The sequence below is a fragment of the Homalodisca vitripennis genome, chromosome 4 (genome assembly GCF_021130785.1).
Source record: "Homalodisca vitripennis isolate AUS2020 chromosome 4, UT_GWSS_2.1, whole genome shotgun sequence".
Taxonomy (NCBI): domain Eukaryota; kingdom Metazoa; phylum Arthropoda; class Insecta; order Hemiptera; family Cicadellidae; genus Homalodisca; species Homalodisca vitripennis.
Genome location: NC_060210.1, coordinates 28,360,135 through 28,432,223, shown reverse-complemented (window position 1 = coordinate 28,432,223; position 72,089 = coordinate 28,360,135). Strand labels below are relative to the sequence as shown.

At 32.1% G+C, this 72,089-nt stretch overlaps 1 protein-coding gene across 1 annotated transcript; it reads left to right on the top strand.

The window, feature by feature from the left end:
- Positions 1 to 30,380: 30,380 nt before the first annotated feature.
- On the top strand, positions 30,381 to 42,846 carry LOC124360974 (ras-GEF domain-containing family member 1B-like). The gene is made up of 10 exons (XM_046815009.1): positions 30,381 to 30,887; positions 31,595 to 31,681; positions 33,103 to 33,318; positions 34,714 to 34,962; positions 35,805 to 36,026; positions 36,959 to 37,102; positions 38,989 to 39,191; positions 39,774 to 39,925; positions 41,569 to 41,641; positions 42,000 to 42,846. The coding sequence occupies exons 1-10, from the start codon at positions 30,471 to 30,473 to the stop codon at positions 42,028 to 42,030; spliced, it is 1,794 nt and encodes a 597-aa protein (XP_046670965.1). The 5' UTR covers positions 30,381 to 30,470; the 3' UTR covers positions 42,031 to 42,846.
- Positions 42,847 to 72,089: the final 29,243 nt, after the last annotated feature.

The window sequence follows — 72,089 nt, the reverse complement described above, 5'->3', positions numbered from 1 at the left end:
TTTACACTATTTGAACCTTAACTTTCAAGTCTCTGCAATTCAGATTACAACTCTCTCTCTAACAATTATAAAGTTCAATTAATTTTCAATTAATAATTCACAATAAACAGTTCCAGTTAAATATTAATAAATTACTACTTTTTCAAATCTCAATTAAAGTTATTAACAAAGTTCAATTTTAATTCACTTCTCTTGCAAGCATGAACCAAATGTAACTTGTATGATGCTATTATGCTCTATTGTTCTTCGAGAATAAGTTATTCAGATTGCTCTGTAGTTTCTATGAATTTAATTTTTTCCTATAAAAAAAGACAACAAAATTAATTTAATATCAGATCAAGAAGACTTATTCAATAAAACGTACAATAAATTTGGTGCTTACCTCAAAATCACTCGCGGAAAAAAAACTGGCAGTCATTTTTTCCTGTAGTGGCAGCATGTTTTCGAGCCTCGTGCAAGGGTTTTTTTTAAAAATTTATTAAAAATATAAATTAAAAGTAATATATATAGAAGTATATATTTTTGTGTTCAGAATTAAAACATATAATAATATTAGTATTTAAATTTGGCCTTAAAAAAATGTTGACTAAAAATTTTTTTCCATGAAATTCAAAATTTACATTTTTTTTTTTAATTTGGGGGGGGACCATACCTAGCAAACCAAGTTATAGTAAGGAAACTATAAAAGTGAGATATCCATTTTATGTCAAATTTATTCTAGTTTCAGAAACACATAAGCATTTTACAAATTTATGAAACTATAATAACACTATATAACAAAAAGCAGCGAGCGATGCGCATAAATTGTGAAAATAGGGTGTATATGTAAGAGTTTGCTAATAAAAGTTTTACTAATACAGTTTTACTTCAATACATGTTATATTGCATATTTTATTACTCAGAATGAAGTAAACTATACAGCAGTAGTAAAATAAATTCCATAACTTTTTTTTTGAAGAGTCGAAAAAAGTTTCATTTTGTCATTACTCAAAACTTTAGCGAAAAATTTTCGAAAAATGTATTTATTCTAAAATATATTTATTTGCACTACTGCAATATTTAACAATTCACCACACACTAAACACAACACTAAAACACAAATAAACCTACTAAAACTTACTAATAAACACGACTCGTCACATCAACAACTCAGACGGCATCGACAACATGGCGGTCACATCTTTTACGTTCCAAACTACGAACTTGGTACATTGCAACTACAATACAATGAGGAATAAAACTATAGTATTCCTTAGGCTTTTTTTTCCCGAATCCAATGGTGCATGAATCGAATCGATACGTTGCCGGAATATACTGTAATGAGTGATTATGCAAGGGAATGTTTGTTCATCAAAATTTTGATAAACAACAATCATAATTGGGTTGTGTTCATCAAAATTTTGATGAACAACAGTTGGAGGGTTAAGAAATACGGCGCACTGCAATTAACTTTACTCACGAAAATAACCAAAAGAAGGGCGAAAATTATGAGCGGGCGCTTAAATACTTCCCTTTCCAAGACATCCGTGGAGCTCTCTCATTGGTCCAGCTGTATCAAACCAGGAGAACAATACTCACAATAAGACAAGTTCTAATCAATTCAAGGCAGTCAACCTGCCTTCCTAACAATTTAAAACTACCAGTGCTAACTTGCCAAAGGATTACATGTTCGATTTTACCCTGAAATTTCACAATCTAATTTAAAATTAAGTCCCAATATTTCGATCCCAAAATTTTTATTTAATTTAAGTTTTAATTAAAAAAATAAATCAATGTAGCTTTAAAAACGCTACACTCACCAAACTGTAAATGTCAAAATCAGCTGTTAATCCTTGTTTACAAAAATTTATTTCACAAACACTTACTTTCTTTCAGTTTTAATTTAAAAAATTTATTATTTTCACAAAATATTTGTGTTGCGAAATAACTAGTAGAGGTTAGTTTCTAGGCTAGTAATTTAAACCTTTTCAATAAAATGAACTCATGCTCAGTAGTAAAAGTTGATTGGTAAGAAGTTTACCAATCTTCCAATCTTGAGTTTAAACAAAAAAAGCCATACTAATATTACAATATAATGAAGTTTTAATCAAATTAAACAACCAGTCACCAAGACACTACATTGCAAACACTGTGTATATGACAAATGTTATTTCTGGCGCACACTCGGTACATGTGAAGGCATCAAATAAAGTATTATTGAGTATTTTAATAGTAACCGTGATTTGAACTTGAACAGTGTAACTGCAATTGGATGTGATGGAACCGCTACAAACGGGGACGCTGCTTTAGCACCCCCTGGAATAAGCATCCCCTCGGGCTCTGACGTCACGGCAGGGGGAAGCTAATTCTGCTCACGGACATGGACCAGGCACTGAATTAACACACCCCTGTTCCAAGGGTGTGCTTATTCAGCGCATGGACATGGCTCAGTCACTGAATTAGCACCCCCTAGCATTCAACCAGCAAAAAGGATATTTATCTTTTACATATTCAATTTAATCATAAATATAATAGTTGTTATCTGGATTCTTGTGACGCTGCCAGTTATAAGCTACTATCTACGATTGTTTTGCAATTTCCGACAAACACTGGAGCTAATAATGGTTTTATTGCTCTATTAGAAAAGAACATTGATCATAAGTCTTTGTAGTGGCTAATATGTTTGTTTCATTGCAACGAGTTGCCATTGCGTCAACTGTTTTGTACATTAGATTAAAAAACAAAAGAACCTAATGAGTTTGGAGTAATATTAGGGAAACTACTTGAAAAATGTCATGAGCTTCCAGTAGTTACGTACTCACCAATAGAGGACAACCTTCCGGACTTAGAAGTGATACAAGATCTAAATACCGATCAAAAGTATTTACTGGAAATGTGTAAATCAAATTCAAGTGGATTCTGCCTCCCTGATCTAGTTACGAAGAAACCAGGAAAGCACATTCACGATGGCTGACGTTGGATACTCGCATTCTCCAGTTATATGTTGGAACAGAGAACTTTCAGAAAACCTGTAAACTTTAACAGATTATGCAGTTAAGGTGTACGCTCCCATCTGGTGTCATATTAAGCTGAAGCCCTCTTGTGTAAATGGAGCCAAACACTTATGGGGACTGATTTCGTTTTCATGTTACCTTTCCGACGAGCACCTCAAAATAATCAACCAGTTATTCAAAGAAACTCTACACGTTAAGTGATGAGAGAAAACACATTAGGCCTCCAACGACTTCTGAAGGCAAGGTTAGAACAGAAGAATGAGGTACAGAAGTTTGTGATACCTAAAAACTAAACTTCAAAGCTGAAGATACATCGACATTATCAACTGGGCTGACGTAACAATCACATAACCACCAATGACAAAGCACGTGAATGATGAGGACTTAGCCAAGTACATTTGTGAATTAAGAGAAGATGGCCTGATGCATTCTATTGATTTTCCACGTTTTACCTGTCATACACAAACAGTGGAAAGAGTAATCAAGCTTGTAAGAGAATCATCACTCTGTGTTTGCTGTCTCAAAGAAAGAAACGAACTTGTCAAAGCCAGAATTTTTTCTCACAAGATGATGATGCCAAAATTTGAAACAGAGAGACACTTGAACTAAAATGTATAATTAAGAACAATGAATATTGATTTAGCTTTGTTACAATGTTTCATTTTTCTATTATTTCTATTTTATGAATATAAGTTAGTGTGTTTAATGAATAGAATGTGACTTTATTGCATAGATTAATACTTTTTATATTCTTTCATTTGGTTCAATATTATCACTGTACTATAAAAACAAAACGAGAAATTATTTAATAAATGTTAGGCAAATACAAATCATCACAATATTATATCTACCAATATCTTACTACAGCAAAGCCACAAAAGGACATTTAAAAAATCTATTTTTCAAGTTTTAATACCCACTAAGTGGGCCTATAAAATTATGATGGCAGCAAATTAAATTTAGTCCGGTAAAATAAGGATGCAACCTCGGAATGAAAGATAATAAGCTAAAAATTTGCATACGTCTTTATTTTGATGGTATAAAACTTACCTCAAAAGTCTCATATAATCACGTGTACGCGTCTTTAGATATTTAAGGTCAAAGTTCACGAAAATCAGTTTTTTGCAAATATCTCGTTTCCCTTACGCTAAATGACTGAAGATGGTTTAGAGAAATTGTAGAACGGAAAATTCTCTTCAACTTTTTGTCTGAAGTAATTTTATGTACGTTCAACCCTTTTTGAGATACAGCGCAAAGAGTAGGGGACCGCTTACCTGTATATACGATAATGCGAGGTCAGCCAGTAGAATACAATAAATAAAATGAGTGATATTGTTAATTATTCACTTACTATTATTATTATTACTTAATACTATTATTATTGTTAGCATTATTATCATTATAATTAAATTTTTTATTATTATTTATTATTTAATATAGGTCCTATTTATAGATATTAATTATAAATTATATATTGTCTAAATAATACTTATTTTATTTTTACCAAACATACAATATTAAAAGAAATATTTCAAATGAAGTTTAATTATATATTTATTTATTGATCCAATAATCAATTTATTAAAATTACAAATATAAATATTTGTTTTTATTATTAGCGATTAATATTTTTGTTTTAATTTTCTTCTTTGTTCATCGTCTTCTTCTTCTTCTCCTCCTCCTCCACTCCTTCTTCTTCCCTCTGGCTGATCAATATCGGATTCATTATCATCATTCTCGTTTACTAAATTATCAGAATAGAAAGATTCAAGAATATCAGGTGCATATTCACTTTCTTCATTGAAACCATCTGAAGTTGATGAAGCGTTGAGGCATGGTTGTCCATTACGCTGCCCACAAATTAAAGTGCATCGCAATCCTGATTTCCTGCATCCGCAATTAGAAGTACAACCTTTCTTGCAATTGTAAAATATTGTATTCAGCAGTTCTTCTGGTGCTGGTTGTAATAATGTTGTTATTGGTCCCAGGAGTTCATTTTGCAGTACCCAGCCGAATTCCTGGGGTTCTAAATTTCCCAAACTAATTTGGGTCTAATAATAGACACGAAGGATAGATATGCTGACGAGCTGCTGTACTTGAAGGAGGAAGACTTGATAACTGCACTGGTTTGTTGAGTCTTGTTGATTTGATGAACTGGGTGTATCGAAAAGAGTATATCGTCTTCTGATTTCGGAGCATTATACGTTGCTAAGAAAATACGTACTCCATTTTTCAAATAATTCATGTACAGAGCAGTTTTTTTTTGTTTAAATAGTTCAGCTGATTGATTTAAATCGTTGATGTTTTTCGAAACATTTTAATAAACGATATTTTACCTTTTTATAAAGCCCAGAAGTCATATCACATCCACTAAATGCGTGTAAAAATAATATGTGTTTCTTAGAATGAGGGTATTTATCAAAACTTTTCGATGAATACAGTTTTGTCTCCACATTACCCTTACCCATTTTTTTGAAAAAAATTTCTTGTTGATGTGATTGAGCACGTCCTATCAAGATAACTAGCAAATCAATATCTTCGCCTACAATGACAGAAGTTTTTTTTTTAAGTTCAGACTCTGCAATAGCTATTTCTACAATGAGAACATCAGCATCATCTCTGGCTTGTTTTGTAGTGATATTAAACAGTTTTTAATTTGTTGATAAGCATGTCTATAAATATTTTTTTATTAGATGAATTCTATAAAAAATTTTTCTTGGCTGATTGGCACCTCCATTGTTTCATCAGAGCGAGTTTCGTAAGATTTTGACACACCAGCAGTTCTTCTTAATTCTTCCATTGCTTTAATGTTTTTAGTGTAGTCTGAGTAACCATCAAATACAACAACGATACTTGACCCATAATGTGTTTGTAAATATTTGACGTATTTATTCAAAATATCACAGATAGTATCATCTTTATTCCATACAACGCGATGCAAGAGAAAACCACCATTGATGATATATTTTGTAGTGGTTTCGTCTCGGTATATTAAATAATAAAATATTTAATAATAATGATAATAATAATAGTATTAAGTAATAAAATAATATTAAATGAATAATTAACAATATAACTAATTTATTTATTGTATTCTACTGGCTGACCTCGCATTATCGTATAAATATACAGGTAAGCGGTCTCCTACTCTTTGCGCTGTATCTCAAAAAGGGTTGAACGTACATAAAATTACTTCAGACAAAAGTTGAAGAGAATTTTCCGTTCTACAATTTTTCTAACCACCTTCAAAGTCATTTAGCGTAAGGGAAACGAGATATTTGCAAAAAACTGATTTTCATGAACTTTGACCTTAAATATCTAAAGACGCGTATACGTGATTATATGAGACTTTTGAGGTAAGTTTTATACCATCAAAATAAAGACCTATGCAAATTTTTAGCTTATTATCTTCCATTCCGAGGTTGCATCCTATTTTGCCTTATTTTACTGAGTTAATTCGTAATAAAATAATATTAAATGAATAATTAACAATATAACTAATTTATTTATTGTATTCTACTGGCTGACCTCGCATTATCGTATAAATATACAGGTAAGCGGTCTCCTACTCTTTGCGCTGTATCTCAAAAAGGGTTGAACGTACATAAAATTACTTCAGACAAAAGTTGAAGAGAATTTTCCGTTCTACAATTTTTCTAACCACCTTCAAAGTCATTTAGCGTAAGGGAAACGAGATATTTGCAAAAAACTGATTTTCATGAACTTTGACCTTAAATATCTAAAGACGCGTATACGTGATTATATGAGACTTTTTGAGATAAGTTTTATACCATCAAAATAAAGACGTATGCAAATTTTTAGCTTATTATCTTCCATTCCGAGGTTGCATCCTTATTTTGCCTTATTTTACTGAGTTAATTCGTAATAAAATAATATTAAATGAATAATTAACAATATAACTAATTTATTTATTGTATTCTACTGGCTGACCTCGCATTATCGTATAAATATACAGGTAAGCGGTCTCCTACTCTTTGCGCTGTATCTCAAAAAGGGTTGAACGTACATAAAATTACTTCAGACAAAAGTTGAAGAGAATTTTCCGTTCTACAATTTTTCTAACCACCTTCAAAGTCATTTAGCGTAAGGGAAACGAGATATTTGCAAAAAACTGATTTTCATGAACTTTGACCTTAAATATCTAAAGACGCGTATACGTGATTATATGAGACTTTTGAGATAAGTTTTATACCATCAAAATAAAGACGTATGCAAATTTTTAGCTATTATCTTCACATTCCGAGGTTGCATCCTTATTTTGCCTTATTTTACTGAGTTAATTCGTTTTCATGTTTTTAGGCTTAGTTTTAATTAAATTGAAATAATAAACATAAAATGTCATCCCCAAAAAATAAATAAAATTCTAGAAAATTTGAAAGTTTATACGAAAAAACTATTTTCAAGGCTTTTGCGGCACCTCAAGACGTGTCTCTAACAAAATAAAACTTTGTAGAATTACTTCTCACACAAAAAGACAATTTTTTTCACTATTAGAATGTATAAAACAGAAAATTGTTTTTGCCTTATACCAACGTTCCACCCTATTCTCCAATGCTTCCCCAAACACTAGTACGTCAACGGGGCTGCAACACAACGCTGTCGGCTGAGATCTAGTAGTGTAGTAGTGGTGGCAAACGTCGTGCCTGCGCGCTGCAATTTGATCAGGTACACTACTAACTATAGGCAGGACAGATCGCCGCGATTACGAAATAGTCGCGACGACAACGTACGCTGATTCATTTAATCGCGTTGACGTCTTCAAAAATAGAACACTGCGTTCCGAGGACAGAAATCTATTATCTGCCTCAGGTAAACCAATCAATCATCAACACACATTTTGTGCGCAAATAACGAGGCTGCCGAACATTTATAACTTGGAAGCTTGAAATCCTATTAAGACTAAATATTTGTACAAGATAGGTGCAGATACATTGTTTTGAGTGAGCGATTTTAGAATTATAGGAACAAAAACTTGATCAAATTATCATTAACTTTTATCCTTTGACTAGGCGGTTCAAACAATTCGTTATTGGTCACGTCATGGAGAGATCTTTAAGTCTTTATCTAGGACGTGCAGTTTTGTAAACTAGATTTGAAAACTTTAATTTTATCCGGTTTAATTGAACAGATTTTGTTTATTTGCCGCGTCCGGCGCCCGCTTATTGCAGTGGTTGCGAAGCCAGCGTAAATTCCGTTGGCCCCGGGTGGGTGGCAACACAACCAAATTGCAGTTTCAGCCTGAGGAGTCGGTTCATGGTTATAAGGTTGTCTTTGTGGCAGTTATGGAAACTCTGACCGACAGGTAGCAGTGGCACGGTCGTTTCCTGTTTTGTGCGGAGCTAAGATATCGCCTCCCCTCCAGTACCGACGAGTACTAGTAAATGGCTTCGTCTTACTGATCCACATCTCTCTCAATCTTCCCCAACTAATGCTCATATCACACAACTCCTAAATGACATCTACCTAGTGATACATATTATGTGTGTGTTTTATTAATCATAATGATAATTATTATTATATATGTGTACATATAAATATAATTATATCTTGAATTGTTGAAATTTTAAAGTTTAATGATTGAGGTTTTTCAATAACATTACAATTTCGTACAAATAAAATAAACTACTCGTTTTTCTTCTGAAGATAGATTAGTACTTAAAAATTTGAAACAAATCTACAGTAGGCCTCTGAATTTGTATAATATACAAGGCCAGTTCTCCCATATGTTATGTAATACACTAGTGACAGATATGTTGTCGTTGATCTGTTTGAGATAGAGTATTTTTGAACTTACAAGGACTAAAAATTAAAACCAATTTTCCTACATCAGCGGTCCAAATAAATCCCCATAGAATCTTTGTCTTATTCTAATACCATAATTCAATGTATTAGAATCTTTGTAATACATTGAAATGTGATGTGGGTACTATCAAGTTCGGGAGAACAACATTTTTTCTTTACATGACATAATAACGGTTGTAAACTGTTGTAAGCGTAGATAAAAATTTATTATGAAGTTTTATTACTACATAATGGGAAAAAACCTGTGCTAAATAGAAATATGTTATTTTATATTCAATAAATCACCACACATGAAAACAAAAAGTGCAATTCTAATGAACTGTATTTACCATATGTTAAAAGTAGCAATGTTTTCATTCATTTTACAATGAAAACACCACAACATCCACAATGATGTGCTAAATTATTTATAGCCTAACCCTAAACAACATTAAGTTACTAATAAGTTTGTAACGAAACTAATACATTATAAAACAATATGAATTATTTTCTTTTGCAATCAAGTTATTAGTCATTATAAATATTATAATGTTATATTTCCTTTGTATTATCAAATCAATAAATTCTTAAGCAATTTTATGTTGTACATAAATTTTAAGTTCATGTCAAAATATCATAATTCTAAAAATTGTATTTTAACATTTAAATGCTAATACTTCTTTTACTTATATTCCAATTATATGTAAGAAGAAGATCAATAAAAACTCACATAGTAAAATAATGAAAATGACAAAATTGCCTATATAAAAGATACAATTTGCATATTTCATTTCAAATATACACACGCAAATTATATCTCAGAAAGAGGCCTATGTTTGTTTGTAGGATTCTATTTACATATTGTTGTAAAATTTTGAATATGTGTAGGAAACAGGATTTGTCCGGACATTTGGCAATGTTCAGTGATACAAATTGTCAGTAACATTGTTTTGAGTTTCGAGATCAGGCTGAAAGATCTCGAATCGTAGTGTTACTGACAATTTGTATCACTGAACGTTGCCAAATGTCCGGGAAAATCCTGTTTCTTTCACAATTCTTCCGTCTTTAAAAACATACCTCAAGCAAAGGATTTTTAATTTAAAAACAAATTTTACATTAATTGTCCTTGAAAAAGAACTAACTTTGCTTTTCTTTTCCATTTTTATTAAAATTTTCTTCACCTTTTAATCTATTTTCAGTGCGGGTTTCTTAAGATTGAATTATAAATGGCGGGCTTCTAATTTTCATTTGACGTACCACTCGACTGTAAAAAATTTAGGCAACATACATTCCATATAAAACTGTGATTTTTTGGACGCTCCCAAAATGGTAAGTCTGGCTATAATTGTATGAGAAACAATATATTTAGAAAATGTTTATGAGTATCGTTTGTGTCAGCTCAGATAATATTTGTAACATTCTGTGAGTTGAAAATCTTAAAAATACAATATTTTTGTTTTAAACTGAAACCTTTAAAAGCTAAAAATAAGACGTCTTATTTAATGATACATGAGCAATTGTTTTATAATATGAAAGTACAATTCAACATGAAGTAAATAACAATAAATTATATTTGTCTATGGGCTCACACCCTATCTTTTCTTTTCCGTTTCGCTGGTTTGTCTATTCATTTTCATTTTAACATTGATATCTAATAAAAAAACTGTAAATTCCATACAAAATTGTGCCTTTTTATAGTTGATTTAATTGATTAATAAACCTAATTTATAAATTAGAAAACGTAGTTTCACTTAATGCAACGTAGTGACTGTTTAAAAATATTGACGTAAAATAAAAAAAAGCAAAGCAGCAGACAAAATTAATGGAGATTTAAACGTAGCTCAAAAAATTATGAAACATTTGTTTACTTATTTATTAAATATCAACCAAAAATAATATACATTTTTATGTTATTGTGTAGGCAACGTATAATTACAATATTCTTAAATTATTAAAAAAATAAAAATAATGTTCTTAACGTATTTTATTATTGTTTGATGTATTTAGTCAATGCATTTCACATGTATGGTATATATTTGGTTATTTCATTTTTATTTCCAGTTTTCGTTGTGTTTAATATGGTTAGAAGTAGCACTGGGACAAAGGAATTATTAAATGATCATCATCTGTTGAAAAGTTTATTGTATTGAAAACATCTAAATTTGTTTTAGATTATGGTTGCGATTTAATTTGTAACTAGAATTAAACAATGTGTAACATATTGTATGGTAAACATTAATACTGTTATTGACGTTTTTAAATACGTTACAAATGTGTAAATTATAAATTTGTACATCAATATTCACCAGTAAAAAATATAAAATATAATGTACGAACCTAGCTATCACAGTACCTATGGGGGAGTATGGGAGTTCACCAGATCTCGTGTAACGTGATGAATTAAATTTGGCTTTGTCAACCAATCAATATAATCAGAGTAATATTTAAGCGGCAAGGAACCCACGTAACAGCAGAAGGTTAACATCGTTAATGGGCTACTATCTAATGTCCTTTTCTAAGAATCAGTCGACCAGACATTCTAAAAACTATACCTCATTGTTCACAATTCATTTCCCTCCTATTTGACTATGTTGACGTCCGGTACCTTTTCTACAAATCTGTGCAAGACAAAAGGAAAGATTGTTAAATGATCGATAACGAAATATCGAGTTAATAACATCGATGCAAAAGTAACGAATTCTGAACATCGATATTGAAAGGTATCGATGTTCGAAGATAAACGCTATGCGGCTGCGGTAGTAGGTGACGAGGGGAGGGAAAACCAATTGTGAAGAGTGACAAATAGTGACAGTTACAAAGCATACATCTCGTCGCGCTCGCTGTGCTATGCTGGTGGAGACTCATCACACTTCACTAAACACATTTTAAAGTATAATTTCCCACTTTGCTTACTTACTTCCTCTGTTTTATTCTCAACAAACTGTTGTTGAATGTTAAGTGTTATGTGTGGACATGGCCGAGCCAATTATCTACGTTCTGAATTTTTAGGATTCTTTTTAAATAACAATTTTGTTTAGTTAAAATAAGTAAACATAGTAGAAACTAATAATAATTTCTTTAAGGTTTTTATTGGTGATGGCTGATAGCAAGAACAGCACGGTTATTTGCCGCCGAAAGTGTATAAAAACATTCTACAACATGACGTTTCGGGACGTGGTATCTGATCTTTTCTACAGTAAAACCAACCCTAAACTATAGGCTTATAATACATATTATTATTGTTGTTTGCGCTATATTTTCATTCATGTCAAAGAGGTTAGTTTTATTTCCATTCAATATGTGGTGAAAATTGGAAAAATGCAACATATCCGTATGCTAGTAAACTTAGTAAAAATTATGACTGCTTTGTTAGTGGTAACTAACTCGCTCAGTCTTAAATACAAGGTAGGAGTACGCCACACCACCTGTTTTACGTGACCGGCTTCGCAAGGTGCGTGCAAAATGTCAAGCGCACAGATATATATATATATATATATTTCTATTTGAAGGATATGTAGGGTCCTACGATGAATTTATCTTTTGGGTGTTATTAGTGCACAAGGTCTTAGCTGATGCTATTTATTAGCATTGGAGGAGCCTTACACGTACAGCAATAAAATAAAATATCTCCAGAGAAAATGCTTACAATGGAGAAATCCCTCATGACATTCTTTGATGCGAAAAATCCTTATTATATCTATGTAAAAAATCACATTATACATACAAACCAAATGTGTTGTATCTCTGGTATATATTGATTTACTGAGATCTCAGAAACTTCAAATTAAAAATTGCCAAACGTCGTCACTGTTGGATACCTATTCACGTAAGGGATGTATACATTTTCAATAAGAAAAGTGTTGTCTCAAGCACCAGTACTCCGGTTAAGAGGCCTTTAAATTTGTAGCGTAGTTTTATCCACTGTAAACCTAGGTTTCTCATTCTTGACAGCTGTGATTATGAGCAAGTCCTGACAAGCATCTTGTATACGGATGTTGTCCAAGTGAAAAGATTATCCGGTCACGTTCGTATTGGAGTTCAAGATTTTCTGGGCCTACAACATTGCAGTGAGACGAGGTAGTTAAGGCAGTGGCGCATCCAGAAATCCTTCCTGGGGAGTGTACGGAACACCGGGGAGTTGGGAGTATGGAAACCTTCCATAACAGTAGTGGCGTTCGTGGGCCTTCCGGGAAAATTTTGAAATATTAGGTCCTAAAATTGTCATTTCATAGTACTTCTGAAGTAATAAAAGGAGGGGAAAACCACTCTACCACCAATCAACAGAAGCTTATAACTTACAAGAAAAATTACAATCTTCTGCAAAAAATACAGTTTTATTAAATGTATTTAACTAAAACGAAATTTAATCACAACGTTAAAAATGTTACACAAAGTAGTTAAGTTAAAATGACAAATCAAGGTAAAGTATCTGAGTTTGAAAGTCGACCACAAACTAACTAATATAGCTGCAATAACGGGGGTTATATTAAAATCTAACTTGCTTATTTCTGCTCATTTAAATACAACACCCTTTACTAACAATAACTTCAGTTTTTATATCGGAACCAATGAATAAATACCAGGTTTTATGCTTTTCAACCAAAGTAACTTTGAATATATAATATAACTCGGAACTTGTTATCTGATTATGTCCAATTAATTATACCAGATTAAAAGTGTATTGTAATTGAGTATATAATTATTGAGTTTTAGAATAGTATTAAAATAATATTGTTATTGAATTACCATCTTAACTTTTATTCTGAACCTAGTGGTCCACAAAATTCGACATTGGTCGCTGTCTGAAGCTCTTAGTCATTATCTTGAGTATGTAGTTTCATAAACCACTATTGAAACGTTTAATTTTTAATACAGATTAAATTGAAACTAAAAGTACCCGGCACTGGTTACTGATAGATGTACTTTTATGATACCGATACTTTTCACGTTTATCGCAGATCTGGTACAAAGTACTACTGTACGTGGCTTAGCAGTAACAGTAACTGGAACATGTAACTATACAATTTTTTGAATACTCCGTAACGTATGATTAAAAATCCAATCGAATATATTTGGTACTAGGTTACTGAAAGTACCGGGTACAGGTAGAAGCAACAAGAAATAGTAACTTTCACTTTTGTAGTTGCTGCGTGACAATGAATTTCAAATATTTAGCGTTTTGAACAAAATTGAATTGTATGCGTAGTGCGGTGATTTTCATAAATTAAAATAATTATAAAGTTAGAATTTGTATATTAAAATATAATTTATTTCAAAGTTCCCACACGAATGTTATTTTTAGTCAAAAATAGACTATTAGGCAATCAATGATTCTGAAATAAATGCTCCTAGGGAGGACAGGTCCCGTTCATCCCCTCCCGTTTGTGCGGCCGTGGTTTAAGGTGACCGAGCAATGACCATTGATGACTGGTGATGTTTGGTCGTGATTTCTTCCAATGAACATTACTGAATGTAGGATACCCAGAACTGGTGGTGATAGGTAATAGTTGAGGGTGACCGGCTATAGCCCTCTTGAGGTCTCGCCCGTCCCGCTCCGATTGCAGTGGAACATAATAGGTCGCAGATATGGAAATTTTCCCTAATAGTGTCACTAACTCAGGAATGCTTAGGCATATTGTACCATCTATACAAGGATAGTCCATGATATCCAGTGCAGTGAAGGGGGACAGGGAGAGGATGTTAGAATATATCCCAGTGAGTATCACATAACTCGAGATGTTTGTGGAGATATTGAAATCCATGTAAGGGTATCGAATGCCTATTTAAACCACAATTGGTAGACTTACACATGGAACACTATTTATGCTTGTAGATGCTCGAGAAAAATGACACTTAAAGTCCTTTCTTGCCCATTAACTAAATATGAACGGGCAATTTAAAATGTAATTACTTTAAAATGGAGACTAGACGATGAAGTTACTGTGTTTTACGACTAACAAATAAATTTAGAAACACACGTTTCTATAGTAGAATTCTCTTTGGGAATTATATATTACGTAAACTTTTTCGAAGGAAAAGACTATTTCACAGCCAACATAATGGGCAACAAACAATAGCCACAGCAATGCAATTCTTGTACTCTTATAGTAACAAGCACTTAGAGCAATTAGTTGCTTGCAGGCTTGCATCCGCAAACTCATTGTAATTGGCGTGTAAACACTTTAGCATACTGACTATTTATTCTTTTCTTATTCACCATATACTCTATTGTATTGTTAATGGTAGCCAAGTCTATTAATCATGATTTCATTAACCTTATACTATATGTAAAACAGAAAGCATAAATATATATTATATTATAATATATATTCCAACTTACATATTTATAGTTTGTTCATGTGAAAATCCCGTTTAAAAGACACTATATATAATGTCTTTTATATATATATATATATATATATATATATATATATATATATAAGGATTTATAAATATAAATAAGAATAAACCGTACTACTTACATAGCCCTCAGGGCATTACAAACTATTAAAGTATAGCAAACGGAGTTTTATTTGATATGGTTATAAAAAGTTAATGTATTAAACTAATTGCACATGATTAATATTTATGAGCTTGTGATAACCTTAAAAGATGATAAAATGTTTTAGATATGCCGAAAATATACTTTTTTATTTCGATATTGTTGAACTAAACTTTTATAGTGTTATAAGCTTTGCATTTTGGTCATTTGGTAGCTCAATATGGGACTATAAAATCACGTGAGATCTAGGAAACGTCTGTTTTATTGCAGTATCTTTCTAAAGTGCCTCGACTGCCAAAGCTGTTGTGGTACCTTACAGTTATTTCAAATTCTTGAATATGAATTGAATGTTAACAGGTAATACTGTAAAATTGTATTCCTGTATGAATAAATGGGATCCTCTAAATGTACACATCTTATATAAACAAAGACTAACCGACCGTATATTCGAAACAGGTTATAGTTGCATGTGTCACTTCAGGGTGAAATAATTTCATCTTGGAGACTACATGGTTCTGTGCTCCTCGTCCCAGCAGCTTTATTGGCACAATGTCTCAGGATATCAGCATCGTCCTCGGGAGTTTTCCTGATATATTTACTCTGCTGGAGGGGAACTCAAAAGTCAGAAGATCTAATAGTGTTTGATTTTCATTTCAGGATTTCATAACAATACTTTTTCAAACATTTAACATAGTTTAGTTATACGAGAAATCGCACACTTGATCTAAGTTTCGAGGTTTGCAACCTTATCTCTTCCTCAGGTATTGTTATCGGAAATCATAAAAGGGATGACAAGAAACTTGACAACACTGTGTGTTAGAGCTGGCTGTAGTGAAGTGACCTCGAGATTTATCACATAGGACCAATATTACGCTTTAAAAACTTTTATACTCTTGTTTCTGCTTGAAAATGGTGGAAGATATTTTCTCGTATTAAAAATATGATGCAAGCAAGGATTTATAATTTTGTTGGAAAGTGTATATCTTAAATGTTTTAAAGGATAAAGTGCAAACAAAATTCCGAATAAACTATTAATAATTATGAGTCTTTTTGTTTGGATGCATATTAATCATATTATTAAAATAAGATGTATCTAATAATAGTACGAATAAGGCGTTTGCTTCTAAGTAGGGGCGAAAGAAGCGTAGGAAACAGCTAGGATAGAATCCATGCAAGTTTGGCAGTATAGGTGGGACGAGGGTACCGACGTTTGTTAGACATTTCGTCTCATCAGATACCAGAACGCCTGGTTGAACCGCGGCCACGAAGAGATTAACTTCTACCTGTGTCAGTTCCTGACAGGGCACGGCTACTTTAGGAAGTGCCCCCACCGGATGGGGAAGTCGGGTCCCCTCGGGGTGCGGACTGCACGGAGGACGATGAAGCTCATCATTCGTTCGAGTTCGGACGTTGCACCGAGCACAAAATAACGCTTGTCTCGACAGAAACCGTGGCGGAGATAATGCTGCGCAGCGAGAACACGTGTAGTGTCGTTTCTGCGTTCGTCCAAGTTGTCCTTCCCGTGAAACAAGAAGAGTTGCCTCGCTGACCCTTAGGCTCCTTGAAAAAGGGGCACGGCTCTGTTTGGGTGCAAGACACGTGGCCAGGTACGAAGTAATCCTGAAAGGGGCAAATCCCACACTCGTAAATTACATTTAACTATTTAATTAAGAAGTTTAATATTTTTCTATAGGATATACGCCAGTTCATTTACTCTTGCAGCAATACATGTTTACATACTGTACATTGTCTACGAATAATGTACTTTATTCTTAAAAACGTATGTCGGTACCCACTGCTAGGGTAACTGGTTGACATCTTCACAGGCTTTAGCATACAACGGTACTAAAAGGGATGGTGGTAGCTTCTATGAAGGGTTAAGATGTGATGGGAGTTCTAAACACGTTTATAGAATAAACGGCATGGACTTCGAGGTTTTAATCAACGCGCTTGGCCATGAAGTGTAGATATGTGTATTGATTGGGGAGAAATATTTACGAGTTTTTTTAAAATTAGTATTGATCTTTATAGCTTTTCATAAGAAACAAAGGAACATATTTTGTGTGTTAAGGTTTCCTTTTACAGAATGTTCCTCCTAATCTTATATACCTAACAACAGTTTTGTAACTTATTTATGATAATTATACCGATAAAACTGTTTAGATAAATATTTAGTATTTACTAAGTCTAAGTATCCATGTTGTGAATGTAGAATTGGAGTTAAATTACCAGGAATAAAATGTGGATGCATGTTAGCTAGGAGTACCGAGCTGCCTGACGTCGGACATTGGATATGTGTTAGAGATAGGGCAGGTTCAAATCCTGTCTGAGACCATAGAACTTTATATTAGTACCCTCGAATTTTTACTGTTTCGACTCTTCTCCGTATTCTGTTTGAAAATATCACCGTACAGATCAGTGTCCACTAAGGATGAGCAGAATAAGGCTTAAAAGGGAATCGGTTTGTCCTTAAAAACGTGCCAATTCTCTGTGGTAGTATGTAGCATGCATTAGTTTATCCTAAAAAATTTACAAAGACTGCCGTCAGATGTTTAGTCATGAAATTGCAATCACTGCTTAACAGTTTAGATTCCTGTAAAACCTTCCGTCATGGGAATCCCTTATCAAAGAATGAAAATAAAATATATGGCCTTTAATTCTTGAGACGTTGATATAGAAAATTAAAAAACCACGTAAAGCTAGAAAAACTTAACTTGAAAATATAATTTCACTGCAGAAGATGGAAATGTTTTAACTCTTAAAAGCAATAAACTGAAACAAGAAATACAAAACAGCACGAATATAATTTCAAACTAGAAAACAAAATTTCTAACATGTAAACATTAATTAAAGTAAATTTACTGTATACTAACAAACACACAATATAAAAACACATTCACTGTTGAAAACGCGCACAGCAAGGAGTTCCACAGGGTGCAGTTTTGGGTCCAGTACTCTTCCTTCTATCTCTTATTGTCTGCCAACTCTCACACACAAGTTGTGTATTCTGACAACACTGCCAGTAAACATCCAAAAACATATGAACAACTGACAGCCAATCGAGAAGAAAAATTTAGTATGGTCAAACTGTATTGTATTCCAGTCTTAAAAAAACTGTCTAGATAGTTATAACCACCAAAGCAAATGCAGACTCGAAAATATCTAATATTAATCGTAAATTTACAATAAATATTATAATTAATTTACTTTAGTCTAACAGGGAACTCGCATGTTGACCATTTATGTAAAATAATCTGCCTTCTCATTCGGCAGATTCAAGCAAATGATCTTTCAGAAGCAACTATAACACTATAATTTTCCTCTCTTGAGTCCATTTATAGCATAACGTTTGGGAAGGATCTACTACAAGTTTTAAAAGAGAGAGTTTTTACTTCGTAAAAAGAACTTTTATGTACCTTGGTGTAAGATTCCGAGAGACCTGCAGTTAAGCTTCCATTGAACTCAAAATTCCTACTGTGGTAGCAATTTATATTCAAGAGTGAATTACCCATTCAATTTCCAGTATTGAAAGAAGAGATAGACATTTGCCATTACAGAGTCACCGTACTGAATTTAATGGTCGTTGGATGAATTCTGGAAAAAAAACACAGACACGAAACCTCCCTTATTATAACCTAATAAAAATTACTATGGTTTGTGTTTTTATGATACGAATAAATGTAACTGTAATGTTAAATCTGATCTCTACGATTATGTAAACAAAGGAATTGTTTACTCTATATTATTTATTATGAATGATTGCCGATTGATATACTGAATTAGTACTAATGGACCACGTAAAAAGATAAATATCGGATATCGCAATTCGATATTTAACTACATCGATAGTCAGGCAATCGATATAAAACAGTACTGCCGCCCAACACCCACAAAGCGCCGCGGCGCGGGGAGTAGTCGGGCGTCAAGCGTCAGTGTTCCAATCTCCTCCGAGTAGGAACGATGGTGCAGAGCTGTGGTATGTTAATAGGCACGTGTTTGTCGTGGTTACATGCAGGTGATACTTTTAATATTATAATTTAATATTGGTATATCTTTTATAATCTGTTCTGATATCAATACAATATTACACACAAGCGTTTACTTGTGTACTAAAGTAGCTACAAGATACTAGAACTCGGAACCTCCTGAAGGACTGAACTGGTGACTCTACAACTGACTCTTAAACTTTGCAGGCAAGATTTACTACATAGTTTTAGTAAGTTAAAATCGTATTAATGTACGGATGTATTTGAAATATGTATCTACAGTATTATTTCATTAGCTATTATTCAACTTAAAATATTAAATCAAGATAAGTCTACAATAACGGAGTTAGTGATCTCTGAATGCGGAATTGCTATTAATCCATGTCCGTATAAAAAATTAAATAAAAATAAATATATAACTATTAAATTAGTTTAAAAATCTTTCCATTTTGTTGTTTACTATCGCAAAGAGTCAAAGAGTACAATGATAATACACTGTATCAAAACGTAAACAAATAATATTGTTATTCAATCATGGGCGATCTATGGTTTTCATTATAGTATATAAAGTTATCCAAGAAATAATAATGGATATCGTCATATCGAGAACCTAAAATTACTCATCATAATACGGGGTGATAATAAATAATCATAAATACACACTAAATTCTAGATGTTAAGATGTGAACAGATCGTAAAAATGTAATGTTTTTCCATACAAGTTTTGGGAAAACGAATTCACTTATGATTATATCTTTAAGACTTCATCAAAGATTCATTAATTCATCTGTTCAATAAAAGTTTCACATCGTGTTTACACGCTAAAATAAACATGTGAATTGCCACAGTCAACACAACAAATAAAAATAATGATAAATGAAAAGTAAAAATTACACTTTTGCTCAAAAAATTATTTAAGGCAAATAAGAAATATAAATAGTTAAATTAAGTATTTTAGTACTCTTCAACAGAGTAATATGCCCGGTTTATGAGGTAGCATTTTAAGGAATTTTTAAATGTTTGAATTGAATGATGTGAATTACCTGACATAATGATACACGTTTAATATTCGTATAATTCAACATTACTTAATATTAAACTATCTTATTTTATGTTGTTTTTACAACGATAAATAAATCTTTTTTACACGGACATAAAACGTCTAAAACGAGTGATGTCACTAGTATAAATATCTCTTACAAACCATAATCGTTTTATCGACAGTAAACGATAAATTGTGTACGAGTATATTAAGGAATCTCATAATAACGGTTATTAATTTTGTAAATGTTAATTTCGCCTTGTTTTTTTTGATACAACAGGTAACTAACTATTGAGTGAATATACATATTATCAAAACTAATCTCTTACACGACTTGCCTTTGTAAAATATGGCACTAATTCATGTAATGTAACTATAAGATGTTGCCATTCACAATTATTGAGAATGAGAGAAATTTGTTATAACGGTGCTATAAGAAACAAAAATTCCATTCAATACTAAATGGCTTCCGACCTCAAATTTTAAAATTCAAAAGAGGTGGTAGTAGCATATATTGTCTCGTTCAATTCATTTTGTGTAATCTGTTATGAGCTATAACAAATTAATATTTCATGAAATTTCATATATGTCAATATATTATAGAGATATAGACTACGTTAAGTTCTTGAGATTATAAAAATATTTTGCTATAGTGGTTATTATTGATTTATATATTTATTTTGTTCTTTCGCTAAAAGAAATTTCTGAAAACTTCCTAAAACTGCCAACGGAACTTAAAGTATACAGAAATTTGAAAATGCCTCTAAGTTCATCTTAACACACAACAATAGGCTGACCTATTCAAGATGAACAAATTATCCGTCCTATTGAAGTAAATCTTTAAAAATAATTCAATATAGACATGAACTGATTTATTGTAGCTGTATACAGAAATATTTTAAAATATTTCCAAACGTATTTAACGAAATTCCCCAATTCCAAAATTAACACAGTCTAAGACATCGTGTATAAAAAGTGATTTTCTTTGTATTTTATGAAACACGCAGATACACGAATAATGCAATTTGCAAAAATTAAAAAGTTTAAGTGGGAAAGTTTTTAAATTTATTTGTTTTTAAATATAATCTCTCTAGGTACTCATATAATCTCGATTAAGTTTCACGTTTGTCTTGGACTTGTGTTGCATTACAATCTTTCTGTTGCTGTAAAGGATACATAATTAAGTAAATACTTCTACATGGAATATGTTTATTTTATTCTTGAACATGTAGATCGAATATTAATATTTAAAATTTAATTATTAATATTTTTGTAATTTGATTGTATTACCTCTTGGACTAAAAGAATTATTTAACTTGTCTAGGAGCATATATATTAAAATTTGGTGTAAAGACTAATGCAGAACTAATCAAAGTTATTCCAACAAACTTTTTAATAATAAAAAAATTAATTGAGGGTTTCTTTCTTCTTCTTTTATCCATATGTAGGACAAGACACATATGAGTCAAAATAACGTAGGTATTAGCAGATCTAAAATAACGCATGAGTCTGAGAATAATGATTAATTGAGTAAACTAGTTGTCACTCGTAGTATCTTAATACCAGACTGGGGCCTTACATACAATATACACATGCGACAGGGCCTTATTGGAATCTGTCTATCAGTCTGTACGAGAAATCTCTGCCAGATTGTAACTTGAAACTTAGTTTCCCCTCTGTCCAGGAAAGATCGATATTGAGTGTGGGTTCAAAAGTTCAAAAGATAACTCTTTTTTATGTCGTCACTGAATGTCTTTTTGTCTGTGTGTTAACCCATTCTTACTGTTCAAACGTTCTGTTGGATTCGTAGATACTCCGTTATATTAGTTTATTTTTATCTAAAAGTATATTGATCGTTATAATAGGTTCATATTAAAGTTATATGTGGTGAAGATAAGTAACTAAAACATTTTAACGATACTTAGGTATTAGAATGATTAGGTACTTTGCTTTTAGTTACTTGGCCAACTTAAAAATATGTTTCAAAGTAAAAATGTTTTTAGGTTAGTAGTGGGCAGTTTAAAAATATACATAGTTAAAATTATAAATTCTTAATCTTCAATCAAGATTTTTTTCTAGAGCTTTTATTGGATGATAATTTGGAAGGCTATATTTTCTTAGCAGTATGGAAATACTCAGTGGCTTCGATATTTCAATAAAAGGGTGGTTTGTTTTCTTTGGAAATTCTGGCCTGTGATAGAAACAACAAAATATATAAATTCCTTATTCTGGCAGGGATTACTTTAAAAGCAAGTATAAAAACAGGAAAACTTACTTATAAGATAGTATATTTGACATCAAACACAAACTTAGGGCGTATTTGAAAGTAAATCTGCATGAGGATTTAGATATTTATATACGTCTATTAATTGTCTCGATGACTTGTACTTCTTCCAATCTGCAATAGGTGGCAATGAAGTAACTCAATGTGTACTGTGTATAAAATTCCTGGTGCAGCTCTGCCTTGAGTTCAGCTTCCACCCCTGGAATCTAATATTAAATGGAGATCGCGTATTAAATCATTTCTGGATTTGCATCTGAGTAAACGATCGGACTGGGAGACTGTGGTCCATTTGAATACGATGCTGGATTACATAATTAAGATAAGACTAAACATTTGGGATGTTGTAGTACTGGAATTGTAAGAATAATTTATCACGGCAAAACGCGCTGGAAATCAATTACATTAAAAACAATTAATTATTCATATCCTTAAAGAGATTAATTGGATGGGATGTTTACGATATGTTCTCAAAGGTCCACTGTCAATATCAGTTTTTAGCTTAAATAATGTGCTCTGAGTAAATACCAGCTAAAATGACCATAGCATGTATTACAGCCAGATGATCTGTACAGAAAATTTGTAGTAATATTCCAATAAATGTATTCTGTTCTGCCTCCAGCTGAACAGGGAAAGAATAGCCTCGCCTGCCTGGGCTGGAGAATCATAGTAATATACATAACATCACCAGTTAACTATCGCTTTGTAAAGTTTGATAAATACTTATTTACATTATTTTGTTTCTAATTTTTACATTCATCTGAGATTTGTTAACGAACAACCCATAAAAGTTTCGAAATAAGATGAAAATTTGTCTCAAAATTGGCAGCGAGCTACAAAGGATCTAGATATCTTCTGGCACACTTAGCTTAAAAGTAATTACGAGTAACAAGAATTCAGAAGAAGAAGACAGGGTAATAATTTGAATGCTGATTAAAAAATCTTCCCCTAAATTAAACCCCTTCTTTCTCCCATTAACGCTTCTGTAATTAGTTAATCGTGTGGATATACTTTAAGAACTATCTTACAAATCAATATAAAATTACACAAATTTCGTTACGTGTGTAAAAATCAACGCATATCACTTAGGTACTTGAATTTATAAGCCATATCTAAAACATTTCATGCATCATATCTAAATTTAGACTGTTATGTTATTGTAACAGACTACGTTTAGATCCTATGCATGAAACTGAACAAATCGATAAAAGTTATTTGGGTGGAATATTAACTTCTGAATATTTACACTAAGCCTGGCTTTGTTTTATAAAATAAAAATAAAAGAATAAAAATATGAAAAATAATAAATTATTAGAAAAAGTTAATATCTAGTACTATAATATTCCTACTATAAATTAATGTTGAGTTTCTTTTTAAAGTTGTAAAATAAACATATATTAGTAGTAAAACATACGGACTCGAATAATCAGGTGACTTTAATATAAATTATGCATCAATGAAACAAAAATGCTTTCAATTTTGTTTCATCCTCAAAGCGTGTCCTATTCCAAAGCATGCATAAAGGGCTTATTGAACACCATGGAAGTATGGAATGAAGCCCTAGCAATTTAAAGCTTCAGCAGCTCTAGAAAACTCAGCAAAATACAGAACAGGTGTTCCTGAGGAAAATTATCATTTTAGCCCAATGTTCCACATATGAAAAACGATCCTTAACAAACAAAAACTTTAGAATGTCTATTGTTGCTCAAATGCACAGCCTACAAAATGCAATACCTCTAGAAAATCCGCTCTGTGAATATACACATTTAAAGTAGGATATTTGGGAAATTGTATTATGGACCTAAAAACAACAAAAAAAGTTCGTATAAACTTAAGTCTGGAGATGATTCTTTAACGAGGCGAAAAATTTTGCCCAAATGTCCAGTCCCAGGAATAAATTAAACCAGCCTGACACTATAATAATGATAATTAAGACAAATATTTGATCGTCTCGTATGAATTTTGACCTGAAGAATTGAATAAAATACGTCCCAGAACTGTAAGTTCCTTAGTTTGGAAAATAAATTGGTTAACAAACAAAAACTTACTGAAAAATTGCTGAATATTCAATTCTGAGAAAACCGAAGTCAATAAAGTCCACAGCAAAAAATACTAAATTAAATAATTCTAATTTAATTAAACAATAACAAACACTGAAGGGAATGCACTTTGAACTGAATGGTATAACAACAGCTGTTACAGTAGCACAACAGCTGATCAGTTTCAATTAAATTTTATTATTTATTATTTTATCAATTTTTTTATGTAGTACTTTAATTTTTATTGTTGTTGGCTGCTTAAACACAGTCTGACTTATTCGTTGGCGCTTGGTTACTTTAGTTGTGGTTTGTGTTATTGCATTTTAATCTGTGAAAGAAATTCATTTAACAATTTTATTTACCATTAACTGAGAGTATCAATAATTTAAATGAAATTAAAATTCAATTTGTCAATTTTGTTTCACATTTCTTTAAATAATTTCTCACGTATTTTCTTTTACGCCAAAATACGCAGATATGGTTTACGTGTATGGCTTTAATAATGGAAATACTACAACTTAAGTTGCAGAATTTCAACTTCGGTTTCCTCAATGTAAAGTACCAAATCACAAAGTATTTAGCAGGATTTTTATTAATGAATTATGACATTAATTGTAACAATAAATATTATGTGTTTTAAAAATATAATATTAGTTTAGGAAATTGTATTATTTTTTAAATTAAAGGGACATGACAGCACATTCATTTTTCATATACATCATGTAAATATTTCATATACTCTTATCTTCAATTATTTTACTATAAACCTGATTAGAAGATACACTAAAAAATCCTTTATGGATTAGATGCGTACAGTACTTGTGGAATTGCAAAAAATATTGATTATTTCTAAAAAAATGATACTTAATGAGCTGCGAGAAACGGGGTTTTTAATTCAAAAGTTTTAAAACCAAGCAAATTTAACACCGATTGCGCTACTTTAAAATTAATTATACCGAAACACTGTTTCAGCGAAATGTCAAGCTAACCCTATCATACAAAGCCAAAAGTTTTTGTAAACATGTGAGTGTTGTGAATTGGGATTGTAAATATACACAGTATAGGTTAACCAGTTAAATATTAAGTAAGTTTAGAGAAAACACGACTTGTGTGTGATTTTAGGGCAAATAATTTTTCTTGAATTTTTTATGGAGAGGCCTAATTTTCTTTTTTTCTTTAATCCACCCGTCCTCATGAGTTACAACCTACCGGTATTGCACACGCTCGACTGTCCTGATAAAAAGTACTACGATCACAGATTCGATCCTGCGTTATCTATAGCTCAGACGCACAATTCGACGCCGTAGACGCCTCGGACGTTGGTTATCCTTCGCTGGGTAGCAGGAAATAAATGTAGTACCTCATTAGTGATTAAAGCTATAATCCTAATAATGTTATACAGGTAAATGCGAAAGTGCTTTCTGCTCAACCGATTGTACTGAAATTTTATATACAATAAAAAAATAATGGTATAATAATAATAATAATATATATAATTATTTTTAAGGGTTTCTGAGATGAATATAGGCTTATTATTATTTCAAACATTCTTTCGAGCTACGCCCACTGGTCTCTAAGGCATTTAAAAATTCCATATTGATTCCTAAAGTTACGAAATATTAATAATTGAAAGAGCCTTTGAAATGTAATCAACTGTTTTGTGTAAACAATGTATTATTACAGCACGATCATATGTTTGATTAAATGATTTCTATTTGTTTTCATTTATGCAGTGAAAGTATAATAAAAACAGCAATACTTATTTCAATATCGTGACAACAAGACAAAAAAATTAATTTATTCTTGATTTTAGTTAATGAACTAAATGAGGAATTTGTACATGTAAGGTATTAAATTTGGTTTTCTTAGAAATTGTGGGACGTAATATTTACCGCACCTTAAGGAACAAAAACTAGGGATTGGCATGGTTCAAGAAATCGATTGGTCCCTGACTACGAGTTGAAGAAACAAGCGAGCGCAGTGAGTCAGCGATTATAGCAAGTGGAATCACAAAGCAGTACTCGAGACACTAACGCAATTTTAATTACAGAAAATCGTCGAGGGGACATCGCATCCATTTCTCACTGATGAGGTATACAATACTGATTAGGTATATAAATACTGATATAATTCCTAAACCGAGGAAAAAGTGTGATGTGCGAACATGAATTGGGAAGCAAGAATATTCATGAACATACTTTACTGTATCATGGGCATGAACCATATTTTCATATGGACGATAACTGGTATAATACAATTATTAACATTTGTTAGAAATATTAGTGTTCATAATAGTTTTTAATTATCAACAAGAATATCTATAGCCATACAATTTCAAAAACTGTAGTTGTAGTTTTACATAATTACAAAATTATATATAATTGTGTAATAATGTTGTACAGTACCATTAAATTCAAAACATATGTATATATATATATATAATCACATGTTCAAAAATTCCTGTTTATTTATTTATGTCAAATTTTATTTATTTACTTTTGTAAATTTTGTTGCGTGTTGTTATTTTTGATTATACCTTTTTGAAAACGGCAAAGCCGAAATATTAAAGGAACTTTATATCAAGAAGTTTAATAATTGATATAATAGAGCAATTCTGCTTTTATACACCCGAATTGAATATATATATATATATATATATATATATATATATATATATATATATACATACGAGTATATACATATTCTCGGGGAAAACAGCAAACTACAATGTTGTGTTGGAAATATAATTAATAAGAACTAGAAGTCAGTGCAAAGCGTGATAAAAATTAATCGCAATTTTACTTAACCTATGGCCCTTTTTATCATGAACACTGGAATATGGTACCTGTTGCAGGATATATGACTAATTCCATTTAAAAAAAATATCATATAGCCCTATCGTACAAGTGCTTTGAATAAGTGCTATGGACTTCAACTTTGGAGTTCCTCTACAATGGTCTAAAATAATTACTGAGTGGGAGGTATTCAATTAAACAGACGGAATGTTGCTTAGAAATTGCGGACGAAGCCGTAGATATGTGCTTATGTATTTTACTCAAACCTTTACTATTCTAAAAGTTATCTATATTCAACAGAGTAGCAATATATAAAGAAAAACAATAACTTTTAAAGTTAAACAATCAATTATACTATTATATTAGATTACCAAAACAATGAAAATCCGCTTTTGTTTTAAAAACTGTTCAATTGATTGTTTACATTTAAAAACCGTTTACATTTTTTTAACAGACTTTTCATTTTTCTATTTGTATACTATTTTAAATTTCTACCTTACCCCTTGAGATAGAAGGACTATTACACTAGTAAGTATAGCAGTAAAGACATTAGACTATGGAACCTATTACGTTTAACGATCCATTATGTCCTATTAAACTCACCCATGGCATAACCCAGCTACACGGTGGTAGGGTATTATAGGGTGATTATTGCCTTAGGTGGGTCAACCCTGATTTGGCGTGCTCTTGAGTGTCCAACACTTCAGTATTACACATTTTACGGCACAACAGTTGAAGTTCAGTCTTATGAAGGAAGTAATAATATAAACAGTCTTAAATTAAGCAACAATGTACATTGCAACCGTCAATTAAAACTGAGAGTTTGAACTATTAAGGTTAATCTAGAAGTAACGACCTCTTAAGACAAATAGTTGAATAATCGATGTGTGAATTAGATAGTACTACAACATCTGCATTTATGTTTGGGGGTAGTTCTAAATAAATGACAGAAGGACATTGGTTGGTTGAATTTAGTAAGTCATTGGTTAAAAACATTACAACCAGGAAAGAGAGTTATTATAAACTATATTATGGAGGATAAAAGACAACAATATATTAAATTATTACTGTATTTCGCTATAAAACTACACAGTATAAGTTTATTACTCAGAAAACGAAAATTACCGAAGATTTATTCCATATTATGTAAATATTGTATTTATTGAGTATAATTTGAAAAGCTAGTTGTAGATTTATCAGTGCTGATGTTTTAATGTACGTTAATGATATAAATAAATATCATTAATCGTAGTTATTTAATAACTCGTACATTTATTTGTTGGGTACTTTACTATGAATTACTAAGAAATTTTCATAATTATGTTTAAAATTCATAAAGGTTATTTTGAAATGTTGTATTTTTTAGGAAGGGGGAATTTTAAGTTCAATACGTAACATAAGTTTTAGAAATAACTCTTTTACAACAGTTTGAAATCTATTTTATAAATTCTTTAATTTTGTAGAGACCATGATAATATGGTGTAATTAATTTATGATATTCATAGTACTGTACTTCTTTTCAGAAAATTCTTGAAAAGATGCGTGTTTTATTTAACTTCTAATGCGTAAATTTAACTTATGATTAATTATATTAATTTTTTACTTAGTAAAAAGAACAGGTTGACTCCAAGATGCCGGCACTTGTGAGAATTGGTTCCAGTTTGAAACAAAAACAGCTGTTGTAGAGGCGGGGAATTAATTGAATCAGATTCTGAACAGCTGTTTCTGTTTCCCAATCCTACGAACTTGAGAGCTAACAATTTATGGGAAATCGCTACAATGTAGCGCCCTCTAACTGCAAGAGGAGTATATTATTTATATAAAAACGATTAATATGACATCCAATTCACAAATTATGGGTTTACTGTCAATTTCTAAACATATTTCTGTATTTATTTAAGTGAATTGTAAGTTGGTGTACACAGTTTCTGGCAATGTCTGGAAATCAAACTCTAGAATAACTTAAGGGGTTTCTGTAATAGTTAAAGTGATTGTAAACAAGCCCAGTCACAATTACAATATTGGGCTTTGTGCAAACAACGGGCTAAACTTTGCGATGTAACTTCAATTATCCAGATTCAGCCCATCTCGTCTCCAACTTGTGCAGTGGGATGAGTGTTGGACCCTTTTACACAAGTTTCTGTCTCTGTTTTGTTCCCTAATTTGTGTTTTGTTGCTATTTAATATTGGAAAATCCGATTCAATCCCCCCCCTCCTCAAAATCTCTCGGCATGGCATATTATGTTGCTTAAATTTGTTGCTTAAGTTTAGTCATCATCATCAACGCGTCGTCACGTAGTGATGATTTACACTTATATGGATTATTATAAGGTTGAATCGGCAAAGTCAATTTATTAATTATTATATTTGGTCATATGAAAAGTTGTTCATTTTTAACCAGTAAATAATGCTACAGAGCAATAGATATCATCTGAGGGCGTTATTTAAATAACAAATTAATTATTTTCTACTAGCCTAGCCAGAAAGTAAAAAGTTTGGTTTAATTATAGTTTCCAGAAAATAAAAAATTAATATACACTAGGAAAAATGAAATAAAATTAATAATTCTTTCCTCGATAGTTGAAGTTGACTACAACCATTTTAAATATTGAAAATCAGAAAAATTCCAGTAAATTTCATTCAGGTGTAATATGAATTATATTCGATCTGTAGTTTTATAATTTCAGTGGTTTGTAGTTACATTTTGCATTGAATACATATCTTAGCTGTCCTAATCAACGATGCCTGATCAAGACAAATACATCAAGTTTAAAATATCAGATCTATTTAACTAACGTTTATTGATGGAAATCACTAATTAATACTTTCGATTCTCGTCAGCTCATTGCTTTGTAAAGTAAATTAATTTAGAATCGTTTATTAACTACATTAAATGAAACTGTTACCTTATTTGGTTTTTCATGTTTCTCAGGTCGGAAATATCAAGAGAGGTTGTAGTGCACCAACTAATGTAAGGGCGAAGAAAAGTCTTTATGTTATAAGGTGCCCTTAAGGTCTTTAAATGTACGGATGGCGATGTATCTATTCGCCAGTCGGCTGTCGTCGGCTGTATGCGCCAGGAGAGCCACTGCTCCAGGTACGGCTCCCAGCTCCGCCGCCACCGGTACCGCTCTCCGGTGCTCCAACTGCAGCCGGCTCGCCACTCCATCGCCGGTGCCTTCAACATCAGGTTCCGCCACCAACTCGGAACTCAAGAAGGACAACTCCAAACCATCTGAAGTCTCTGGGGAATTGCGGGACTGTTCCAACAGAGACTCTCCAACCCCAAACTGTGCCAGAGAGAATGAACCTCTACAACGAAACCACGTGACTAGGGCGTCTGTGGGTCCCTGTGACAGGAGCCACCGCTGTGACGGTAAAGTGCCTTCAGCCACAAAGCACCGCGTCCGATTCGCCAACACATTCCCCAGGATCAACCGGAGAAAGGTGAGTACCCTTGAGTTTTATGGTTATTGCTTTTGGAGGTGAAGTTCTGAAGTGTTTTAATGATGTTCAGAAGGGCGAATACCGTTTATGCTGTGAATTGAGGCAAATATTTTTGAAATATAAAAAAGATCTCTTAAAATCACTGTTAATTAAGAGACGGTATTAGGCCCTTTCTTATCACTATAAGTTCCGTCGAACGATTTGTCCAGTCAATATAAATCACTTCTAACTGAAATGGAACTCTATCTCTATTAATTACAGCTTTCTTACTATAAGTTAATATTATATTATAGTTTTAAAGGCCTTTAAGTTAACTCCCCTGAAGGCAGAAAAAGAAGGGTTTTGGACACTCCGCTAAGAACTATGGGTATTTAAAATGGTAAAGTTGGGTAATTTTGTAAGAAATTTAATATATAACCTGCTTAAGATAAATTTGTGATTGCAAGCACGTATTAGCTTCAGTAGTGACATGTATTTCAATTACTAATGACTAAGTAAATTATACTTTAAATTTGATAATACGAGAAAATGACACGCATTTTAATATAACACTGTTTAACTAATACTTATATTGATTCTGTTTTTATACAAGCGTAACCCAGTAATTGAAACAACTCAGGTCAACCATTTTTGCCCTTAGTAGCAAATAAACAACAGATTTATTTTCGTTCAGGATAATGAGGGATTGTATAATTTTCTATTTGCAGAAGATATCAGAGTTGCATGAAGACGGAGAAATTCTTCTCCAAGAAGAAGAGATGGAAGAAAGTCCTACCAAAGCGAGGAAAACAAAGGTAAGCAAGTATTGTACGGAAGTTATAGCATGACCGGTGGGATGCGCGTGAGGAGTGGAGGAGGTGAGCGCGTGGGGGCACAATCTAGAGTAGGGGAGTGAATACGGTGCTACTACCCCTACTGACAGTTTTCGGCTCCCGGCTCATAGTGGTGACGGGAGCCGAATATTGTAGTGTTTGCCAACATTTCTAGACCCTTATGTTAAATTCCAGTTGCCTCTACGACACGCTGTTTAACTTTCTTCAAATTTATAAGTGTGTTGGTTTCTGCTTCCCGTTTCATAAAATGGTAAACATTTGCAATCACTTCTCTTGCTTGGCCGTGTATAACCTTTCTACCTCCAATTTTAATTTTTATATTACGATCCATCACAAACTCTTTACTTAAAACGTAATGAGCACAACGCAATTAATTCACAAATTGTATTACAACTCGTGAATTGGCACAAACGAATGTTTTTTGGGCGGCACGTATAGAAGACTGGTGACCGAAGTTCACAAGGCTAAATACGGCAACAGACTGAGCCGCTCCACCCCCCACCACTTTAGTTCCGTCTTTGCCTACGGCGCATCTCGAAGTCACCGGTCATGCTATAACTTCTCTACAGTACATTTACACGTTGTGTAGGCTACGTGGTGTTTGAGGTACGTTCTTATGACAGTACGGTAAAGGTAAAGATAAAGGTTTGAACCAATCTATAGAGCGATTATACTACATAATCCGCTATATTTTAAGCGGATTATTGATAAAGAATGACAGTGTTTTGAAAGTAATGGACAGCATTTTGTAAGTTCTTAATGTTTTAAATATTGTCGACGGTATGTAAATGTTACCGTACAGAGCTTGCAGATTACGTGGATTGTTCTGATTTATGTATGTACCATGAAGCTAAAATAGTGACTCCCAAAACCATTAAACATGCACTACCAAGTCACACGAATTGAGCCAGGTTTGATATGATAAATCTACACGACGCGACGACACGATATTTCTATATCAAAATATTTGTTGGCAATATCGTAGAACTCCGTTGTTGAGTGTTTTAGAACAAACAACCCTTACGAAATAACGTCGATGGACAAGAGATCTCTGCTACTCGAACTTACACTTGTATTGTAACTGTGTGCACCGTAAAACTCATTTTGGAAATTTAAAATTTTCTACCAGGAATTTAAATTAGCTACCAGTAGATAGATAACCTGCTTTTACAGGGTGTACAGGATGAATATAATTCGCACCATCGTGGGATTGTTTGAACTAGGCTCTGAATGGCGAGTAAGTATGAATTTAACACCCCACCTAAATGTCTGTTAATGGAGCTTAACTTCCAAGTGTATATATACTTCACTGAGCCAACTATTGTGTATACTTCAGTGTGCTGAAGTGTATACTCAGTGTGGTGTTCACTGATATGTTCCAGGATCTAATATACCGGGACAGCAACCTGGTGTCGGGGACCCTGGAGGCACTGATACAGAGGCTGGTACCTACCCCTGACTACCGACCGGACCGTGCCTTCTTGTTTGCCTTCCTCCTGAGTTCTCGGATGTTCATCCGGCCTAACCAGCTACTTGGTCAGGTCATCTTCTTGTGCACCTCCGCCCATCGGCATCGACAGCACTCCACGAACAAAAATGCAAGTAAATTTTGTCACTTAGCGCCACACAACCTTGGTTAACACGCTGAGCTAATGGTGGTTTAAATATTATTTTTTACCGTAGATGCCACAAAATAATTTTTACAGTTCGCGGATAATTGACGGTTTACTATATCAATAATATGTTGAATCTTAATAGGCGAAATACAGTTTAATAGTGAGACCATAAAACTCAAGCGACATATTATCTTTTAAATTATGTTCTTTTGACAATCATAACATTTTAACATATTAATATGGTTTGTAATTAAATATTAGACAGAACAGTATGAAAGTAAGATAAGAACTTGTATGTTTGATAAGTCTTTCACTGTCTCTGGTGTGATGTGCTGTTTAGTGCGCTTACTCTGTGTAGTGACGTGAAACTTGCTCTCATTACCTCGAACCCTCAGGTATATGCCTGACATACTACTTATTCCGTTATTATTGATTTCATTGCCATGGCATGATTAGTTTCCAATTATGTGAATGCTTAACTTAATGCTTTAAGTCTTTTTTACGTCTGAAAAAAGGATTACTTGCAATGTCCGAAACATAATCTTATATTTTGGCAACATTAATGATGGAAAATATCCAAAATATGTTATCTTTTATGATAAATATAGTTTACAACATTGTATGCCGGAATATAAGATGAATGACCTGACATATAGCTCAGATCTCATTGTGTTCGCATCAAAAGTTATGAGGCACTTTGAGACACGGAGACTTGGGCTTTATGGTTACAACGCAGTGAATCAGGAGTACCAGTGAGGTGCTGATGAGGGTTGCTATAGCCTGATATGTTCTGTAAACGAGTCTACGACCTGCACTCCCTCTTAGTACCCAAGTTCGATTATCTATACTTTTTTGACACGTAAAGTTAAAATTTAATTCTTATTATGTCAAATTTATCTTACTAGCGATTTTTTTGATTATGGGAAAAAAGATAATATTTTAGATATTAAGATTTTAGATCGATATTTTTATTAAAGTTTAAGTTATAACATATTAATCTAGCGTTCTGCAAATTGTACTAATTGATTTAGTTATGCTAGGATTATTTCAAAAGATCTAGTCAGTGTTGTAATTGTTCTGTTAAAATACAAAACAATACATATACATTACTATAAACTAACTTAAGCTTTTAAAACCTAATTTGAAAATTAATTACATAATTACAATGTCACTCGACCGCGTAAGAATTTTTGTGATCACATAAAAGAAATTTTTCAAATACCAAAGGAGGATTTTTTTGACGTCAGGCAATTATAATCAGAGAGCATATGAAACAATTAGCTTACATTAGTGGCACGATTTGTTGCAATAGGCGGTAATCTATCATGGAGATATACGAGCTTGATAACAGTAAGCTATACGTACAATCTGTTGCAGGATAAACTTGATTGCTCGATTTCTCGGACAGTTCAACTGTTGGCGGAGTGGATGGAGACATTCCCTTACGACTTTCGGGATGACCGAGTCATGGCGCATGTCCGGAACATTATCCGGAAATGTGCAGACTGCAGCACTGAGGGGGTATCGTCCATCCTACAGACTCTACTGGACCGTCTTATGGCGCTGGAGAGGTACGAGGAGTTCCTGCAGAGGCTGAATTTGGAGCAAACAAACATCAACTCGAAGGTATTCCATATAATGTGAACCTATAGTTAGTATGACTACTCGAAATAAAACTAGTAGCCAATCAGCTCTTATTCAGTGTACAGGAGAGATATTAAGAAATATATAATAAAGCTACGGAGGTGTCAGGAGAAATTAAGGAACTGGGTGTTTATGGGACTTGATTAGCCTTCAAGATGGTTTATGAAGGAAATGGAGATGGTCATGTACTTCACTCAATAGTTATCATTAATTTTTTACAGACCACTGCTAGTAGCATGCGGATTTAAAGCTTGCACATTCTCCTACTTTTATTATCCTGTATTAGTTTCTTGTATGGTAGAGATAAGAAAGTGGAACATAAAGTAATAAGAGATTGATTCTTTCTTTCAGAGACTCAAGAGACTAATCATTCAGAATTGATACCAAACAATTACTTACATTAATAAGTAGGTATAAATGTGATATAATTTAATTAATATCGACAGCATTAGAATAATATAACGATGAGTTCATGGAATAACTCATAGGGATTAATTAAGGGAAACTAAAAAAACTGCATCTGATCTGTGTTATAATAATTACGAGTTTTTCAGATAATAGCCGAATTTAAGCGATTATTACAATGCAAATAAAAATTAATTAGATATATAAATTTTTAGTACGCCAACAAGTACAACAAACAAACAACACAACACACCAACAACAAAGGACTGTGAAAAAATTCTTAAAATGGATGTGATTAGTTTTATATGTGACACTAATGAACCTATCCTTTGCACCTAGATCGGACAGACGTTTGGGCTAAAAATCAGCTTTATGACATATTCTGCAATTCTTTTACCAGATTACTCTCCCCATTTCAGATCGACCTTATGAGCCTCTGCTCAAAATCGGACGTGCTCGCTCAGCAGCTAACTATAATCGAGTTGGAGAGGCTGTCATACATCGGCCCTGAGGAGTTCATCCAGGCCTTCTCCAGCGACAGCCAGCGAGAAAACCGACCAGCCGCCCAACCTAAGAACCTGGAGGCTTACGTCACTTGGTCTAACAGACTGACTTACTTAGTGGCTACTGAGATTGTCAAGGTAACATACAATTTTGGTTGATCCATACGATTTGTACTTTGCAGTTTATTATTAACTTTGGATTATTTGAAAGGAAAAGAGAGGTTTACAGACATTTGCCAGCGTCATGTTACAAAAATAGAACACTAAGTTTTAAGGATTGCAATCTATCAATCCCCTACATGCTTCAACGCCCTTCAGGCGTCCGAAGCATATGGAATGAAGTTAAGCATAAACAGACACTAAAAAAATTGAATATGTGGCGATAAGCCCATCCGTGCCATGGTTGACAACAGAACAAATTGTACAAAACGTAATAATCTATTTTAGAAAAATTATGATAAATGGTGAAAAATGTCCTGAAATCTGTTATCCTTTCACATATTTATAATTTTCACCGCTTATTAATAGTTCTGAAAATTCTTGAACAAACCGTCCCATTTCTTCAATGATCTGAAATTAGTAAACCCTACAACATTTGAACACTAATATTTGGATTCACCTTTGATGGCTAAACTCAGTATTTACATTACACGGGTTAAAATATATGATTTAAAACAATTTATTTGAAATGAATAATCAATTAAAAACATTTGTCTATTAAACACGAGCTACGTAAAACTTTACTTCAAAAAGGGGTTGGAAACTCATAATAATGATGAAAGCAAGTAGAAAAGAACATTAGTTCAATTATCTGTATGCACAGATTTATTCAGCCTAGTGTTATTCAAGCTGTATAGTGTGACTTTATATAACGGTGAAGTGTAACATTACTTAGTAATCACTCATATCTTATACTAATATGTACAATGTGCATATATAAGTTATCCTAATTTGCTATGTCAAGTTCGGTGAAGTACCAATATAATTCTCACACACACAATTCAGACAATATGAATAAATACTTCATTGGCATATTGGAAATGTTTAAAGACAATATTGAATTGTTTTAGCAAACCAAGAAAAACAAAAGGATAAAAATAGTGGATCTTTGGTTGAACACGGCACAGTGCTGCTTCAACCTCGGCAACTTCAACTCTCTCATGTCGATCTTATCTGGCCTCAACCTCTCAGCTGTTTCACGCCTGAAGCGAACTGTGAGTACCCAACACAGCATAATCTAATCTCCCTTTAAAGTCTTATAGACATAGCTAGGTAAAGACTTCATATAAGTTTAGTTTCGTCACCTAAATTTATTACTCTTTGTCATGTCTTAAATTATTTCAGTTAGTTAGTCGGTAATTTAGTTTATTCAGATTATTCTTAATATGGATTTAATATTGTAACCAAAATCAAATAATAAGTGCGTTTAAGACTGAGTTTGTTTATTTTCGAGTATTATGGATCTCGTAGGAATCTATTGTGTGCAAGCTCACGATCAATAGTTTACTGAGGAGCTAAACGTTACTAGAAAGAAAAGGAAATAAGGAGGGAAGAGATAATGAGGCAGATATTGTTGAGTCTTTCTTATCAAAGTAATAATAGCTGTTATTTCTACGCCTTTTGATATTACGAAGGCCACAACGTCTTCGTAGAGAGATCGCAGCCCTCTCCAAACCTCATCCGGTTGGATTTTCATTCTATCCGAGCCAGTTTTACTTTCACTGTAAATACAGAGCTACCTCGTGTATCCGGACCTCATTTAACCAGATCCTCGAGTTATCTGGATCGGGTTTACAGAGAGAAGAGACCAATGTTTTAAAGAATAAAACATTTATTTTGAAGTTCCATCGTAGTTTAGTTTTTCTGAAATAAATATTCCGCTTTTAGAATAATGCGTAACAATACACATACATCAAACAAAAGGATTCCCAGTCATCGAGCTAACCGATGGGTTGACCCGAGTTAAGTCATGTCCACGTGCGGACACAATGTTAATCACCCAGCTGTTCACTTATCTTATGTGAACACTGACTTTGCGTCGGAGTGTCACAAGGGACTGCATCACATAGTAAAGTGTGATGAAGTCGGAGCCCATCATGCAAGATACGGCCCTGTAGGCTTACAGAAATAGTCTCATGAATATTCGCTTCACATCATAGACCGCACGACCAAGCGCATGAATTGATGTGCGAAATAAATGAACCTGCGGATATACTACTGAGCAGGATTACTATTTAAAAGAATACAGTAGCAGGTAAGTGAGTCTAAGAAAGGTTGAGAATAATACATTTGTAGAATGTAAATGATTGGTTTCAGAGCGACAATAGCATCGGTGCGATGACTGAGTAGAAATTGCAAAGCAGTTTGTTATTAAACATCAACAAAGGACTGTGAAAACAATTAAAAAACTTAAAAAAAATTAACAAACTTAAAATGGAAACCCAGAAGATGTCATGACTGATTATGTCGCTACATATTGGGTATATGCTAGCATTAAATATGTAGAGTAAAAGGAACACACATAAACACCTACGGTTACGGTTCGCTTCATTTGAAAAATCATTATGCAAAGTAATAAGTCTACATATTGACATTTTACATTTATGTAATCAAAATCCAAAAAGGCCGTCACCTTATAGTAGACTGTGAGACAAAAGCTTTTCAGCATTCTAAAGCTTTTCTGACTTTTCTGAACAAACTGCTGGGTATGGTTTGATTACGCTCAGCTACCCAAGATTGTATTATAAAAAATGTATTGTCGTTTAAAATAATGAACATGTTGTAGAGTCCACTCTCGAGTGCAAAAATGTTACTGAACCTCTTGGATTACTATTTTAAGATTTACAAGATAATGCAATTCTACAATGTACTACAATTTTTGATTGAAATGTATTTACTAGTAATTTGTTTGGTCAGTAAAATAATAAAATCTCGCTGTTTTAAAATTTAACTATCAAAATTATTTCCTTTTGTCAATGTAATTAGATTTTATTGGAGCTATCTTTGGTACGCTATTTATAGGTTATAGTACTATACATATCCCCTTGAAGGGAATTATTTCCAGGTAAAACCTTAATAAGGCTGGAGTATTGTTGTCCAGTGGACGAAGGTCGATCGCCAGAAGTTCGTGATGCTGGAGAAACAGATGGATGCATCTGGAGACTTCTCCAACTACAGACTGATACTCAAGACAGCCTCAAAGAGTTTCAACTCGTCGCCGGAGCAGAACTCAAGAATCATTATACCCTTCTTCTCTCTGTTTCTGAAAGACGTTTTCGTTTTACAAGAGGCTTGTTCTCGGAAGTAAGTATTTTTCATGATTGTGTCTAAAAAATAAATTATATGGTTATCATCATTTTAGAATAAACATTAGCCACGTCTAGTAACATTCTTATGTTTTTTCCAAATGTATTGAGCTAAATGATAGAGTTTCAACATAAAATAGAATACCAGAAGAATACGTTTATAATCTGACCAATGAGTAAGAAGGAAAGTTTCACTTCATTTTCAATTCATGAACCAATCTATGTAAGTTTTTCTCTCTGAATTATGTTACAAAATGCTTTCTCTGCATACCTATCATATCTACTATCATAGAACGTTATAGCAATTTATGTCTTAATAAAATAATATTGTAGAGGGATATAATACACTGTATTTACGTTCTAAGAGTATAAGTAATCGTTATAATCTATTCATTATATTTATTAATAAATAATAGAAAACACTTATTATGTATTAATAAATATGGTGGTATAAAGTGTCTTATAATCTAAGAAAATACTAAATAAAATCTCAATATTTTATTTTTATAAATTATTATAGCATTTTTATTATTTGTAGAATTAAAATTGGGTTTATCCTTAAGACAACTCTTGTTTTCAGGTTACCCAATGGCCACATCAACTTTGAGAGATTTTGGCAGATGGCGAAGCTTGTGACAGAACTGATCACGTGGCAACAGGTCGTGTGTCCCCACGTCAGGGACTCTACCCTTAGCCACTACTTGCAGTCAGTCCAGCTGTACGATGAAACAGGTTATGTTTATTTAGAACTATAACAGTACATATACAGTAGTGGGGAAACGAGCTAAGGTCTAGAATCGCTCGCGTCCAGGCACAACTTGGCAACAATACACAGTATTGCCTAAAGCCCGATACAAGCGTCGTTACAGAATCTTTGTAAAACCTGTCAAATCCGGCCTAATGTTTTAGCGGTGTAGGCCGGATATTGTTATATCGCATGTGAAAATCACGAAGAACTTAAGTTGCTCTATCTAAGTTGCGGTTTATTAGGTAATGATTGCACTACCTAATTATTAGTTCTATTTTAAACTAATGTATTGCATTTTTACATTTTGTGGTTACGTACACTGTATGTGCAATCAAATATAATTCAAAAGGTATAAATTAAGTTAAATATACATATATCTATTTTGTAAAATATTTAACAATTTGTATATTAAATTCATATTTACGTTACTGAGAAAGTAAAAATAACCATCCCACCACCACAATAGATCCCATTGCGTACTTTAAAGCTGACACAACAGCAATATCACAGTTTCGCAAGGTCATTGTTACAATTGCGCGGGTGTGTTCTTCGAATGAGAAGTATCTACTCCTTTGATCCCTTCTATATCCCGCCCCAATGACCGACGTGTGGCAAAAAGTGATAAAACTTGCCCCATAGATATAAATATCACAATACGTTGTTTTGCATATCCATGGTGGACCCGTGGGTCATGCTTTGCTCACACACAAAGCCTACGGGTACAAAATGTTGAGAGATTTTAATGTAATTCTATTTATTGAAAAATAAGTTCTTACACATAAAATATCTATGGTGGAAAAGGTTTATTCAATGAGAACGTTGAGTTTAGTTCCAGTTCAATGTAGAAAATAGGTTAGCTCCACCTTTGTATAGGAAACTTGGATGCACCACCGTATTTAGACATAGTGTCTAAAACATTGAAGTGCACTTAATTGTTCACTTGATGAGGCAATGGGAATAACTATTCACATAGATTACTCTATATAGTAGTCTAGGTGCATCTGATATCGAAACGATGTAAAGAGTTCATTTTGAGCTTCCTGTTTCGAGACCTTTTTATATCTCTTCAGAAGAACATGACTCCATATTCCAGGAGTCGGACGCTGCACTAATACGAATTTAAACTAGAGCTTACTCACCACTTACAATAAGTTTTTAATTATTTATGTTACAAAAAACTATTTCTTTCTTTTATAAAGCGTAGTTTTTATGGTACTCCTTGAATATTAAATAATTTATTTCCCCGACGAAAAGATTTCAACAGAAATCTCTCTTATTTAATCACCAAAAAAATAGAAGTGCATCCAACTAAATATATTTAAGGAATACTCCAATAAAAGCTCCACGAAAAAAACAAAAACAAGTATACTCAGGATCATTGACTTGCAAATTATGCTTTCGTAGCTCTTAGTGTTTTATTATAGTTTATAAACATAAATACACAATTATGTACTTTTTTAATTAATAAAGTGTTAATAATTTTAAAAATATTGTAACCAAAATTGAAATACTTTATTATATGGTGAACTGATAACGTAAGATTGCTACTGAACATGATATTCTCGCTCACAAATTGACATAAACATTTTTTATCAGCTCTGAATAACATTTTTTGTATAATTTTCAGAACTTGCTCGTGCGTCCCTCACGTGCGAGGTACCGGTCAACATGGCTGAGCAAGAGCAGTGGAACTCCTTAAAGTGAGCCAAAAACAGTACATAAAATATAATCATCAATCTAAACATATCGATTTTCAGTGTTTAAAATTAATTTTAAATTTTTATTTAATCTATGCACGTTTACATACATTTCCAAAACTTTTGAATTTTAGAAAGATAAAGCCATGTTTAAATTAAAATTAACTATATGAAGGGTGGTCATATTCATTCCTGAAGAATTTAAAAGGGCATTGTTTTAAGGAAGTGTCACTTATTTTTAATGCTAGTAACTATATGTTTTTATATATTCATTAATTATAAACGTCATTATAATATAAAGTCACACAATAATATATTAAAAATTTATTTTATATGTTAAGTGTTGTATTATTTTTTTTAGGAATCCCAACGTTAACAAGAGGAAGAGCTGAAGGAAGAACGTACTTCTCAGATATTTATAAAACTAAGAGTTATAATCGCTATGGTTTCTTTTTTTATAAATATAACTAGAAACATGACTTTTTATTATAAGCTGTTATTGAAAATGACTAAATAATAGGTAGCTAATTTTCGTAAAAATCATTGACTAAAACTTCTAAATTTCAATGTTCAAGGAATGGTTCAAGACATCCTGTGCCAAATACTTTTGTACCTAAAATTAAACATTTTTAGTTGAAATATATAATTTGTCTGCACATGTAAGGAGATCGTAATGTTTTAAATGTGAAATGTTTTGGTGTCCATGTTTTGCCACGAAGAGGAAGGTGAACGGGACCTAAACTCCGTACCTACAAATTTTCTGGGTTGAACTACAATATAAGGTAGCAGTATTATTGATATTGGATATGATTATTGAAACAGTTGTTTATTACATAACAGATTAAGCACACGTTTATTGAGTACAAGGTTAAGATTTGGTTAATGTATGTAATATTACGGCTAGTTTTCTACAACAAACAACCAAGCCAAATAGATGTACGAACATTTAAGAAATTCAAAGTATAGAATAACAAATAAAATTGATAAAATGACATGGTTAACATATGTAAGATATAAATATTACCGATGTTGTATTAGACTTACTATTCTCTAAGTAAACTACTATTTAACACTGAACTGAATCTATTTTAATTTTATATTAAAAATGCCATATTGAATAATGTACGACATGTTGTAGGTATGCAATTTTAACGTGACATAATATATGTGTTAATAGTCAAGAGTATTTTTTGTAATTTGAATAAAGAAACATATTTGAAGTAGCGCGTTTTTATTTACCTCCATGTGATGTGTATGTAACGTTTGTAGTGATAAATTTGGGTTGAAATGACTTACGACCTCATATACCATATAATAGGCTTACTTTTTATAGTATACTCGCTATTGACCTTTAACTGTGTCATTCTTCTTCACAAACGACGACATAAGCTGAAACGACCCTGCTTAACTTACCCAAGTTTTCCAGTAAACTTGTAATGTGTGTTTTAGAAGAGAGAGTGATGGTATTACGCGCATTACTACTTACATTATATACCTGAAGTTCTCAATATGACGTAATGTCGTAAACCATACATACTGAAAAAAGATACATTCGTATATCAATATTAGGTTTTAATAAAAATGCGGTCATATAAAAATAATACATATTGATACGAAAGGATTAAATACGTATAATTGCATATGTCGCACGTCATTCGATTAATAAAGTAAATTAAATTTGACTTGATAAAACAAAATAAGTGAACTCATACGGTTTATTAAATTCAGTGTTGTGTGTGCTATGTTTATGATATAATTTCTTTCACTAATTATTTACTCACCTTCTTCCGTTTCTATTGCTGGCAGTGTAACGGTAAGAGTGGAAAGATGATTTTCTTTTAGTTTAACATCCATGCACATAAATGGATTGAGATTGTTGAACCTAATATAATAATAACTATAAAATTTAGATATATTCAGATATATATTAAAATGTACCTTATATACATATATTCTAAGAGATAAAAGTAAAGGTAAGAACAAAGCGTAAAGGAATTAACATTTCAAGAGTGGCATCAGGTAATACTCTGCAGTTTGACAAAATATTTTATGAAGTAACTAGCTGTTTCCCGCGGCTTCGCACGCTTTTCATAAGTTTTGCCCGCGTATGAACACTTCTGGTAGAAGTAAATTATATTTTCAACGTCGATGTAGATTTTACCTTGATGTCACGATCAAGAAAATCTGTCAAAAATGTATTGTACTTGCATATGTACTTTATTGACAGATATACAAGCACTTTATTACAAAGTGGTCTACCACTCAAGCTTTAAGTTCAACCAAAAATTTAGTTTAAAGACAGTTATACATCATAACTTAGCGCCTTCAAATAGTGTTTCACTGTTTAATATACGTATCTATCTTGTAATTGCAGTTTATAATGTGCAGGCGCTTCGAAAACTTTTAAAGTGCCGCCTGGTGACGAGTTACATCAATGGGCATAGCATATAAACCTTCTCCGTGGAAAAATACATATACATACAAATTTTCATAATGGTCACATAGTTTACGATTCCATAAAGGACAAACACACAAACATTCATATATATATATATATATATATATATATATATATATATAGATAATATATCTCTAGATAATACATCTATTAGAAATATTAATTCCCTTATACAATTACCTTAGAAATGTACCCGCCATATAATACTATTACCAAAGCTAAAGACGCTTGTTACCCCGATCACAGAACCATTACAATAACCGAATCTTCTGCTGAAGTTTAATGTAACATGCCACACATTAGTTAACCACACCGCCACAAGGTTGTTATTTGCTTTGAACCAGTCTATTTGTGGAGATGTGATGACAGCTCAGATCACTCAATATATAAACAAAGATTCTCGAGTGGCGACACTTGCGATTCTTTTATATTAATCATTTGCGTTGTTCCACTTGAACTTAAAATAAATAGTAACGAAGACGTGAAGTCCAAGCTCCTTCCTTTGTGTGCATAGTTATGTGTTGTAAAAATAAATGTGTTCTTCAGCCTAAAGCCTATGATTGATGGAAAGACGTTTGCCGCGTTTGCAGACATATCATCCCAGACCTGTGTAATTTGTGGGCCAACTACAAAAACCATGAATAACATAGAGAGCTCTGGCAATATACCATTAGAAATTTAGAAATATGGACCTGGAATTTCATCCTTACATGCACATATTCTTAGGATGGAATGCACCCTACACATTTCTAATCGCTTTTAACTAAAATGTGGCAAATACGAGACAAAACTCTCAAGGAAAACTATGAATCAAGAAAGAAACATGAGCAGGATGAACTGAAAAGGGTTTAGTAGTTGAGGTCCCGAAATCCAACTATGGGACTACTAACGACGGTAATGCTGCGCGGAAATTTGTTCATCCACTATGAAACAACTTCAAGGATCACATGGATCGTTGTGAATCTTATTAAGCATTTTGGAGTAATTCTCTGAGTACTTTCTTCTAGACAGCTTTTTGGCGTACCAAAATTACATACTTTTACAATGGAGACGGCCAAACTATTTGAACAGTTGTTTCCGTGGTATTATATGCCCTCAAGTATTCATAGAAATTTAATTAATGGAGCAGATATAACCCAACGTGCAGATCTACCCATAGGAATGTTATCTTCATTCTAAAACATATTTTATACTTACCTAGCTGTTTTAGACGGCCTCGTTCGAGTAACATTGGAAATGTTTGTGTGACTTCATTTCTAAAGACGTTGTGTTTTTTATTAAATTCCTTTGATAAAATATTGATTTAAAATTGATCTAAGAGATATTTTAATTGCCATCAATACGGAATGTATTTGAATGGGAAATCAAAATGTGATAAACTACACTGTCATGTATAGAAATCCATAAACGCCAACAGCGTGATAATCTAAAGCATGTACGTAAAGTGATGTTTGCTATGACGGTTGGCGTTAATTAGAGGTATTAGATGACAGCGATGTAAGAGTTTTCATTAGCATCGAGGCACGTTTAAACACATCTTTCCATTTACAAACCTTGATCATATTATAAATAAAAATGAATCGTAAAATGTGTTGGTAAGCAAACCTCGAGAACGGCTGGACCAATTCGGTTAATTCTTTTTGTAAAATGAAATCCATGGAGGGTTTTTATGAAGTAAATTATAGGAAAAGTTACCTAAAATATTTTAGAATTAGTTTTTACTTTTCATAATCCAAGTGGCACTGCAGCAAACCTTCAGTTTTATATCGAAAAATTGGCTGAAACATCTGTTTACATTTAAATTTTATCAAATATTACTTAAACAGTGATTGATCAGTAGTGCAATCAGATATTAAATAAAAAGTGAATTTCAAAATTTTACTCCAGCTCGTGCCAGTGACAAATTTAAATCATCTAATGCATTTTAAATATTATTTAAACACTGCTATGTAACCAACCTTAATGAACAAAGTTATGAATGTTTTCACATAAGTTATTTAAACTGGTGGGCTTCCTTGACATTGTGATATGGCATTTTAACAGTTGCTTTTGGAAAAACAGAGAATTGAAGACTAAATTGCTCAATGATTCATTCTTTCCTTGGCTACAGTCCAAAAAACAAGCGTAACGCAAAACTTTAATAACGATTATTTTGGAATGTTGCATAACCTTAATAAGGATTTCCCCCTTATATTGAAACTACATAGGTCGTAGGTATTACTTACTCTTGGCCGTAATAGGTCCTACGTATGTGTATATTTTCTTCATTGGGATAACAAAATAAACAACTATGTCCATGGAAATAGATTACAGAAGCCGATAGTAGACGAATTTGACCAAAGTAGATTTCCGAGAACTGCATAATCGAACATATCTAGAATTTAATCGAGGACATATTGCAAGCTGAAATGTGACATAGTAAGTGAATTTAAACGATCTAAAGTAGGCAATTTTTAACCAAAGTAGGCTTCTCGGTCCTACGTAAGTATATATTTTTTCTTCGTCAGGATAAGGCAAACTCTACTACGGTACTGGAAATATCTTAGACCTGAAATATGTGATAAAGGCTAGAAATAGACGCTTTTTGACCAAATTAGGTTTCCGAGACCTGTGTATTTTTATTTTATTGATCAGAATAATAATGCAGGCTCAGCTGTGACATTTCAAATATAATTAATTAATTTGAACCAGAAATGCTCTTCAACGTGCAAAACATGATATATTAATTAAATTAAACTCTGATAATATTTACCATGAACTTAAATATGACCTACTTGATATATGCCTACTTTCGTTTTAAAATTTTCATAGAATTCCATCATTTTACATCATAAGTGCTTTTACTAAGTAATATAAGGACTTCGATTCTAAAGATTGCGTGCGAAGCCACGGGTAACAGCTAGTGTATTAATAAAAGCTAAATTTCATAATATATTTAATTAGCTCTGGAACACATAAAAATCCTTCTTACTCAAAGAAGTTGCAGTAAGTTACATGTTTTTAACCTTACAGTTTCCTTTATAGCTTTACAATCTACATTCCTTTATTGCTTCAGATAAAGCTTCTTTCCAGGCAAAATAGCCAGAAATGTTTTAGGATGAAAAGGATCGTGTGTCGGGGTGGCTTATTGTAAGCACTCTGCCTGTTTTAAGTTTGCAACGTATTTCATGGTCTTTTGGCTGAGCAAAGGAATAAAAAATAATAATTTGCCCCTCTCTATTTTACTTCATTTAGTTCAAGAAGTAAAATTTCGCAAGGAATCTTTACGGTGAAGCCACCAGCCAGACATAAAGGTTTAAAATCTACGTTATTGGGTGAAGAAGAAAGGTGTTAATCCATGAGTCGAGAGCTCATGGATTAACATACAGTCGACACAACCTGATTTTTCATGATATCCATAGAGAAATGTCTCATAAGTAAAAATCGATCATCAAGTCTTTTCGATGGAGGTCGTAATGGAAGGGAATTTATTGAAAGAGTGGAGATATGAAACGAAACCTTTTTTCTCATATTATACTTTTCTTAGATTGACAATCTTAAAACCAACTGCCAGACACGGAAATAAATGTTAAATCAACGTCAAATAACTACATAATACAGACCTACTGAAGTTTAAGTCTCAATATCCTAGTTCTGTGAAGATAAAATAGTCTCTCTGACGGTCGAATCTTATTTCAAATAGTGAAAACGTAAAGTTTTCATGTTGAAAACGACTCGTCTCCTTCCAAATTTGTCTTCCAAGAAATTTTAAAATGAAATAATTCCATTGTTGGTCATGCTACTTTTGGTGGTGGCAGAAGTAGGAGGGTTCCATTAGGGTTAAAAATATAAAAGGATATTTCTTGCATTTTTTGTTTCAAATATTTAAATCCAATCGTAAGACACGTTTCAAGAAAAATTAAACTAGCTAAGAAGTTTTAATTTATAGAGTATAAACTGCAACTGGAAATTACATTGCAGCTGCAACAAGGGTCCTAATTGAATCGTTATCATTTTTGATCAGATCTATCGTTAAAAGCATTAGTAAAATTTCTAAAAAAACTGCAACAAATTTAAAACGGTCATTAATATTAATGAAGTATTACTAAATGAAACACCTGAACAATGGATTACATAGGGTTAGCTTATTTTAACTTCCACTACTTCAGTTAAGTCCAAGTGTATTAGAAAATAGTTTATAAATTGAATATGAATTAATTGTTTTTGATTTTTGTCAAGAAACTTTCGTAGTAAAATTTAGATAAGCTTATTATTCGCTGGAGACAAACACTAATAAGCGTTGTACTGGAATTATGCGAAGTTTGTTAGAGCCTGTAACAGGTACAGAAAGCACCGTAACAGGTGTTAACTGTGAACTGTATCGGTTATCGATAGTTGATGCCTTGTTATAACTTTGGTGTACACAACTCTATTCAGTTATACTTCAACTATAATATTACATTTAAATTTAGTCACTGAAAGTGTTTATTTTTGTTCAGTAATCATTGGTTACCCCTATGATCATCCTGATTGAATTGAATAAATTTTAATAGATATGTTTTGAGTAAAACATTAGAGTTAAAATTATATGTTAGAATTTCATCGGTAGTTAGAATATTGTAATTCTATGGTTGTTTCAGGCATGAACAAGTTTAAATGTAACTGTTGAAAATTTAAAAGGTTCTAGTAGTACACAACACTAGTTTGGCCAGATTGTGGTTATCTAACACAGGTCTTGTTCGCTATTGATTAAGCTTGACACCATTAAAACCCTTAAAGCGCTAATCTAAATTACTGTCAAACGCTAAGACATAAAAAAATATTTTTTTTTAAATTTCCCAATGCTAATTTTTGTTTCATATACCTTGGTATTACCTTAATAAGAAAAAATAATAAACATGTAATATTACATATTTTTGAAAATTTTATACGCACGAATATATTTGAAATTTTGAATAAACTGCATTGCAGGATAATGTACATAGCAACACTATTTGACAGATTACATTACATTTATACAGGTTATTTATAATGAGTAAAATGTAACTGAAGTTCCTGTATAATTAGTACATAAAATAAATAAGTTCAGTATAAGATTTTGAAATGTAATAATGTGAAATTCAACACAAACTTATTTATAGATAGCCTACAAGAGAAATGAAACAAATATTGTACTTATAAACCTTATTTATTTAGAATAAATAAACTGGACTTGTATGGTGAAACTGGTATAAAATACAAAACAAATAATTGAAAAAATATTACACATAATAAACCAAAAATGCGCTCATTTGTCAAAACTTGGATCATCTGGATTAGCCATTATAACAAAAAATTATACTAAATGTTAGTAAAAACAATTTTATAAGAATTGTATAAGATAATTGTATAAGAATTACAACGGACTGATTCAAAACACTTTGTTTAACAATATAACCAACATACGACCAACACACACGTAGTTAAACAGCTGAATGAAACGAACGCGTCTGTAGGCGTATGCCGCGTCACAGGACATATAAAAAATGGCGGCGATTGCTTTCAACCCGAGTAGATACCGTTACAAAGTCCACCAACGGTGACAAAGCGTTTTGTCTAGTCCCGACAGTCGAAAGGAACATCGATCTGCTCTCTTACGGAAGTTTTAACAACTAATTCTTCGCCATTTCATAAGTAAAGCTTTTGCGTTTGTAGACGTAATCCGCGTTTAAAGCATCGGCAGTTCCGCGTCTTTAGGCGCTAGCCGCGTTGGAAGGGTTAAAGGAAAAACTGGTGTTGCGAATTGGTTGTTAGACGGCGAACGGTTTTAAGCTCCGCTTATGGCGGTAGTTGATGACAGTGAATGTTGTGCCCGATAAGGTCTGTGCGTGACGTAAATCGAAAAAACTTTAGTTTTAATGTTTATGCAACTTTTTAAACCATTTAATTTCTTTTTATTATTGGTGGTACTTTGCGGTAATATCCTTATTCCATACCATTTCATAGAAAACAAATTAATTAGGATCGTTTCTGAGATATATTTATGCCAGTGAACTATAAATACTAAAACAAACTCTATTGTGAAACACTATTATTTTTAAATTTTGAATAGTAAAAGATTCCACAAACTATAAATTTCATAATGAATAAGTTGAAAGAGTTGCAGAGCCTTGCAATGTGTAGATTACTGGGTCATTATTATTTAAACATTTTTTTATAAATGGATAAAATGGAAAATATGTAAAAATACAATTTTTGTTTAATTTTAATGATAGTAGCTAAAAATGTTGTTGAAATCAAATTTAAAATTTAATTTTTATTTACTTTGGAATGTGTGTTGGTTTATTTTGTAATTAAGAAGTCTCTAGTTTAATTAACTTTGTTCACAATGCATTACATAATTAAAAGTTTAGTTAAAAAATGTACCACTGTTAATAAAATAAAATACTAATAAGCATTGTGAATCGACAGAATAGAACATCGACATGTATTCGCATGGTTAATTTTTGTACTTTAATAGTTTTTTTTAATTATCTGAATTTAATTTAGCAAGATAAAGGATTTGTTGAACCTTTTAATACTGCCTTCAATACTGCCCAAGTATGTTATGAAACATACTTGGGCAGTAAAAGTGAGTCATTATATTTTCGAATTGAATTTCTTAAAAGTGTATACGATACTAGATTAACAATTTAAACGTACACTCAGTACGTAAAATCAATGCACAAAAGAAATTCTACACCGAATTTCATTAGATGTCTTATAAATATTTATCAATTTGTCTATATTGATAAAAAAGGTAAAGGAGTATTTTAACAGGCGGTGTTTGGGGTAAGCCTTCCCTAAAACGTAGACTGGGGACCAACGGCTTAAAAGGTGACTTCCGAACCACTACCAAATGCCAGGCACACTGCAAGTATGGGGTTGCTCGTCAGTCACTAATGTAACGAACATCTTCGCTCGACGTTGCTTAAATCGGTTATTTTTGCGATAACCGTAGTACTCGCTTGACTGCACTACTGAAACATATACGAGTATAGTAATGTGTATTGAATCGAAGAATCTTTATTGAAATTCGTGAAACATATCTTGAGGTGAATCAGACATTACAAACAATATTTGAACATTTACAAAAGTTGTCATTTGGGGAAGGGCGGTGGTACTTCTAAGATATATAATATTTTTATCACCTACAAATTGAAAATACAATAAAAAATGTTAATTGAAAAACAACGGGTCAGCAATAACCAAGTGGTCTCTGAGTTCAACAAACTAAACAATTAAATCTATATATATAAAAATGAATGTTTGTATGTTTGTCCTTTATGGAATCGTGAACTATTGGACCGATCATGATGAAAATTTGTACGTATATGTATTTTTTCCACGGAGAAGGTTTATAAGCTATGCCCATCCCTTTCCCGATTCAGGATTCCGCCCCACTGGTATAGTGCAATACCGCTTTTCTAAATAATTATTTAGAGTTTGAATGTCGATAATATAACTTGTAATGGTTGCCGTTGATCTATTATATTCTCGTGTATAAATTGGCACAAGTTTTTGCAAACATTAGTGTTATGGTGAAGTGAAAAACAGAGTAGTAGTTATACTGTCAGCTATCGAGAATCCCTCTTAGCAATCTATATAACAAATTATTACACTCTCAGATAGCTTTAGGTAGATCTAATTATTTTGCTAAGTACGAACGTTTCTCGAAACTTAAGAGTCAGCGGTTGAGACAAGATCGATGATACTGGCTTAAGGACCTTCCATTAATGACACACCTGGCGAGATACCAAAGGATACTGTCGTTTAAAGTTAAAACCTTTTAGTTTATGAGACTTACTTAACCTTTGACTCGATTCAGGGCCAACAAAACTTACTTAAATTGAAGTTTGAAAACTGTTATATAACATTTAAGTTATATTGATTATTTTTAGTGGAATAATAAAAACTTTAGTGAGATAGTATTAGAAGCTATGGTTATTTGCTTAATTATAACGATGCATGGTTATTTACTGGAGAAAATGACAACATAATACAAGTTTTTATTATTGTTGTATGTCTGCATTGTTGAACGGCCAAATAGCACTAGTCAAGGTCGCCGCTATACTTAAACAGAAAACGCCAAGATAATTTAATCAGATAACACCAATAACTCTGCTGCCAGCAGTAGCTTCATGACGATACTGCTTCCGCTGCAGTCTTGCAGCTTGCTGCAATTTATTTCTGTTTTCCGATTACCGTTTGTTCCGGTATAGTAATAATATAATATTTGCGAGTACTTACGTGATCCGAGTTTAAATTGAGGTACTTTCACGAGAGATGGTTTTCTTTTTTCGGCCAGATTCGTTTATGATATATGTGTGATCTAAAGTAAACTAAGCACGAGAAAGTACCAACCGGAAATGCCTCTGGCCAGAAGTATGGAATTCGGTGGTGCCTTCGGTGTCACTCCCCACTTCTGGCGAAAAAAAGTAAGACATCCCTCGAGATAGTGCCTAAATTCAAGCTCAGATCACGTAAGCGAACGATGCAGTCGCCTAACAATAATCAGAAGTAATAGTAGTCTATAATGTGGTTTCCTCTGGTAAAAAGCCATGCTTAATTATAATTAACAAGTAACGAATTATGTAACGAAGAAATGTTGTTTTGTAATTCATGGAAACTATAACAAATTATTTAAAAAATCAATGTATTTATTGATTCTTAGTAGGTAACAGGGGTGAAAAAAACCCAAGATTAACTAGAAGTTAGATCAAACGTGGGTATATTTTCCGCGCTACCTGTAATGTTTGCTCCCAGTGCCTTCCTCTGACTTGAAGAAGTGTTATAGTTGGATGGATTTGAACAAAGATTGGGTTCCTGTAGACTAACTATTTACAGATTATTACCCGTGAGTAAATCTGAAGCCAAAGGGGCTGGGGCCTCAGGGCCTCCATAATTTTCTGCATAACTATTCTTAATAACGAGAATTGGCAAGGCATTCATTTGGACTATCATACATATTCAGCGTCTTTTAATCCACTTTAGGCCTGTTTTGTATTAAACATCATTGTACTAATTACTCGTATAAATTCATACTCCTTAGATTTCAACTACAGATGCTACAGATCTTAAATAAAAAAAGCCGTCGTATCATAATAGTTTGTAAACAACTTAGCTCCATGTGGACAAATATCTATTGTCGAGACGACATATCTACAATAATCATCCACCTCTTAAGGATTATGTGAATATTTACCACAAGTAATAAATTATGTGTTTTGAAATACTTAAAAAAGAAGAATAACTATTCAATGATTTCTGAGCAAAGAGGACCGAGTCATATAACTTCATAGAGCCGTTTAACAGATATATATAGATATTTTATCTCAGATATTTTGGAAACAACGCAAACCAAGGCCAAACCCATTTTCTATAGACCCATTATGAGCAGTTGGAATTGTGATAGATTGGTACGAACAATTTTTGGAAAAAGATTGGATAATAATGTTTATTAAAGTATTTTTAAATATCTACTGAAGGGGTAGAGATTCAGAGAAAGAAATATTTTATATGAAAAACTACCCTTCTAGTCTGAGAAAGTATTGTTATTAATGAACATTAGATTAGGCCGTAATGGAATATCAAGTGTGTCAAGTTTTAAAATAAGACCCCTTTTTATACAAATCACATATAACCGCAACTCTTGAAGACAGAGAGATTACATAGATTGGGAGGTTATATTAACTGTAATTACCAATAGTCCAGGAACTTCAAACGTTGGATATCTTTTCAATAAAAAGAATTTCCAATGACCTCCCAGAAATTGAAACTTGTTCACAGAGACTGAATTAACTCCTGCAAACTGACATATTCCTGATATCAGACATTTCCAGACGTCTGAAACTCCAGTGGTCGTGAGTTATTAGAGATTTGGAAATCCCATGCGCAAAAATCCCAATTATCAAGAAGCTTCCATTGTCCATGGTACCTGTAGACTAACATTAACGTTTAAAGGTTCACAAATTGAATTACACTTTGAAAATTGAATATAAATATTTTTTTCAATATGACTCCAATTAAAAAGAGGAGTCTAGGGGCTTCTATTTGGTTAGGTGAGAAATAACATTAATAAAGTCAATCATACTGGTATATTCAGCCTCTTAGAGTTGAAAGTTCGACTGAAAAGAGGGGGTTGGAGCTAATTTAAAAGTAATTGAAAAGCAAGTAGATAATAAACAAAGCAAAGCTTCCTCTTTGGAGAGGTGAACAATACCAATGCTTATTCAAGAAGCTGTATGCTGAAAACAATGTGATACCATGTTAATCTTAAAATGTTTACTATATTTTTGTTTTGTGTTGTCTTTAGTATATTCACGTATCATACGTGAGCAAGTTAGCAATAGCCGAGTTCAACATGGAACACGTACTCTAATTATTTGCATTTCTAGATACAAGATGCTCTACTTGTGAACACTGTAAATGATATAAACAAAGATGACTGGGTAGAACGCTCTGGATACATTCGAAATATACTCGTATTTGTATTCACCGACGGTACTCTGTATACTCAGGCAATATGTCTCTCTAACCTACTGGAAAATGGCTTCCTACAGTATTAACGTCGTATCATGTTCTGTGTTATTTGTCGTATCCGCACTTGGCTTATTTTGTAAAAGTTATTTGTTATTTCCGTTATCGTAATGTCTTTCGTGTACTTTGAAGCACAACAAAAATATACACGGTTATTGTTTGGGTCTCGCACTCTCTGTCCAGAACGGAATAAAAATACTTTATTAATTTATCACTCAAGTTATTTTGAACTGAAAACTTGGCAGTAGATATTGGGTGCTGCATAACTTTGCTACTCGACTTGTCTCCCTGTCTATAACATATACCTGGTATAGACTACGATATGACAAACGCTTGTGGATCTAAATGAATAAAAATTTACAAAGTTCGAACCTTGGATGTTTGACCAATTAACTTGCTTTATACACGTTGTGCCTTTGTATATTTACATCATTTGATAATTGAATATGATTGTGAAGCACTTACCACACAGATAACTGTCGTCTTTTATATAACTGAATATTTCTTGTCATCATAATAATGTATAAGAACGAACAAAATATTTAGCAGCAACATCCGTTCTTTGCGTTTTATTGAGTTTAGACAGAATAGCAAGAAGATAGAGTAGTTGTAAAAAATATAACTTAATTAAATTGGTGAAGTAATAGTGTTACAAGGGTAGCAATACGTCATATTAGAATTATAAGTGGCTTAAGTGTAATATACAGTAGTATGCAGTACTATTAATTTATGAGCATCATGATTTTATATTATCAATGAACATTACATTAAACTTACATCTATGTACTATTAAATAAATAGTTTGTGCTATTTGATACAGGAAAGGTTACGTAACTGAAAAAAATGGTCAGTTTTATGTAAAAATATTTTTAACTGTTTAATGCGTATATGTATATAAATAAATATATAATAAATAAATATATAATATAAAATAAACCAAAATAAAAGTCGTTTGACAGGTATTTGGTCTTCCGATCATATGTTAGTTTGCTTATTTAAACGCATATGTGACAGATAAGGCCAAATACAAAATAATTGAATCGGAAAAAGTGAGCGCTCTGTGGTGTAATGGTAGTACATTCACCCGGCAAGTGAGAGATCCGGGTTCGACTCCCGGCGGAGCAAGTACTTTTTGCGATTCAATGTTTATTGAAATTAAATAAGGCTATTTCCATTTATACAATTTAATGAATATATATTTTTTATATGTATATATATATATATATATATATATATATATATACATAAAAAAAATCTTGTTGGTGGTTATGGATATATATATGCATGAGAGTATTAATAAGGAAAAAGAAACCACCAACAAGTTGTTCTTATCCAATTTGTTAACGAAACGCGCTTTACTTCAAGAAAGGCTACTTCACTTTTAATGACATAAATAAAGTGGAAGGGTATTAAAATCTCTATCTTTTCCTTCTTAGAGGAAAATCAGTAAAAAATAATTTGAATTCCTAAATGTTAAGTTAAATAAAGTCAAAATTGTGATTAATTATGCGAAAGTTATTTAAGAAATATTAGATTCTTAAACAGCATAAGGATCTTTCAGTTGTATAATAAACAATAACAATAATTCATATTTATACTTTTGAGCTAAAAAATGTATTTACTTCCAATTGAACTACTTCATCACATTTAAAAATTAAAAATTGCTAAAACATTTCTTTTTCTAAGATCCTTTAAACTTTTTTACCTCTTATTAGAAGCTCTGAGGAGCTGTTCTTCTCTGGTGTACTATAATATTCTACTTAATATCCAATGTCTGGTTAAGTAGCAAGAAACATGCCGAACCATTGTATTATTTTTGTATAATGGTATCAATTGTTTCACTCTTCTTTCAAATTTACACACTGTACATCTCATAATATTATATTATAATTTTGATATATTTCTAATTTAAAGACAATGGGATGCAATATGTTAATAAATTATTAGTTTTAATACTATACTATTAATTATATGAACACTAGTTTTGTGAAGAATGGTTACGGTTACGGTTTAATGTATTTTGAAGTTTAATAAGCATAAATGTTATTGTTTAATAAACAAAATAATTAGTTTTATCCATTATACGTATAATATATCATTTCAATGCCTTGTGTTAATATTCTGCAACAATATCTAGTACCTTATATGAAGTTTTACACAGAACGATTAGAATTGCGATAAGTATATATCCACAGTGTGAGTTATATGAAACTGTTCTTGCTTACAAATACAGAAAGTGTGTATGTTTAAGGAGCAATGAACAATGCATAGGTAAACAGCGAGTTAATACAACTGAAGCTGGTATATTTGCTCACATGACATAATCCGGCAGTTTAGTACCTGAGCTGTTAACTGTAGAGCAGCGCAAACGTTTTTAGGTTGAGCTTTTCCTGCTCAGTTTAATATAAAAGGCATAAAAGAATTTAAGGTTAAGCTTATAATGGTTGGCCCTGTTTCTGCGCTGTTATTATGCATAGAACCTTGATTGTTGCAAAAAATTAAAAACATCTCAGCCATATTAGTAATCATGGAGCAATGGGCAATTACTATCGTCCTTTTGTTATTGAAGCATTCTTTAAAATTTTACATAATAGCTAAAGAATGAGTGTGTGACTGCTACGCAACGGTTATTTCGTAACGAATTCCATGTTCCACAGTCAAGGAGCTGTTCCTTGTAGGACTACTATTAAAAGGTGGGTGAACATTTTCAGACATTGTGCTTCCATCCGGTGAAACCATCCGGTAGGCCTCGATCTCCACGTACTCCATACAATGTTGAAAATGTGCGTGTACCTGTTCTGCAAAGCCCAAATTGATCAACCCTGAAGCATCTTCCGCATTGGGAGTTTCAAAGATAAGTATATAACGAAATTTACATAGTGATTTGAATTTTAATCCCTAGAAATTAGCAGTTATACAAAAGATCAATGTGCTGATCCTGAATTACGTGTTATCTTTTTGTGAAAGACTATTGCACCTCATTAATCATGGAAACATATTGCAGCATTTAATAATGAACTGATGAAACTCATTTTGGGCTTCATGGTAACGTAAGCACGTTGAAATTGCCATTACTCATCAAGAGATAATCCTAGGGAAACAGCCTCTGAGTATTGAAAACGTGACTGTATAGTGTGGTGTCGCACGTTTTAGTTGTTATTGAGCCTTAAATTTTTGGAAATCAAACAGTGAAAGAGTTACTAATAACAGTAGATTTATATGATTCTTAACTTCTTAGTTAAACAATTGCAACAGTTGGGAAAAGAATTAACTCAATATGATACCAGCAAGATGGACAGACTGCGGACACGGCATATGTCTCAATGATTCTCTTAGGAAGTTTGTTTTCGGGACATCTCATTTCACGTTTTGGCTATGTCGCATTGTCTCTCCAGTCTCCGGATCTCACTGCTTGCGAGTTTTGGTTGTGGAGTTACCTTAAGAAGAAAATTTTTGATACGAAACCTCACATCATTGCCAATTTAAAGAACTGCATAGGCAATGAGATTGCTGCAATACCAATATTCATGGTACTCAGAGTAATGTCAAATTCTCAGAAAAGATTACAGACATCTGTCAATGTTGTCGGTGAAAATTTACATGATTTTATATTTCATAATGAAAATCGTATAGTTATGTACCTACTTTGGGTATTTTAACAAATTTTAAATATTAATTCGGATACCGTTATTTCATTTTGAAAACTGTCAGGTTATTTTGGACTATCCAGTGTATAATGATTTAAATCGTTTAATAAATTCTGGTTTGGAAATCATTTAGATCTCTCTGAAGGAAATATTTCTGGCTAAGTAGAACTGGGCTTTTATGTTTTTGAAAAAGGTGCGGAAAATCATCATGTACGAGTGTAGAAGTCCTTTGTTGAGGTATAATCGATAATGTTAGTACTCTTCAGCCCAGACAAAAAAGAGAATATGACACAAATCATGTTCACATGGAGAATTCATATGGACTCTTGTTTGAAAAAGAGGAAAAAGAATATTTACAATAAAATTAATCCCTATAATCTTTACTCGATTTCTTTTACATAAATATATCTTGACTTGAAATGCAAATGTATAAAGATCTATCTAGTGATGAGCAACTCCTGGTAGATTTACCAAAGTACTAAGAGAATCAATACCGCTAATATTTGTACTATGTGAATTAATATACAATTTGTTCATCTATCATCAACTATCGTTCATTTGTGTTAAAACGGAAACTGTATTAAAAGTTGACTGAAAGGTTTAACTGTATAGTTAATTGAAAAGTCACAAGTTTATTGGTATTCTAGTATTTCTCAATATAAATGGTTGGTTTTGATTTATTTTGGTAGTGTAATAAATCTTCTAGCCTCATAACTCTGGTATCTCAAATCAGCCTAAGGTAATTTTTTAAGTATATGTGCTAAAATTATAAATCTAGAATTTAAGCATGTTTAGAGTAATAGTTACTCATTTATTGGTAGATGTTTGCCCTTTTGTACTTCTTATAAATTATTATAGCCCAAATTTTAATTTGGTGTATCACATAAGGGTATAAATACTGTGCACGCTACTTTGTCCACATAGTTGCAATGGGCTCCTAGGGACTATAACTCAGTAATTGAGAAGTACATAGTTGCTACTTTTCAACATCTAAGTATGACATTATTTAGATATTGGATGGCTACTTGCAGCTTTATATACGTATATAGAATGCGTAGTACTGAGAAGTATACTGAGGTTAATTTAAATTCACTAAATGCATAATTTAATTATGGCACCACAGCTGAACTTGCCTTCTTGCCTCGATTAAGGAAATATATATATATACATGTGTGTGTGTGAGTGTGTGTGTGTGTGTGTGTGTGTGTGTGTGTGTGTGTGTGTGTGTGTGTGTGTGTGTGTGTGTAAGTCTCTGAGTATATGTATAAATATATATCTATACTCACATTATAGTCAGATATTTAAATTTCAATAATATAGTTTTTCTTGTTGTCCCAATAAAATAAGTCATAATTAAAACAGGCAAAACTCATATAACGTACTTTTGATGCGAGGTATTTACATTTTCATAGCTGAGTTTGTTTTGTTGACCTACATTTTCAATTTGTTAATTATACATGGTAGACTCACAATAAATTAATATTTTTAGTTGTATTTTATACAATCCAGTCACATTACTCGTTACGTGGTCAATCAATTTCCAAGTTTGTAAACTGCTATTTTTATTGTTTAATGGTGTTGGAAATAAATCATTAATTCATTTATTCACTTAGAAATATAAATGATCTTGCAATGGAGTAGTCAGTCAGACACAGCCCGACTACCTCATGTTTATTAACTACACACCGGAAGTCAATTACCCTTATGACGTCAAAGGCCCATGTTTACAAATCGGGGTTTAATTTGGCACACCTGTCACTGATACTTCGGCGCTTGTTAAGCGAACACAGGTTTTAATTACATTTATGCTTCCGGATTGAAAATTCATTGGTTAGATTCAATAAAAACTAATGAACTAGAGAATATCCTTCCCTAAATAGTTATACTGAAAGTTAAATGAATGTTTAATTTAGTAAGTTAAACCAAAAGAGTTGTTTAATTTATTATGTCGATTAATTTAGCTATAAATACACGCCTGGACAACATAGTTTTTGAATAAAAACACACCACTAATATTATTTAAACTATTTTGTTTTTATATCATGTTTTGTGGTTGACTGTTATCTTGTTCTATTGAGTATCCTATATCCTACCACAATTAGAGAAGTACAAACACTTCCACCAGTTAACTTACTCTTTCTTACCTTTCTAAGGGTTCAAAGTCCACAAACTTTTCTAATTTTGATTTGTACCTGTTGCATTACATTAGATTTCATTCTGAGCACAGCATTTTAACTGTATGGTCTTTTTACATGATCTTTTACCTTATTACATATTTGTGACTATTTTGGGCAATCCGAAGTCCGAGAAGTATCTCGGGCAAGGGCCTTAGTTCTTGAAGATCGCTCTCATAAGGAAGTTTCTAGAATATTTTTGGTCAGCCATACAGCCATCGGAAGGGTGATTAGGCGGTTCTTGCAGTCTGGTGATGATAAAAGAAGGCCAGGTTCGAGTCGAGGGAGAGTCACAATTCAGAGATATGATAGTTTTATACTGACGAATACTTTCAGAAGGAGGTCAGTAACGAGCACTAAGGTGTAAAATTGCTAGTAAGATACACGATATTAGAAAAAATGGGAAATTGTATTCCTAAAGGATTTCAGTATAGCTAATTAATACAATTTTTCTTAGAAAGGTGATTTTAGTTTTTATTTAATTAAAACCGGGATTAAAGCTAATATGAAGCTACTTACACTATTTTTACTTTATTTAACACAGACAAAGGTAAGTTATTAAAAATATAACATTTTTTTTTACTTTTTTTTGTCCAGGTGTGTATAATAAAATATATTTTGGGTTTGTTGCATTAACGGTCAAAAACAAAGAGTATAGTAATAAAAACGAGTAATTTGAAATTCCCGCGATGAAGCAATTCACTCAGAGCCTAGTCGTAACTTCATTGTAGTATCTTGATTGCATCTCTTTTGAAAAGATATTTCTTTGTATTATCATATATTATTTTAGACTATAATAAATTACTCAGTAACTTTCTATTTATTAACATATTTATACTGCTTGACTTATTATTGTAAACTTTACAAAAAGTATAGTTTATTTTATTACCTAGAACACTCTACTTTTGAATTGTTTATGTAGTTTCAATAAACGTTATTTAGTTTTATTCCAGTGTAATGGCTATCATTTAAACCTTTTGGTTCCACTGCGTTGACACATTTCCAACAGAGTAAAATTCTTGAAATATTTTTGCCTTACTGTGGAGGTGTCAAAATTTACCATCTTAAATACACAGCTTTGAAACCGCCAATACAACCGCTTATACGAGTACATATGTTATTAAATTGTTCTGAGAGACCCTGTACTTATTTTTTGCGAATCCAAAATCTCAAAATAAATATACTTCTTGGTTATAAGAAAACTTTGTTTATAAGAATACATTGGTTATAAGAAATGTACTTCTCTTCTTGGTTATAATCAAGCACAGTTCGAAGCCATAGCAACATTTTTCTCGCCAACCGCTATACATGGTTTTTAAATCTATTTTAGTCTATCGACTGCAGTATTTGATCTCACTGTCAACTGTTAAAGCGCTTTCAAAAGCGGTCTTGTGGTAACTTCCGCAGTGACTACACGTTCACTTCCGGTGTAGCGGTTCCTTTTTTATTGTCGTGCCATACGTAGAAAACACTCTATTACGAAACAACAATCAAATACTGATCAAATCATTGAAAAAATTGCTGATGCCAGATATGGTTAGATGAGCGCGTTTATTATTAGCTCTAAGGAAATTTGGCGCGATAATTGTATCAAAATGTTCGAATTTAAAATGTTACAAAAGGTGGTCAAAACATGAAAAACGCATTAATGTTTCAGGAGTTGCTTATGTTTAATAGATTCATATAAAGATAAATACAGGTGATTCCATATTGTACACTAACTGTTCAAAAAACTGGCAAACGTAAAAATAACCGTTAAACACACCTCAAAATGTAAGAGTGCTTTTATAAACTTTCTTTAGAGATTATTAGCCAACAGTAAAATGCTGAATCTTTAAGATTAATCTGGAATTGAATTGAAGAGGTTGGTGAATACAACTTATTGTTTTTATACCGCAGCGTTAAAGTTGATATTTACAGTTAAAATATTAAATCCAAAGCTATTTTAAGTTTATGAGTATGCTCAGCGACATGTAAGAATCTTAGATAGATAACTATGTTTAAATAAACAAATCGTATTAGAGCGTTGTGACATGCATAAGTCAGTAATTGAACAAGCATGCTGTGTCAACTCTATGCAGAATATCTCTAACACTTGTACTTAATAAAATAAAAACAGTAATTATTCAAACTGAACTAAAGAATACAAGTCACAGTAAGTGTGCACCTAACTTTATATAACTTAATAAATGCCCTAATTCATAGATTGAAAGTCGTGATTTAAATGTTAGTACGATTTATATACTGGTCAGACATTACAGAGGCTTTGTAATAGACTTTACAAGACATAATCCAATATCATCGATTGGCACCTGATTACAGGTACTTCCACGTTACTGAGGAAGTTTGCTGTTGATTAGCGAAGTTGAGTAGATAACTACTGCCCATTAACCTTCAGAAGTCACATACTGTACTGTTATAGTAGATTGTTGTATACTACCAGAGCCGTCGAGAGCCAGTGTGGGCCTCGGGAAATGGAAATACCCCCTTCCCCCTACACATTGTAATCTATAATTTCAACTACTAAGTTATCATGAACTACTCAAAAGAGAATACCTAAAAATTAGATACTAATAATGTTTGTAAAAAACCGTAATTTTTTTAATCGATACAGTTTTATTTTTAGTTTTGATTGCTGAAGTAGCTGAGAAAAGTATCATTATTTTTGATAATATATGTTTACAATTTTTTGAGTTCTAATAATAATTTTGTTAGAAAATTAGTAAAACCTCCTTTAGACTTTTCTCTGTAACAAATAGGTTTATAGCTCTTATGTTTTTGACCATGTTTTTGAATTTTAGTGATTGTTTCTATTACAGAAGTATTTTTACAAGTTGGAATTTCCCTAAGGTACTCTCAATGTGCATATCAGTTAAACAGGGATGAGGATATTTGTATTACTGGAAGGATGTATTTTCAATAAAAATCTGATGAAATTTCTATTATCGATGATATTTTATAGCTTAAGCCAGGAATCATAAACACCATGATGTGTGTCAACTCAAGTTAATATAAAACATGCACTTATTAAATATAAAACACAACACTAATTTAAAACTGAACTGCGACGAGCTGAAAGCATCGCTAATGTTGTACTTGACTCAATAGCGTATAAATAAAAGATAACGGAAAATTTTAATATTGGCAAATATACAGTTTTAAATAAAGACCCAACTTATTCCTTTGAACGTAAAGTCAGGAACACCTCAAGAAAACAAAAAGCATATTTTTAGATAAATTAAGATCTAAATGTACTCCTCGCCATTCCAAAATCTTCTATATGTCAAAAATCCACAAACCTAGTCTTCCTCTCCGTACTATCATTAGTTCTCGCGATTGAACTTGCAATGAAAAGTCCTTTTGGTAATTTCAACGCCATTGGTAGGAAAAACTGACTCCTTTATACATAATCAGGGATTTTGTAAAGCAATCAAAATTCTTGAAGTTGGCTAAAACTGATAAGCTAGTAAGTTTTGACGTTGAAAGTCTATTCACAAATATACCATTTTCCGAAACTCTCGAAACTATTCAACTCATTTCCAATATAGACTCGAAACAATACATTTTTACATACACTAAGTAATTAAAACAACTATTATTATTTAACTTTTTTCGATACCTAATAAGATTTCAAGATGGGGGACTTTCGAAGTTTGTGAAAGGTTGGTTATATATAAGTTGTTATGCATTTTAACGAAAATGCTTGTGTGTTTTTTTTACAACGTAAGATTCCCAGATAGTAGGCGTACAAACTTCTTCATAATACACAACATTGCGGGGATAATTGAAAAGACGATAACTACTACAGTTTATATTAGATTCAGAGTAAACTTTATATAGAGGAAATATGTGTGTATACCTTGGATGAGTTCGTTATCTAGTAATATATAATAATATTTTTTAGATAGCTGCCATTTGCATTCGAGTAATAATTTTAACCTGACTAATTCCTAATATGGACCTTAATCGATACATTTTAAAAATATATAAGATATTTTTAAACAACTGTGTTCTTTAAATTATTTCGATATCTCACCTCAAGATGGCGGCTTTTCATAGTTTGGAAAAGAAATAGTTATATATATATATATATATTTATGTTTATATATATAAATAATGTTTATATATATAAATAATGTTTATATATATATATATTAAATAATGTTTATATATATATAAATAAATATATATATATATATATTTATTTATTTATTTATTTCTTGTGTTTGTATGTCACTGAACTCCTCCTAAACGACAAGACCGATTTGGACGAAATATTTTGTGTGTTGAAGGGGTTTTGAGAATGTTTATATTTACAACTCTGTTCAATTTAAATAGTTTATTTAATAAATGTTTTATTGACGTGACAGCGTCTTAAATTAGGTTGCGGCTCGGAGTCACTCATGAAAAAGTGTAACGCCCGGTAACGTTACGATGCCCGTCCAGTGGGTCCGCCGGGTGGGATCCGCACGGGATAAAGCAGATAACTGTGGGTCCGCCGCACGGGATAAAGCAGATAACTATGTTTATTCGTGAAAATGTGGAGTGCTTAGATTCGTCATTTACAACAACTACAACAATAAAGGTAAATAATTGTACACTGATATTTCATTATCGTAAACTATGATTGATTGATTAATTGTTAGATTGACACAAAAGTTGAGAAACTGAGTTTATAGGTTATGTCATACTATTGACAAATGTTGATAGTGTTAAGTAAATTATTAGTTTAAATCACTCTGCAATCAATCGTAATTCAGTCGATTGAGAAGAAACAGCGCGTATTGCTAGTCAAACATTTAAAATAACAAATTATAACCTCTAACCTGTCATAACAGTGCGACCAAACAAACGAACTAAACCGACCAATCACCACGCGCGGAGTTAGAATTTAACTGTGTTTAGCAAGAATTTCAAATTCCAATATTAGTAAATGTTTTATTCAACTTTACCATTTACAATAACAAATTTTAATTAATTTCAAATTATGTACAATGTTTTAGTAAACAAAATATATTTCTATAGTTAAAATTTGTGCAATTCTTATTTTCATTCAATTCCTTGTTCCTATTGTGCAATTTAATAATATTCATATCAATAAATATTCTACCGAGAAAAAGACGTTGTCACGTAAAATCTTCTCCCGTAAAACCGACTTTACAGGCAACCATAATTTTTTTATAAATTGTCGTTGATTTTTTAATGTTTTACCTTCAATCCGGCAGATTGCGCTACGACACGTAATACAAAGTGAACTGATACTTAACAGCTGGTAATACTTTCAGCTGAAGTTCATAAAAGAAGCAGAAACGTTTGTTTACATTTAGAATTTAGACAATTATTATTGCAAAGTGCTTAATTAGTACTGTAATGCAGATTGCATAGAAGGATTTATTTCCTAATTTTAAATTTAGATTGCACCAATGATCAATAAACTATCTAATGCAATGAAAATACTATTAAACGCTGTTATAAAAACCACCTCATCGTACAAAGCCGTGAATGTTTGCATATAAGGTAATCGCATTTGGTTAGATTGAAGGTAAATGAAAAGGGTCCAAAGAAGACGCTTTATGATCGAAATTGGTTTTTGTTGATACATTTTCTTGATCGGAGCACAAGACAAACTCCACAATAATACTGGAAATATCTGACACAGAAAATTACTTTAACAGACCGAATTTGATTCTTTATAACCTAACTAGTTTATCGATGAATTATCTTAGGAATGTTTAGAATGTGATAGAAAAAGAATACGTGAACATAGTGTAATGTGTTTTCAACAGAAAACTGCAGCGGGAAACTGCTAGTATATATATATATATATATATATATATATATATATATATATATATATATATATAACTATTTCTTTTCCAAACTATGAAAAGCCGCCATCTTGAGGCGAGATATCTAAATAATTTAAAGAACACAGTTGTTTTAAAAAATATCTCTTATATTTTTAAAATGTATCGATTAAGGTCCATATTAGGAATTAGTCAGGTTAAAATTATTACTCGAATGCAAATGGCAGCCATCTAAAAAATATTATTAGTAATTACTAGATAACGAACTCTGTTATATATATATATATATATATATATATATATATATATATATATATATATATCGTGACTACAATCTCAATTAAACGACTGAATATGGCGGCCATTTGCTTTTGAGAAGAAAGGTTTGTAAGCATTTCATAATATAAATAAAAATTTACACTTTTCTTAAAACTATCATGCAATTTTAAGCAACATGAATTCTTATTTATTTCTCGATAAATTTTAAGGTTTCAAGTTAGTGATCGTTTAAAGTTATAATAAACCGTTATAAGTGAATATGTTTAAAAACATAATTTCAGATAACTAAATCAGTGCACGTTTTTTCAAAGAAAGTTACATGCTTGTTACATTCTGTATCTTGTGAAGTTTCAAGATTTTGGAGTTTCCAAATGGTTAAAGAATTACGATTAGCATGCCAGCATTGAGAGTCATTGTATTATCAGTGCTGTGCAAATTAAACGTCTAAACTAATAATGAATCTTAAGTTTGAAATGTATAGAATGCGGCCAAATGTGAAATCTACCTTTCTTCTGACTGAGCTGGAAGGGGTATTTAGAACAAATACTTTTTATTTTAAAACAGATGTTATAAAATGATATTACTATACGAGTAAGTTTAATAAGAAAATTATTACATTAATTAGCACATATGGATGCGACGTAAATTTACTTCATTATCTTAAAACGAAATATATATTTCAGTCATTGATTTATTTATTTCCAACAGACATACTCTCCATTTTTACATTCAAGATCCATATACTAAATTATTATACAACTTAACCTAAACAAGAAACTCCACAACAAAACACGTGGAAGGCTGAAAAAAAAGATATTATATAATACTATATTGCAAGGCATGATATATACTAGAATAAATACGTATATAAATGTTTTAAAACTGTAACAATACCATCATGAAAGACCGCAACAATAAATAAACTATATCAGTAGGAATAACATAATAACAGAAAAACATAAGAATGATCTTATCATTCTCAAGCATAAGAGCTACCCATCTCCTATTTTTGGCAATGATAGCATTAAGAACTTGTTATAAGTTTATGCGCGTACTATATCAGAGTGGGGATTTATAATTATATTGTTATCGTTTAATTTAAAGTATCTATGGCTACATGGAGTAACATCAAACTCTAGTTTCTGCTTGAAAATAACAGATTCAGACTAGCAGATCGTGTGTTTGGGATTTTCAGTAATTCATGGCAAATATCTATCATTAAAGAGATTCGTCAAATGGAGAAATATACATGAGCCAAAATACATCACCTCAAAGAGTGGAAGTAGAGTGTTCAATTGGGATATGTATAATTCATTCACAGTTTATTCATTAGTTGTAGGTATTTATTAAGTAGGTGTACAGAAAACTGCCTTATCATTATATACTACGTATTATAAGGTTGGGAAAATATGAAAGCAATGAAACATGTGTGATGATTAAAGTTAAACTATTTCTTATGGCAGGAAATTCAAAGTAGAAAAGTAGTGTATTCCTCATAAGAGTGTAAGAAGAACCAAACCACAAAACAAAAATGACCACTCTTTCTTAAATTATAACGCAATGAGTCTCTCATCCCCTTCACTGAGTCAGAGTGACCAACCATCTCGTAACGCAATACATACATTGGTTAGAAATGAGAGCCACTTGACAACCTCCTAAAATCTTGATTAATTGGGCAACACATCTGGAATAGTCTGGTGTGGCAGCAAGGCGAAATATTTAATACATAGCAAATCTCTATTTATACAAGAGAAGTAACATTCATAAATAGACTTTCTTATCAACGGCATATTGAGTTAGTACTTAGACAATTTTACTATAAAACTGCTTGTATAAACTTTTCCGACGCGTCTGGCCACATAAAGTTAGATTTCATAAAAATTGCGGCCAACAAAACATTAACGACACATTCTCGTCAGCAGCCCAGAGTAAGCGTATCGAATTAATATTTTCAGGCCCTCGTCATAAACCTGCTGATAGTATACGATTTTATTACTAGTGCGATTAGCCATTGCAAAAAAAATTTTATTAAAAACGTGCCCAAACACCTGTAAACAGCCAACAACATCTTTACGTTATTGGTCCAGCAATGACGTTCTGAATCAATAAGCGGTTTACATTAACCTGCTGAATCAACATTCTCAGATCATCTGACTGTGTTTAAGACGGTTCGTCTTGCTGTATAAACCTTTGTTAAAAATTTACTTCATCAAACCCACTTAAAAATTAAAATGAACCCATTGCAGGGACCTTCACAGATTCGCACATTGGGGTATCATAAAATGCCCGTGTGACATGAAAATATACACAGATATCAAATGACTTATATATATATATATATATATATATATATATATATATATATATACATATATTATTTCACTTATTGAAATGAAAAACGAAGATTACAAGGCTTCTATATATTTCGTGGGATTTAATACCCACATCTTCAGGAAGCATAATTATAAATGAAGAAAACAAGAAACAAGAAACACAACAAATAAAATAAAAATAACCAAAAATTTTAAATACGCAACTAAAACATTCAAAAACCCAGCTGATATATCATTAATGGCACAGATGGAAATTTGGAAAAGTTAAAATTATCTTAAATTTAGACCATTTGGGTATTTTGATTTTAAAAAGTAATTGATGTGCTTGTTCCAGATTTTTTAATTTTAATCTATTTAAATTTTCTTCATGACAAGGGAAGACCTTATTAATTCCTTTAAGGTTATAACATTCTTCAATTTTGTCTTTTTTGTGCTCAGCAGCATGTTTGGCCAATGGCTTCTCCTTGTCTTTATGGAAAATATCAAATCTGTGCCCTGTTATTCTGACTCTAAGGTGGTTAGATGTTTGTCCAATGTACTGTTTGTCACAAAATTTACAATTAATTTGGTAAATTACATTCTTAGAGTCACAGTTTACTTTGCCAATGATGGGATAAGTTAAAACCTGTTACGTTACTTTTGAATTCCCTAGAGTTTTTCATAATTTTGCAAGAACCGCAACGTGGTTTGTTGCACGGTTCACATCCATTAGTAACGGGTTGGTGTAATTTAGGTAGTTTAGGTTGGACAAGTTTGTTTTTCAAATTTGGAGGTTTTCGAAATATTACTCTAGTGTGCTTTAGCCATAAAAGTTTGGGTATCTGGAGAGGAAAGTAGGACATTATGGGCAATTTTCATAATACTGTTAATTTTGTGTAGTCCAGGAAAAAACTGTGTAATAAACTTTGGTTGTGTTTTATAATTGAAGCTTGCTGGATGTTTTGGTTTGTTTATTTTGATTTTTTAAAATTTTGTCTGTGTAATTTAAATGTTTAAAAGTGTTGCTTAATTTTTCAATGTAATTTAGGGAAGTCTATATCATTGCTGCATAGCTTCTTGGCTCGTATAGATAAACTTTTTGGAATAGACTTTTTTATATATATTGGATGGCAACTTGAAAAATTTAGATAGTTCATTGTGTTTGTTTGTTTTAACATGCAATTTTGTTTTGATGTAGCCTGATTCTAAGAAAATGTCTAAATATAAAAAAGTTATATTATAACATCAGAATAGTTCCATGTAAACTTCAAAGGAGAGAACTCTTGGAGATTCTTCAAAAATTCTTGCAAAGATTCCAATCCATGATGCCATATGAAAAATATATCATCGATGAAACGTACCCATTTTAATGGTTGAAGATTTTGTGAGGCTAGAAATTTCTTCTCTCGAATTCGCCCATGAATAGGTTAGCATATGAGGGAGCCATCCTGGTGCCCATAGCTGTACCCGAAATTTGTAGATAATTTTTGTCGTTGAATTTAAAATTGTTCATTGTAAGGACGAATTGCATTAAATTAATCAAAAAGTTGGTCGATGGAATAACATTATTTTTTCTAGCGTCTAGAACACTCTCTACAGCCTGCAGACCCTCTTTATGTGGTATGTTTGTGTATAGAGAATTTACATCTACTGTTACTAGAATTGAATTTTCAGGAATTGGTTGTTTAACAGTAGTAATGTTTTCAATGAAGTCAGTAGAATGTTTTATATAGGATGGTAATGATTTTACAAAAGGTTGCAGTTGATCATCAATATAAGCTGAAATTCTTTCTGTTTGGACTCCCATAGCTAGAAAACAATAGGTCTACCAGGTGGAGGACGAATGGGTTTGTGGAATTTTGGGAGTGTATAAAATATTGGTGTTCGGGGCCATTTTGGACTTAATAATTCAATATTCTTTGAAGACAAACCTTGATTGGGACCATAATCTTTGAGGTAGTTTTTGATAACTTCGTTAAATTTATCTGTAGGATCTTCCTCCAGAGGCTTGTATGTATTTGTATCAGATAACTGTGTGGTAGCTTCTTCAATGTAATCTTTTAAATTTAAAATAACAATCTTACTTCCTTTATCAGCCGGGAGAATGATTATATTGCGATTGTTTTTTCAGTGATTTAATGGATCGAATTTCATTTTGGGATAAGTTATTCTTCATATTTAAAGAGTTTTGAAATTCCGGATTCTGACAAATTAGACACTACAATGTTAATAAACTGTTCAATCGGGTGATCTGCAGGGAGAGGGGGAGGTTCCCAATCCGATTTTTGTTTGAACCTATTCAAGCAAGGAAGAATTTTCATCATTACAAAATGTTTTGTTGTTTGCTGAAGAAAAATTTTAGTCTTAATTCCCGGGAAAAGGTAAGGAGCGTCGTTTATTAGGCGTATTTGATTAAATTTTGGAGTAGGACAAAACGTGAGACCTTTTGAAAGAACTTGAAGTTCATCTTTGTTAGGTTGATAGTCAGATATATTTTCAATGCACGATTCAAGAAGATCACTGGGCATTATTTGTATCTTGTTTTGCTACTTTTTCAATAATGGGGTCTACATTTGTGTTCGGTGATTGTTCAACACAAGAATTTTGTTCCATCATATAAGGGTGGTAAAAACATTATTAGAATCGGTTGTCACTGAAGCATTTCCATTTAGTGGGTATTTCCTCACCATTATTTATAGTTTTTCTACAAATTTGTAACAACTTATTTGAAAGTTTTTCAGTTTTTTTTAGTCATAAAAAACTCTGTAGCTTTCGTACTATATTATTAATGTCATTATGAAGAGAATCACACTATCATATTGGGATAATAGACAATCATATATGATTCTTAATTCTTTACCATGGTTTTCTGCCATGGATTTTATATGCTTTCAATACTAATTTAGAAAGTTCAAAACTTGTCTTGATAGCTAAAATTTTAACAGCTTCGTGCATAGCAGGTGGTAGACCAGAGTAAGGAAATTTTAGGACTGAGGACCTGGAGGGGTTAGGCCGAAAGACAATAAAGTGCCAATGAACATAACATGACAGTTAATTTTAACAATTTTTAATGAATGATATTTGAACTGTTTCATTAAATGCTTTTTGCTAGTATGCGTATTCATTTTGATGAACAAATTGAGAGCTTTAACGGAAAATAAACACTAGTGTATAAGAAGTGTAGAAGAGAGACTTTTTACCAAAAGGCTTCGTGTTGACGATGGTTGATCACCAAGTG

Bases quoted from the DNA above. Each gene is read 5' to 3' on its own strand.
- LOC124360974 (XM_046815009.1), top strand. From the start codon at position 30,471: ATGGCGATGTATCTATTCGCCAGTCGGCTGTCGTCGGCTGTATGCGCC. The intron at 30,888-31,594 runs GTGAGTACCCTT...TTCTATTTGCAG, and splicing joins CCAGGATCAACCGGAGAAAG to AAGATATCAGAGTTGCATGA. The intron at 33,319-34,713 runs GCAAGTAAATTT...AATCTGTTGCAG, and splicing joins AGCACTCCACGAACAAAAAT to GATAAACTTGATTGCTCGAT.